The sequence below is a fragment of the Vigna umbellata genome, chromosome 6 (assembly GCF_029865625.1).
Source record: "Vigna umbellata cultivar VRB3 chromosome 6, Vumbellata_1.0, whole genome shotgun sequence".
Taxonomy (NCBI): Eukaryota; Viridiplantae; Streptophyta; class Magnoliopsida; order Fabales; family Fabaceae; genus Vigna; species Vigna umbellata.
Window position 1 is genome coordinate 4791596 of NC_142170.1, and position 72089 is coordinate 4863684.

A 72089-nucleotide genomic window follows, 5' to 3' on the forward strand; every position below is an offset into this window, starting at 1 on the left:
TCCTCACCCTCTTCTACACCCATTCCACCCTCTTGTACAATTTCATCCACTTTGGAAACCACTTCCTCCGTGTCTATGTTTCCTTTTTCAACATCACCCTCTTCCACTTCCTCAGCCACTTCACCACAACTAAGAAAGTGAACTTCCACTGCCTCACTAGGAACATGTTGAACATAAATTTCTACCTCTTCCTTATTCTCCTCTGCATAATTAGCCAAGTACAGTGCTTCACTGTCATCACTCAATAATCTGACATTATTCATCAGCCTTTGTTTGGACCCCTTCCACCAAAGTTTGAAGTCTGCATCATACTTAAATTCTTTAACTATTCCAACTGCTTCAAAATACGACCAACGATCTGGATCAAGTCCTTTGATCACGTGTATCTCTCCTCCAACATACTGTAGCCCCTTATTACTAACAAACTTCCCCATGTGATGCAAACAAATGTCGAAAACCATTTCTAGACCTACATTTACACATCAACATCAACGCTTTACGCACAGATTGGAACAACCATAACCGAAACAGAAAAACAATAGCTTAACTTACCTTTACGCTTGTCTTTACGCTTGTCTTTCACGACCACCGGAACGACCACCGCAACCAACACCGCAAGGACCACCGCAAGGACCACCAAGATACAATGCTTCCTGTGAAAGGTTTCGACTACAATGCTTCCAGTAAAACTACGTTTTTCCCCAATTCAAAAATTTACTTTGACAAATTGTGAACCCTATAACTGATTTCAATCAACAACGTAATTAACTGACTTAATCTCAGTTCAACACTCAAACATCCAACGTGGCAGAGAGAGAAGAGAGCAGATCACTGTTCACGTGGCATCGCCGTTTGCCACATCCACTAAAACTTAACACCGTCCAATTTTAAGGACTAATAGTCAGAGTTTCAAAACAACAAGGACTAAAAACCATCAAAGTTCTGAGTAGGGACTAAAAACAAAATCGCCTGATACTTAAGGGACTAAAAACATATTTAACCCTATTTTCAAAATGTTCCTTAAATATGTTGTCTTCGAATGAATAGAAGAATTAGTTTAATTGAATTGAGGCTATAGAATAGGCAATCGGTTAAAGTCGAAAGATGTATTGTCAATACTTTAGTCCAAAAGATGTTTAGCTTTACACTGAATTTAAATGTATTTTTTAGTTGAAGCATCTTAGTTTTATACTTTAATTTTTACTAAAAACATTCTTAATTATTAGTCTTCTTGAGAGTTGTCGTTTTAGATTATCAATCTAACAAATGATCTGTAAATCAATCTTCTGCAGTATTTCTCTTATTTTTGACAAATCGTTTTCTTTATAATTGTAGGTCTCACAGCTTTTCAGATTGAAATAAAGCATCAGAGAAAGTTTGTGAGGAGCTTGAAAAGGAAACGAGATTATGATTATTCTAACTATGAATAGTTAGTTCCTCATTTGAAATTTACACGGTTGAATTCATTCATAATTTCCATTTTCCTGCATTCCTTCCATCCAATGTAAAAGTTTGGTACATCAGTGGACTTATTCCATCAATAGTATTAGACTCCTAAAATGTCATGAAATATTGAATTTGTTGCAGGTACAACTTCTGTAAACTCTTGTAAGGGTTCTGGAAGACTTGGTGAAGCTGGTCTCTCTCTACACTATGCTAACATTATCAATCTGCAAAATGTTGATGCCAAAAAACAAGTATGTATAATTTGATTATTGCAGTTCTGTTCTTGTTAATTTATATTTATATTTATATATATATATATATATATAACTTTCCAGTGACGCCATATTGGTTGATTGATACATATTTTTGTCAAAGAAGGTAGCATTGTCAATGAAAGCGGAAAAGGTTCTGGAACAGAGAATGCAAGAAAATTTCAGAGGAGCTATAATATATTTTTAGGGACATTTGGATATGGATCGGAGTATCATAGGAAACAACAATGCAACTTCTTTTTGGTAGATGTGTGACATCTTAAATGGAGGCAATTGCAGTTATATAATGGAGAATATAACATCACAACAATGCAAATTTTTTTCTCTATTTTTAAGAATAAAGCATTTCAATTGTAAAAACACTAATTATGGTTCTCCTTCTGTGATATTTTTTTGTAAGCCAGGAAATCTCAATCTATAAGCCACTTCTCCAGTCTTCTCAATAATTTCATACAGACCATAAGTTCAGGTGCAGGATTGAAGAGTAAGATCTCGTCACCCTCACCGCATGCAAAATTCTTATCATTGTCGTTCTTTGTTTTCGCACACCCTCGTACAAGTTGTCGCCAACCCCGACAGAACCTAATGCAGCAACCCCAAATCGCGCTTCAAAATCTATCACATGTTAGCATTATTTTTAAATATAAAATAAATATTATAGCATTTTCAGTTCCTATTTTAAGTAACATAAAGTGGTTCATTAAGCCATTATTTTTATCTTTTTAACTACATAGAGGTTATGGAGCAGTTACTAATTTTTAAATGTAAAGCCCATTTATTTTGAACCTGTGATGGCCAGACTTTATATAAGGGAATGAGTTACTCTCAGTTTTGATCACTAAGCCTACTCCTCTATTCAGAAAACACACCATCGAGTTTGAGTGAGTTAAGGTTTAGAAAAACAAAGTTGTCTGTTTGGAATACAAAATTACAATGGCAGGAGGTACACACATTATTCTTTCGTTTTTGCTTCCACTGTTTTTGATCTGAATGTGTTACTATGATCTTAATATAAGTCTTAAATGCTTACTTCGTCCTCATGTTAAGAGGTGAATTTTTGTTTAGTACCCGGTTTTAAAAATGAAGACATTGGGTCCCTATGTTATGAAAAGTATATGAATAAGGTCCACAAAGAAAGAACAAATTCAACAAATCATCAAAGGAAAAGCTACGCAAGAGAGAGAAAAAGCTGGACAACAGAAGAGAGAAGAGAAAAAGTACGGTCACATCAGCATGGACTTAACGTAGTTGTTGTCAACTTAACAGACAGGACCTTATTCATACACTTTTCATAACATAGGGACTCGATGTCTTCATTTTTAAAACCGGATACTAAACAGAAATTTACATCTTAACATGAGGATGAAGTAAGCATTTAAGCCTTAATATAACATGTTTAGGTCAATTTTATACTCTGTTATTTTATCATTTGGTATCAGAGCCACTGTTCATTCCTCTGCCTTGCATGTTTTCGTTGATTTGGATTTTTGATTTATGGGCTTTATTATTTTGATTCATTTAATCCAAACAAAATTCCCAAATTAACGTTAAACCTGATTACAATTTTTTTGTAATCTTAAATAGAGCTTTTATATTTAAAAGCGAAAATAAAATTGAAACCGGGTCAAGAGGATCCTTCTAAAGTTTGAAGACGATGAACAGTTTTTGTCTCTTCGTTTTTTTTCTCTCTCACGTTTCAAGTTTTCTCTCTCTCACGTTTCAGGATTTTTTTTTATCCGTTGAAAAATCCTTTTGCTTTTATTCATTTGTTTAGTTATATGAAGAAGAACCCCTGTTCTTGACCTATAACTTTTCTTGACGCGTGTCTCCATGTTAATAGCTGGGCTTAGGAAAATTCTCAGCTTTTCCCTCTACAAAATTGCAGGCGTAATTAATTATTGAACAATGACTTGCACCCATTAAGCCAAGGGGTCTTACACACGTGTATTTATTTGAACCTTGTTAGATTTGACATGCACACATAATCATATTGATTAAAAGGGTTTCTGCAGTCTCTAAACCCTATTTTTTTTCTTGGTTTTTGCGTGTTGCAAAATTATAAAGAAAGTGAGGGTTAATCCTCTCTGCTACGCACTGGAGAATTCAGTCATTCTCAAATTGTTTTTTTATTATTTTATAGGTCATTTTAATGACCTGATGCAACATTATTTCTTAATGCATTGCAGCTTTATTCCTTTTTAGGTAAACTTTAATGGCTATACGAGAATCGTGTTATATGTTTAATTGATTTTTTTTATATTTATTTAACATATAAATTGAATACGTAACATATATAATATATGTTTAAATGTTTTTGGATTAATTAAATATTAATTAAACATATTAAGAATTTTATGTAAATATTTATATATTATTAATGTTTTAGTAGTAATATAATTTTAATAAATTAAAGAGTAGCCACAACATCTTTAATCGATTAAAATTGTATATGAAGTTTTGCTACATGAGAAACATTAGTTGTAAATAATTATATTTAATATATAAAATCTACCCATAGGAATTTTTTCATATTTATATGATTAATTAGGATAAAATATTAAATTATATTTCTTAACTTACCCATAGGAATTACAAAAAAGGAACATAATTTTATAGTTTTATCATTAAGATAATGAGTCTAATTGAGTAAGACTTTAGCCCAGAGGCAAGTTTTATGTTAATAAACTCATTGGTAAAGACATGTTTGCATTGGTAAAACATGACATTTATTTTAGTCTCAAATTATATAATAAGCATGTAATTTTGAATTTGCATTTTCTCAATCTGTGAATTTTTCTGATATCAAGTGTGGTATTCCCGAGTTGAAAGGAGATAATTATAAGGTTTGGAAGGAAAGAGTTCTTCTTCATTTAGGCTGGATGGACATTGACTATGCTATTAGAAAACTAGAACCATCGGGTATTACTGAGACTAACACTCTAGATGCCATTGATCTTTATGAAAAATGGGAGAGGTCAAATCGTCTCTCCGTAACGTTCATAAAAACCAACATTTCCGTTGGGATCCGGGGTTCAGTTGACCAGTATGAGAATGTCAAAGATTTACTAAGGACTATTGATGAGCAGTTTACGACATCTGATAAATCTCCATTTGCTTTTGTCTGTTATGAATCTAATTTGACTAGTTTTAATCATAACACATGGTGGATTGATTCTGGTTCTACAATCCATGTTTCTAATACCTTACAGGGTATGCAAAACCTAAGGAGGCCAGTGGGAAGTGAGCAATATATCTACTCAAGGAGTAAGATGAGTTCACATGTGGAGGCCATTGGAACGTGCAGCTTAGTTTTAAGTAGTGGTTTTGTTTTGCATTTGGAAAAGACATTTTATGTTCTTTGTTTTTCTAAGGATTTGATTTCTGTTTCAAGACTTATACCTTTGGGTTTTTCTTTTAATTTTTCAGATTCTGGTTTTACCTTAATGAATAAATCTAAAGTTGTTGGTTTTAGTGAATTGTGTGATGGTCTTTATTCCATTATTTTGCAAAACAATATCAATTATGATTCTATGCACGTTACTGTCGGGTTAAAAAGATGTGTTATGAATGAGGATTCTTCTGTTTGATGGCACCGCAGATTGGGACATATCTTCATTGAGAGAATTAAGCGATTAGTAAATGAAGGAGTACTTAGTACTTTGGATTTTATTGATTTTGAGTATTGCGTGGATTGCATAAAGGGTAAGTAAACTAACAAGTCCAAAAGAGGTGCTAAGAGGAGTTCAAGTTTACTAGAAATTATTCATACAGATATGGACGCAATTAATCCAAAATACTTCATCACCTTTATAGATGACTACTCACGTTATATGTATCTTTACTTACTTCGTTCTAAGGATGAAGCTTTGGATGCCTTTAAAATTTTTAAGGCTGAAGTTGAGCTACAATGCAGAAAGCAAATCAAGATTGTGAGATCCGATAGAGGTGGAGAGTATTATGGTAGATACACGGAGAATGGACAAGCACCTGGTCCGTTTGCGAAGTTTCTCCAAGAACATGGAATTGTTTCCCAATACGCTATGCCTAGTTCTCCAGATCAGAATGGTGTGGTAGAAAGAAGGAACAAAACTTTAATGGACATGGTGAGAAGTATGAGGAGTAATTCAAAACTTCCTCAATTCTTGTGGACTGAAGCACTAAAGACAGTTGTGAATATATTAAACTGAGTCCCAACCAAGGCCGTCCTAAAGACACCGTTTGAGTTATTCAAAGGTTGGAAACCAAGTTTGCGACATATACGCGTTTGGGGATGTCCGTCTGAAGTAAGAATTTATAATCCACAAGAGAAGAAACTAGACCCAAGGACTATTAGTGGGTATTTCATTGGATATGTTGAAAATTCTAAGGGATATAGATTCTATTGTCCATCGCATAACACTAGGATTGTGGAGTGAAGAAATGAAAAATTTCTTGAGAATGACTTGATTAGTGGGAGTGATCAGTTTCCAAACATTGGGAATGAAAGGGATCACTATGAAGCTCAACCCTCTAGCTTAAGTGATAGATTGGTTGTCATTCACACCCCTCAAACATAAATGGGTGTTAGACAAACAATAATTGAAGCTTCACAACCTGCTGAAAATGACCTTACATATCAAGTTGCTAATGAGGAACAACAAGATGATGTTGAACAACCTACTGCATAGTTGCTTGAGCAACAATTTCCTCAAGAAAATGATGAGGCAACATTAAGAAGATCTACTAGAGTTAAAAGGCCAGCAATTCCTAATGATTATGTAGTGTATTTGCAAGAAGTTGACTACAATATTGGAGCTGCAAATGATCCTGAAACGTTTTCACAAGCCATGAGTTCTAAGGAATCAGACCTATGGTATAATGCCATGAAAGACGAGATGGATTCTATGGCATCCAACAAAGTGTGGGATCTCGTTTAGTTGCCTAATGGTGTAAAATCCATTGGATGTAGATGGGTCTTTAAAACCAAGAAAGACTCAAAAGGAAACATTGAGAGACATAAGGCAAGACTTGTTGCCAAAGGGTTCACTCAGAGAGAAGGAATTGACTACACAGAGACCTTTTCTCCTGTATCTAAGAAAGATTCCTTCCGAGTAATTATGGCATTAGTAGCTCATTTTGATTTTGAGTTACATCAACTGGATGTGAAAACAACATTCCTTAATGGTCATCTGGAAGAAGAGGTTTACATGGAAGAAGAGGTTTATAAATAATGAGAAGTATTTATAAATTTCTATTTATATTAACGAACTTTTAAGATTAAAATAATCTAGTCTCATTAATTTAAAACATATATCAATTTTAATATTTTATTTTCTAGATCCTTACATCATTATCATTATTATTATTATTATTTTTATTATTATTATTATTATTATTATATGTTAATTAGTATAATTTTAAGTTGTATAATTTATTATTATTGTTGAAATGTGGATGTTGTAGGAATGCGATGTAGTAGGAATAGAAGAAGGTACCAATACAGGATTTTAAAATTTGGAAGGAAGAAATGTTTACTACGATTTCGAAATTTGAGAGAGGGTGTTGCTCCTTCCACCATCCCAAGTGCTCCTGCACCTCTCCACTATTTTCTTTTATTCCAAAAATGCTCTACACCTTCCCACTATTTTCTTTTATTCCAAAAATACCCTACATCTCCCCACTATATTATCTTTCTCTTTCTCTCTCCACATTAATGGAGCATTCACATGGCTCAGATTTAAACTTATGATATATTGCAAAATTTTATTTACACTTTCCCTTAAATAAGTTTGATTCAATCTTATTTTTACTGTTCAATATATATATATTTTTCAAATTACTTAATAAATGGTAAAATTTTGTTCTAAATTTCTAGAAAAATGTTTATATATATATATATATATATATATATATATATATATATATATATATATATATATATATATATATATATATATATATATGTGTGTGTGTGTGTTTTTTTTACATTTAATATTTATAATTTTTAACATTATATTATGTTTTAACTTACCGACATGTTTAACTCAAATAACTTGAATAAAATATTTAATTTATTAGATAAATAATATAAAAATATTATTAAATACTTAAAATATAAAAGAAAAGTTATTTGTTAAAGATTTGGAATTTATTTAGTTCTTTCGTCATTACAAAGTTAGTATATAATAATAATAATAATATATTATTTACTATTAATATTATTATGTTTATTATTTTATATTTGCAGCTAACTTTTAAGTTTATAAAATGAAAGTGGTAGAAGCACTAATATTGAAGTTTCCTCTGAATTTTATATTTTGTAATATATCACAAGTTTAAATCACAACATTAATGCAGAGAGAGAAAGAGAAAGATTGTTGAGGATAGTGGGGAGGTGTAGGGTATTTTTGGAATAAAAAAAATAGTGAATAGAGTATTTTTGGAATAAAAGAAAATAATGGAGAGGTGCAGAAGCACTTGGGCTGGTGGAGGGAACAACACCCTTTGAGATAAATGTTTTCTAGGATTTCAAAATCTTAAAGATATTTTTATTGGATTTAGAAATTTAATGATTTTTTAATTAGATTTTGAAATTCGGTAAGTTTTTAAATGAAATTCAAAACCCATAGATTGGTTAATTGAATTTTAAAATCTGGTGATTTCTAAATTAAATTTCAAAATTCAATGATTTTTAAATCGAATTTTGAGATTTAACGAATTGCAATCTAAATAAATTTTAAAATCTGATAAGTTTTTAAATTGAATTTTGAAATTGGGTGATTTTCTAAACCAAATTTGAAATTTATCTTATTAAAACACCTATACAAGGGATGGCAACGGGTCGGGTCGGGCACTGATAGTGCCTACCCGCAACCCGACCCGACAAAAAAAAATCCACCCGCTACCCGACCCGCTACCCGCACGGATATCCGCTTAAAAAATATCCGCGGGTATTTTAAAACCCGCGGATATCCACGGATACCCGCAAATATTAAAAAAATATATATTTTAATAAATTAATAAAATAAAATTTAAATAAAATTATAAAAAATATATAAAATATAATATAAATTAAATTAAATATAAATTTTAATTAAATTTAATATTGTAAAATATAAATTAATGTTAATTTTAATTAAATTTAACTTAATAAAATATAAATTAAATTTTTATTTTTATTTTTTGCGGGTAGCGGGTATCCGCGGGTACGGATAGTATAATATCCGCACCCGACCCGATTATAAGCGGGTATTAAAATATCCGCTACCCACGGGTTGCGGGTAGTAAATATCCGCGGGTATCAACTATCCGTCGCGGATTTTATCCGCGGATATCCACGGGCGTGGATTTTTTTGCCATCCCTATATACAACATGATAACTATTAGAGAAACAAAAACACAAAACATGATAACTATTAGAGAAATAAGTGCATGTCTCTAAATATAGAAGATACACTAAATGCAATTTTATCGAAAAGCAAAACTATAAACTTGGAAATTTAAAAAGAAATTTTGGAGGTGCATGGAGAAATTCCCGGTTTGGTTTCCTTAGTTGCAGAAGTTAGTTCTTATATATAAATTGATATTGGAAAATTAATAGTTGTTATGAATTCAGTTTTCACAAGTTATCAATGTAAATATTTTTATATTATTCGTATAATAAAAGGTTGATCCTCTCCCAACCACTCTCACGTTAAACTGATTTCGAATGAAAACAGAAATTTTAAAAACAAGATCAGATACAGTTAAGAAGTAATATGAACAAAGTAGGAAGCTTCTGGAATGGAAAGGCCATATGATAAACTGTATTTTAATGGCTAGATATTGTGGTTAGATAATAATATCTCAGCTTCAATAAAAGTAGGAAGAATGTTATATTTATACACATCTCTATCATAATAAAACCAAACCATTATGATTAAATAGGTAGAACTACTCTTATACTTTCCAAAGCTTTTGTCTCAACTAAATTTCATGACAAAAACCGTCGTATTAAAAAAAAAACAGTGATAGCTTGTGATGTTTGAACAAAACCATAAATATGGCTACTTAACAAAATCTAAGAAAATATTTTGTTCAAAATTTAAATACGAGTCTATATTTTATATTGAATAGAAATGAAAAAAATTGAATAAATTAAAAATTTTAAATATTTGAAAGATATTATTGATTCTGAAATTTAAGTAAAAATACGAAAGTTAAATACTTAAAATTTTAAGTATCCAAGGTATTATTTGCTCCAAAAGTTAAAACTCTTGTATAATTTTATTTTTAAAAAACATTTCAAAGAATTAAAAATATATATATTTGAATTACTTTTTAACTTAATTCCAAAACAAAAGAAATTATTGTTTATTATATTCATCCACAATGATATTAAAAAAAATACTTTATTTGAGAAGCTATTTGAAAATGGTATTTAAATTTGAAAATGGAGTTGTTGACATTAAAGGGGACAAAATAATGGAAGGAAGTGAAGTGATCCATCCAAAATGAGAAAAAGTGGGTAAAGAAAAGAAACAGAGTCACATGGGCCATCTGCATGATATATAATGCTTAATGTGACAATTATTTAGGTGGACTCACTTTTTTTTCTTCTAATGCCACACCTCAAAGCCACAAATTGTCCAATGCTACCTAACATTTTCTTTCAAATTTCAAAATCCAATTTGAATTTCAAACCTTTCACTTTTCCTATTCAATTATATTAAACATATCTTTTTATTTTAGAAAACAAATGTGAACATATACATTAGTCTCGTCTATGGTCATAAAGTGGGTCTTTCCCTTTTCTTTCTTCTAATTTTTATATTATATGGGTGAAATATTAAGAGGGGTTTATTAACATACAAATGAAAATAATTATTGTTTATTGTAATTTAAACTATTAATATTTATAAAAAAAGTTGTAATATTTTTTTAAAGTTTTAGTTTCATCTCTTAGCATGTAGTAAATAATATAGATGTAGTAAATAATATAATGCGATAAGAAGAAAAATAGTTAAAGATTATAATTGTTTAGAATAATAAATCACTCAACATAATAGTCAATGTTTTAGCACTCAAACAATTGTTTTGTGACACCCATTATTATATATGCTTTGTAGAAATAATTTTAAAAATATCAATTTTTTAAATATGTAATATATATATATATATATATATATATATATATATATATATATATATATATATATATATATATATATAAAGTTTAATCATTTAATTTCATTTATATAATATTATTATCTACTTACATTTCTTTTTTTATTTCTTTTTTTTTCTTAGATTATAAATCACAATTTAGAAAATAGCATAATTTGGGAAAATAAGAATTAATTAGAATTTCTTTTTAAATGAGTTTTTGTTTTTCTCAAATAGGAAGTTTTATTTCTTTTTTCGTGAATTACATGTAAGTTTTCTTTCTACATGAATGAGAGATTTGAGTATAATAAATTAAATTATGCTAGTCTAGAATCACACTGATCGGTTTTATATGTAAATCAAAATCTTTGGAAGCAAATAAGACTTTTTAGGTTTTTTTTAAACTTTCTTATCTTTTTCTAAGGAGTAAAAGAGTTTATGTAAAGGGTGGTAATAAACTTATTTTAATTAAGATGATTTTAAACTTTGGTATAAAGTTGAATCTTATGTTGAAACTGAATGTTTTAATGAGTTGAAGTTTCAAAGTTAAATTAAATCTTTTAAGTTCTTGAATAACCTAATTGTAATGAATTATAATCGGTATATGCATACAATTAATTGTTTCTGTCATGTTTAAGTTTTTAATGTTTTGTTTCTAATACATTTTTTTCTCAAACAAAATATTCTTGTTTAAATAAAAATGAGTTAGAGAGAAAACTAGTGTTCAAATAATATTTTTGTAATTAACTTAATTATATTTGATATAATTTAAGATTTTATTCATATGACGTATATGAAATATGTAAAAAAAAAAAAACAACATCATAACTTCACTCATATGTTAGTTATATAAATTAAACTTAAGCAAGGAGAAATTAAAAAAATATTATATCACTATAACATCTCATTTTTTATAGTAAAATATTATTAAAATGAAATATTACATATATGATAATAGAACCACTATAATAAAAAAATCCTATAAATGACAAGATCTACACATGTAGAATCATCTGACTTTTTAATTTCTTCACCCTCACCTCTTACTAGAACAACTGAAAAGATTGTATCCTTAAACTCACACCGTTAAGGTGATTATTGCAAAGAGAAAACAACACACAACATAAGCACGAGTCTAGTGTAACATGTTCATCATAACACAATAAACATTCCATTATACATTATATTATACACATAATAAACATACATCATAATCATTTCACAACATTAGAGTGAGTCATCCGGATATATTATGAATGTCGAACTATTGGTGGTCTGTGCACTTGTAATGGTAATATTGTTGGATGAAACCAAGCTATCATACAAGGTTAGTCCATTTCAATTTCTTAGGGCCATGATCAAAGCCTATAGACAAAAACCTTCCATTACTCTCACCAAATGACACACCCCTCTCTACTTGAGAATGGATGATCATTAGACTGTCAGAATAAACCATCAGTCTGAAGCTCCATACATTCATACAACAACAACACAGGCATAACCATGTAACCTCTCCACAACTCATGAAATTACTTCCATCAACCACTCACTTCATTTACAAACTTTTCATCACAATATTCATATGCATCATGTAACAACTGAGGATTTTAAAGATTTTAGAGTAGACAGGTGTGTCGGAATAATGGGACTGAATTATTTATATTAAAATAATATTACTATATAAAGGAAAGTTTCAAATGTTCGTCCCATTTTCTGATACAACCATTTCTCTCTAAATATTTTTCTCTTTTCTTTTCTCCTCCTTCTCTCTAAAAATCTCTCATCTTACTTTATCTGATTTTCAATCAGACCGAGCTTAAGTAATCTTGGAGTCAAAAACATCTTTTTCCACCGATCAAAGTCTTGTTTAGAACTGGTAAGTCTCGATTTCTTGAGCTCTTGTGAGATTCAAAAACTTTTTGACACAAGCAAGCCAAGTTTTTAGTTGCATGTGTTCATTAGCTTCTTCTTCCCATTATTGATCACATTTCTAGTCTTTAGGTTGTCTATCCTCATCAATCAGTGAACTATAGGTGTTCTTGGGATTTTCTGGAAGTATGAGCAAATTTTTGGAAGGGTAGAAGATTCCGTTCGGTTAAGAGGTAAGGGAAGCTAGTTAATTTAATTGTGATTTTCTATGTATGAAATTACTGTTTGGATGGTTGCATGTGTGTGACTTGAATGTTTGATTGAATTGTGTTGAATTTGTGAATGCTGGAACTTGTGAACTGGTTGAAGTTTCTCTGCATAAAAGTTTGGTCTGTTCTAATCTTAAGGAAGTGGGTATGCGAGAATGAGAGTTTGGGGTTGGGAGTGAAATCTGGTATGGGACTCTTTGGGATGATGTTAGAAAAATTTTAGGTACCTTTGGATAGGCTTAAAATGGTATGTGAATCATGTTTGGAGGATTAGAAGTTGGGAAGTGGTAGGAATTGGTGAAGATAGTGGTTGATCATAATTTTGTAGCTATTCTGCAGAATTCTGCAGATCGCCGAGTGTCATTCATTGAACGTTCGACTTTCTTCTTGTGTTCGGTCTTAACTCAGTTCTACTTCTGTAGAGCTTTTCAATTAATGACCGATCGGTCTTGTACTAGTATTCTGTTTTAGTCATAGCGATTGTTCTTAGTGAGGTGTGGGATCTCTTAGTAGCGATCAGTCTTAATGGGTGTGTGGTCTCATAGTAGCGACCGGTCTTAGTGGGTGTGTGGTCTCTTAGTAGCGATCGATCTTAGTGGATTGTGTGGTCTCTTAGTAGTGCTCGTTCTTGTACTAGTGCTCGATCTCGTACTTGTATTCGATCTTAACTGTGTTCAGCCTCTTACCTGTTAATGACCGTTCGGTGATATTTTAGTAGTCAGTATCAACTCTAAGTGTTCGGCCTAAGCTATAGGTGTTCGGCCTAAGCCATAAGCGTTCGGTCCTAACTTAATACTTGGTATGGTGGTAGTATTCGATCATGTTGGGGTACTCGAAATCCTTTAGTTGTAGGTCAGTAATAGTGCTTGACCTTCTCTTCAGCTGTATCTATTATTGACAGTTTGATCATGTTCTTTAGGTAGTGAGAGAACGATCGATCTCCAACATTCACAGAGTGTTCAGTCTTGTTCATATGTGTTTGGTTATTTCTGTTCGGTTTATATTTATTCCAATGTGTTAGGATAATTAATTGTTCCAATTGCTTTGATGGCTAATGTATGCATTATCATAAGGGTGTCAAATTGAAAGTATGGTATGATGTTCCAACTGGTATGAAAGAGAATTCCAAAGAGGAATGTCTCAATTATTGGTTATCAAAGTGGTGGTAAAGTATGATTATGGACAGCGAAATCCACGACATCCATCCTGACATTTTAATGATTACCAAGTCTCAAGTAGAGATGGGTAAGTCATGTCGTGAGAATAGCAGGAGGCCCTAGTCTAAGGGGGGATACCGTAGGTGAGGGATAACGGGCTAACCTCGTCCAACAGCTGATGGGTTTCCAATTACTACACCCACGAGTGCACGAACAACCAAAGCTACATATTCGTACAATCTGGATGGTCAAGTCAAGTGTTCGATTATTGCCTGGAATATATGGTCAGTCATTGTATGCTTTAAAATGTTCGGTTGACATGTGCTTATGTATTTGTTTAATTTGCATGATAAATGTAATCAATTAAACTACTCTGGCTTACCCTTGTTTTTATGTGACTTGTTTTTGTATGTTGTTTCTCTTTTGCGATGATCACCTTAATGGTGTGAGCTTAGGGATACAGTCTTTTCAGTTGGAGCAGCTGAAGGAGGGAAAGTGAAGCTTATACTATAGGCAATTATGTTTGTTCTTCAGGTGAAATTTTTATTCACCAAATCCGTAGTTTCATTTTATCAGTATATATGTAATGTTTCATTTTAGTAAGTTTTATATTACTAAAATTGGAATGTTACATTAATGGTATCAGAGCAGTTCATTCTTAGTTCGTTCTTAAAGTGACCTGTGAGGTTTGGGTTTGTCGTGTCTATCCCGTGGAAGCTGAGTCTAAATGGTATGTTTTACCATTTTCTCCAAGTCTAGATGGTAAAACTATATATCTAACTGGAAGTTTTGAGGACAAAAAACGTCTTAATAGGAGTGATAAGGGTGCACACTCATGACTTTTACTAGAGATGGTTTTCCTTTCTTAAATCTTAAGGTTTAGGGTAAGAAAGAGTTGGGGTTCCAACGTTGTTTCCTATAGAAAATTTTGTCTTGTTCTTGCCTTTGTGGTAGTGTACTGTGTTGTATAGTAGTAGAGAATAAAATGAGCTTTGGGTTAAGCATGGGGGTAATAATAAGGTTTGGAAAGTATATGAGAAGGAGAAGGAAGGTAGGAGGGAAGTGAGGCCGAATGGTGGAAAGTGGTGAAGAGCTAGAGCTGAACGGTAAGAGGCAAGGGAAGCAAGCTGAACGGTGGAAGGCATGGAGAGGTCTAGCCGAACGGTGGAAAGTGGTGAAGAGCTAGAGCCGAACGGTAAGAGGTAGGGGAAAGCAAGCCGCATGGTGGAAGGCAGGGAGCGAGCCGGTCGAATGGTGGACAAGGAGGAGCGACCGGGTCAAACGGTGGGAAGCAGCAAAGGTGATGTGTGAGTACATGTAATTGCATTCATGTCTTAGTTTAGGTCATTTGCATGCATAATTGCATTCATTGAAGGATTTAGTCATGGATTATCTCTGTTTCGGATCATACATTGGCATTTTGTGTTTTTATTGTAGATTGATGATTCTAAGTGCCAAAATCACAATTTGGGAAGAATTGATGTACAAGATACCAAGATGAATCCAGAGAGTTCAACAACCAAGCTGTGAACAGTCTCACAACCTGTGGAGTTACATGTGGATGTTGCTTCTAAATGGAGTTGCAAAACAGAAAGTTCAACAACTGTGCTGTAAAAGTTCCCACAACCTGTGGAGTAATCTGTGGATTCACGAAAGAAAACAGAATTAAAGCAGAGAAGAACACAAGCAGAGTGGGGAATTTTCCATGGGCTGTGAAAGTTTCCAGGAGCAGTTATTGAGCAGTTAGTGATCTCTTTTATGACTGATTTAAAGAGATTAAATTAAAGGAAAATTGGAGGAAGTTAGGGAAAAGGAAAACCACTCTCCTAAAAAAGAGGAATTTGTGGAAATGATGGGGGAGGATGAAAACACGTGGAAGGGTGAGACAAAAAGGGGAATTCACGCACAACAGGGGACTTCTTCTTCTTCGTCTTCTTCTGTAGCTTTTTCAGACTTTTGCTTTAGGACTTCTCTTACATTATGCAGAACTAAATTTTCTTTTGTTAGTGGATTGATGTAGTGCTTTGGATTATAATTTCTGAACCTTTTTCAATTGATGTTAAGTTCATTTTAATTATCCCAGTGTTCTATTTATGTTTTAATGTCTATTCTATGAGCAGTTTCACAGTTGGGAGATTGGGAATTGCTTGCGTTTATAAATAGAACAGATTAGATGTTGTCACAATTGGGAAATTGGGCAGGACTAGTTAGTTTGAATTGAGATATGATTGTTCTTCATGATCTTGTTGAATTTGTAATTGGCCTAAGGGATTGGGGATTCAAATTCAAGGGATACGTTTGCCTACTAAGGGATTAGGGGTAAACAAGCTCTAAATAAACTCAAGTGGATAATTATAATTTACACATCGATTGAAAAGGGGAGGAAATTATATGAAAAGGTATGAAATCAATTCTCTAACATTGTTTATACTATTTGAATTTCCAGCACTTGTTTATGTTCATCATTCTACTTGACAATCTTTGTTGCTCAAAATTAAGTAAATTAGTAAACTAGTACTCAACTCATTCAATCCTTGAGGACGATATTTTGTTACTACAATTACGATTGGTACACTTGCCAAACGTACATCAAGTTTCTGGCGCCGTTGCCGGGGATTGATTTTAGTTGATATTAGTGATCTAATTAGCTTAAGATTTGAGTTGTTATTTGTTTTTAGTAACGTATAATTTTTGTGCAGTGTTTTTGTGTCTTTAAGTTGTTTATGCGAGGTACTGTTGCTCCGGAAGATCTACTTTTTGATTCAGAAATTGAACGCACAGCACGAAGCAACAGAAGTAGTGCAAGAAGAAGAAAGCGAGAAAGAAGAAAGGAACAGAGACGAATTGAGCAAGAAGAGGAGACATCAACAATGGCAGAAGAACAAAATCCGAGAAAGACTATACGTGATTATTCTATGCCAGATCCTAATGGTTATCAAGGAAGCATTGTGAGACCTCCTATTCAAGCCAATAATTTTGAAATCAAGCCTGCCTTGTTACAAGTCATTCAACAGAATCAATTTGGAGGTGCAGTTTCAGAAGATCCTAATTCTCACCTGGAGAATTTTCTGGCAATCTGTGATACTTTGAAGTATAATGGAGTTTCAGATGATGCAATTCGTTTGAGGCTTTTTCCGTTTTCACTACGGGATAAAGCTAAAAGCTGGCTTCAATCACTACCTCAAGGAAGTATTTCTACATGGGAGGATATGGCTACAAAATTTGTAATCAAATACTTCCCTCCTTCCAAATCAGCGAAAATGAGGAATGAGATCACCTCCTTCGTGCAGCAAGACAATGAATCCTTATATGAGGCATGGGAAAGATATAAGGAACTAATGAGGAAATGTCCACATCATGCTCTACCGGAATGGTTGCAAGTGCAGATTTTCTATAATGGTCTTTCACCATCTTTTAAGGCAATTTTGGATGCAGCAAGTGGAGGATCATTTAATCTGAAAACACCAGAGGAAGCTTTGGAGACTCTTGAATTAATGGCAAACAACACAGTGAATATGCAGTTTGATCGTCAAAATAGAAAAGCTGGAGTGTTGGAGGTTAATACTTTGGATGCTATCCTAGCCCAAAACAAGTTATTAACACAACAGATCACTGATTTGACTCAGAAGTTGGGAAATATGCAAGCAAATAATGTTAATACAATATCTCCAGGGTGTGATTTCTGCGAAGGAATGCATCAAAATGGTGAATGTCAGGCCACTCACCAAGAGGTACAAGTAAATGCAGTGGGACAACAACAAAATCAATTTTCTACCAACTTTAATGCAAATTGGAGGCCCCAACAACCTAGACCTTGGAGTAATCCAATCCAATCTAACCCGCCAAGGCCTCCATATCAATATCAAGCTCAACCCAGCAATCAAGGGAACAAGATGTCTACGTTGGAAAGTGCATTAGAGAAGTTAACAATGCAAACTTCTACCTTTGTGGACCAGACTTCAAATTTCATGAATGAGACAAGGACTAATTTCAAGAACCAGGAAGCTTCAATCAGAAATTTGGAGAACCAGATTGGACAGCTTTCAAGACAACTCTCAGAGAGATCTCCTGGCACATTCCCTAGTGACACAATACCAAACCCAAGGGAACAATGCAAGGCAATTCAATTGAGGAGTGGAAGAGTGTTAGAGAATGAAAAAAGGAGTGAGATGGAGAGAGAGAAAAAGAAAAGAGTTGATGAAAGAGTAGAAGAGAGTGCTGAAAAAGAAATGGAGAGAAAATGTGAGGAGAAGGAAGAGGGAGAAAAAAATCAAGAGAGTGAGAAAAAGATGCGTGAGTATGTCCCTACAATTCCATTCCCTCAAAGGTTGAAGAAGCAAGAACAAGCCAAGCAATTTGCAAGATTTCTTGATGTTTTTAAGAAGCTCCACATTAATATTCCATTTGCTGAAGCATTAGAGCAAATGCCAAGTTATGCTAAATTCATGAAAGACTTGCTGTTAAAGAAAAGGAAGCTTCAAGAAGATGAAACAATTATGCTCACAGAGGAGTGCAGTGCAATAATTCAACAAAAATTGCCTCCAAAGTTGAAAGACCCAGGAAGCTTTGTCATTCCATGTGAGATTGGAAACATAACTGTGGGTAAAGCATTATGTGACCTTGGAGCAAGTATCAATTTGATGCCTTTGTCCATTTTTAAAAGGCTGGGTATTGGTGAAGTAAAGCCCACTATGATAACTTTACAATTGGCAGACCGATCAATGACTTATCCTTATGGAATTGTGGAAGATGTTCTAGTGAAGGTGGATAAATTCTATTTCCCAGCTGATTTTGTGGTTCTTGACATGGAAGAAGATGCTAAAGTCCCAATTATATTGGGAAGACCATTCTTAGCAACAGGAAGAGCATTGATAGATGTAGAACAAGGACAATTGATGTTAAGAGTGGCAGATGAAAAAGTCACATTTTCTATGACTGAAGCAGTGAAGCACAAACTTGACAGAGAGGACTGTTTCAAAGCTGACATACTTGAGTCTCTTGTGTTGAAGGAGATAAATTTCCATGTAAAGCAGAATCCATTAGAGAGAACTCTACTGTCAGGAATGGAAGCAAAGGAGTTGAAAAGAGAAATTAATGATGAAGAGGTGGTGAAGTGTGCTCATCAATTGGAAGTGCTGAAGCCAATATTCAATTCCACTAGAGGAATAGAAGATTTACACAAGAGTGAAGATGGAGGAGTAGAAACGTCCAAGGTGGAATTGAAACAACTCCCTTCTCACCTTACATATAGGTTCCTTGATGAGCAAAAGCGTAATCCAGTAATTGTGAGCAATGAACTTTCATGTACTGAAGAAGATAAACTTTTAAGGGTGTTGAGGGAGTATAAATCGGCCCTTGGGTGGAAAATTGATGATTTGCAAGGTATTAGTCCTACTGTGTGCATGCATAAAATTTATTTGGAAGAGGATTGTGAAGAAGGGCTGATAGCATTTAGGTTGCATAATGTGTCTTATAGACTCACTTTAGCTGAGTTCAATGCAATCTTTGGTTTCCCAACTGGAGGTGAAAGGAACTATCCTAGAAGTTTTGATGCTTGGTCTTTTTGGTATCAATTGTCTCAATCAAGCTCTTTTGTCTCATCTGATTCCAAGGAGGCTAATATCCAACACCCCTGTTTTAGATATGCCCACCGCCTCATGGCTCATACACTATTTGCTAGGGGTGATAGTCATTCTGCGGTTCGAAAGTCAGAATTATTATTCTTGTGGGGTATGGTTAACGATGTTCCATTAGACTCAGGAGCTTGGTTGGCAAAGCAGTTTCTCAAGGTAGGAAAAGCATCCTCTGGGCAAATAGCAATTGGTGGCCTGATCACCATTATTGCTTTGCATCTCAACATTTCTTTGGAGAATGACAAGGCAATCTCAGGGAATTCCCGAATTGATTTGGAAATGTTAATCCATAATGAGATGCTGGTGAAAAGGGAAGATCACTATTGCTTAGTCATGAGTGCTATCACAGGATTGCAACCTCAACGTCTTCCAAATCCAGAGTTCACCTTAGTGCAGGGTAAAGATAGCTGGACCTTCTCTGCTTCTCAATGCCAAAATCCCCTTCATCATGATCCAGAACCGTCATCTCACATACCTCCAGTTCCTCGGCCTTCTACGGCTGACACTAATGCTCATATCCAGCAGTCCCTTACTGAACTCAAAGCACAACAACTCCTACATTATCAGGAGTTCATCCAATTTAGGGACAATCAAATTCTTCATCAGCAAAAGGTGGAACAACTCTTACAAGAAGTTCTCACCAAGCTCAACTCTAGTCATCACTAATCTTGTGAGTTCTAACCCCCTGTATTTTTTTACTTTCCATACATTGGGGACTTTGTAAATATGTAGGCTTAGGGTGTTTGTATGTATGACATCTTACATTTTGTCTTTGCATGTGCATTTAACGTTTATATGGAAATGTATCATTTTAGCTTTGAGTTCTATGTTTTGAACAATGATATTTTCTAAGCACATTGTGAATAGATTTCTGATTGCTTGTTGGGGAACTTCACACACTACACAGTGCGATTTGACACTAAGATACTAATGGAAGATACTATTTGGGGAAAAGATAGAAAATATTTTCTGTTAGGTTTCTATGGTGACACTCACTACACTTGGTTACTGGAGAATTGTCTGTCAAAGTTTATATATAAAAAAAAAACAAAAAAAAAACAAAAACAAAAACAAAAACAAAACAATAAATTGAAGGAATAAATTGACACCCCTTTGAGACTATATGTTACTGGGGAAGAGACACTCCTTTGAGACTGAGTGTGGCAAGTGGAAGACCCATGCTTAGTTGACAGGTAAGTGTTTTCTAAGTGAGGAACCTAATAGAAAATCTTTTTCAGGACACTTCACTGTCAAATATTATCTGCCTTAATGTCTTGTGTCATACCTCAATTCAGTAATTGCACTTAGGGTCCCAATAAGTTAGTCATTATGCTTGAAATTTTGTGAAGTATGGGCTTGAGGAATATCATTGTTTGAACTAAACTTGAAATGAGATGGTATGTTTCCATTTAGGTTTTATATCATTCTGTGTGCATAATCATTCTGTGTTAGTTGAATTCTCTTTGCTTGAGGACAAGCAAACGTCTAAGCATGGGGTATTTTGATGTGTGAGTACATGTAATTGCATTCATGTCTTAGTTTAGGTCATTTGCATGCATAATTGCATTCATTGAAGGATTTAGTCATGGATTATCTCTGTTTCGGATCATACATTGGCATTTTGTGTTTTTATTGTAGATTGATGATTCTAAGTGCCAAAATCACAATTTGGGAAGAATTGATGTACAAGATACCAAGATGAATCCAGAGAGTTCAACAACCAAGCTGTGAACAGTCTCACAACCTGTGGAGTTACATGTGGATGTTGCTTCTAAATGGAGTTGCAAAACAGAAAGTTCAACAACTGTGCTGTAAAAGTTCCCACAACCTGTGGAGTAATCTGTGGATTCACGAAAGAAAACAGAATTAAAGCAGAGAAGAACACAAGCAGAGTGGGGAATTTTCCATGGGCTGTGAAAGTTTCCAGGAGCAGTTATTGAGCAGTTAGTGATCTCTTTTATGACTGATTTAAAGAGATTAAATTAAAGGAAAATTGGAGGAAGTTAGGGAAAAGGAAAACCACTCTCCTAAAAAAGAGGAATTTGTGGAAATGATGGGGGAGGATGAAAACACGTGGAAGGGTGAGACAAAAAGGGGAATTCACGCACAACAGGGGACTTCTTCTTCTTCGTCTTCTTCTGTAGCTTTTTCAGACTTTTGCTTTAGGACTTCTCTTACATTATGCAGAACTAAATTTTCTTTTGTTAGTGGATTGATGTAGTGCTTTGGATTATAATTTCTGAACCTTTTTCAATTGATGTTAAGTTCATTTTAATTATCCCAGTGTTCTATTTATGTTTTAATGTCTATTCTATGAGCAGTTTCACAGTTGGGAGATTGGGAATTGCTTGCGTTTATAAATAGAACAGATTAGATGTTGTCACAATTGGGAAATTGGGCAGGACTAGTTAGTTTGAATTGAGATATGATTGTTCTTCATGATCTTGTTGAATTTGTAATTGGCCTAAGGGATTGGGGATTCAAATTCAAGGGATACGTTTGCCTACTAAGGGATTAGGGGTAAACAAGCTCTAAATAAACTCAAGTGGATAATTATAATTTACACATCGATTGAAAAGGGGAGGAAATTATATGAAAAGGTATGAAATCAATTCTCTAACATTGTTTATACTATTTGAATTTCCAGCACTTGTTTATGTTCATCATTCTACTTGACAATCTTTGTTGCTCAAAATTAAGTAAATTAGTAAACTAGTACTCAACTCATTCAATCCTTGAGGACGATATTTTGTTACTACAATTACGATTGGTACACTTGCCAAACGTACATCAGAAGGACCTAAACCGAACGGTTGAAGAGCTACATCCTAACTCTCACAACTGTTAGTATAGGGGAAAACTTAATTACAGTAAAGGGAGCTATAATTAAGGAGAATTTAGTAGATGGCAGAATTTCCAAGATTAAAGAAGGTAAGGTCTTTGAAGAAGAATGAAGTATTGTAAGAGTCTTAAGTTATGTGAATAGTTGGAGGAACATGGTCAAGTTTTCTCAGCAAGTGGATGTTGAGAATGATATTTCAAGATTAAGTAGTTTGAATAGAAGAAAGGTTTGACCATTGGCTGGGATGAAAGATTTCAAGTGTTGCAGGAAGGAGTTTATCAGGATGTCAGTTTGGTAGAAAGTGTAAGGTTAGAGAATTAAGAGCTCGGTGAATGAGGAATGGATAAGAAAGGTCTTAGAACAGATGACAAACGGTGATTACAGTGTAAGTTGCTAAAGAGGATATGAAGAATGATCAGAGAATCCAAGTTGATTAAAATGTTCAGAGTTATGAAGCGGCATGTTGGGGTACAACCAGTTTTCTTCGGGCGTGATTTTATGGTGATGTTAGGTGATCGACTGAGTTTGATCAAGAGAGAAGTGGATGTTGGATGTTGAGTTACAGAAGGCAGTAAGTTGGTAAGTTTAGATAAAGTCAGAGGGTTGATGTTGCAGGTTAAGGGTATTATAGGTTCAATGGATTAAAGGCAGGGTTTGTATTTTTGATGATTCTGAGTTGAGGAAGGTGATTCTGGAAGAAATTTATAAGATACATTGGCATTGATGAGTGCATGAAGAATTCTAAGTGATGTGGAATTTGTGGAGTTCATATAAGAGCTCAAGTTTGAAGTTTATAGGAAGTGATTTCTTGGCAAGGAAGGAAAGCGAGGGTGATGTATGAAGTATAGTTAAGCAAAAGATGGTAGCAAGTGTTATGAGAATCCAGGATGTTTGATGAAATCAGGTGAAGAAGTTACGATGTTGTTCTTTCCTAGGTTTGAGATGTGATCACAAGAGAGGTTTAATTGTTCAACTAGTTTTGGGTGGTTATGGCCTTCAAAAGAAGTGTTGTGTGTTGAGAAGGAAAAACCAATGGTTATGCATTAGAAGTGGATCAAGTTATAAATGTGAAGACGAAGGGTGTTAGATTTTAGAAGAATTTAACAAGGATAAGTGGAGAAGAAAAAATAGTTCGTTATGGTGTAAAGATTTCGGGTGGTGTTCCACAACAAGTATGGGATTTTTATACCTTGGAGAAGTGGTGTTCATTCAAGAATGGTGTCTAAGCAGAACCGATATCATTAATATCTTTATGGATGGTTCTTGTTGAAGTTGTGTAGTACAAGAAGAAGGTGGAAGCTTGGTTAGAGCAGTAGAGTTTGGACTCAGTGTAATCATAGGGAGAACTAAAAGGTTGAAGAATCTCAAAAGAGAAATAGAGGACAGGTTGGAACAGTCTGGTATATGTCTTAACCATCATGAGTGATTTCGAGCATGTTTGTTTTGAGGAGTAGAAACAGTGTTGAGGAAATGGAATGACAAGGTTATCAGGGAAGAGAGGAGTTATCAGGGTTCTGCAAGGTAATGGAAGTTTCAAAGTGGGTCCTTCGAGGATGAATCTTTGTGGGTTACAATTGGTATGAAGGACGTGTTCTTTCAGTAGATTGATGAATAAGGAAGCATGGGAATCAGAGTAGTGTAGCGGATGATAGTGGGCACGTTCTTATCAGTAAGTGGTGTGGGCGAAGTGTTCTATTATCATGGATTGGTGGTTTGTGAGGGATGAGTTTCTTTAAGACAATATTGGTGTTGTTATATGAGAATGAGTCGGGAGTGGTTGGAAATTCTCAAGAGTTAGAAGTGATTTGGGTATGAAAGAAATAGGTATCAGGCAGAGAAGATAAGTGAGTCTACAGTTTCAAGCTGCAGGGGTTAACTTTAAAGTGAGGAAGTATTAATGGATTTGGAATAGGAAGAGTGGGTCAGCAGACGAAAGAGATGATATGAGCCATGGTTTTGAGTTATAAGGGCGATCTAGAGGTAAAGGAATGTTAACAAATAGTTTGAACAAAGAGAAGATTTAGGTTCTTGGTTTTATAAGAATTGAGTAAGAATTGGTTGAAGAATATGAAGATTGGAGTCTATAGTGAAGCGGTGAAGTAATTTTATTAGTATACTTGAAATGCTATAACTAGTGGGCTTCTCAAAATGGTTGAGAAAGCACAATTTGGACAATCCTAGTTTGAGATGTATCATAAGTGGGCTTGATACTGATTAAGCTAGTGATCTCAAGTCGAGGAAGTTGCAGGTTTAAGTATGATAGAAAGCCAGTGAGTCAAGAAATGTGTATGGTTTAGTTTGACAAGTGGAAGAAGCAAAGATGGAGTATTCACTTTGTTTTGGAAGTTGCAACAGAGAAAATTTTGCTCTGGTAATGAGATAGTATAGTTGGAAACTATGCTACTCAAGAGTGAAGATCAGGAAAGCAATATGAAGACAGCAAAATAATGGGACTTAAGGGTGATCCAGAGTGTTAACAGTTGGTAGAAAACTCAGAAGTTGTAATGATCAAGTTAGTACTATAGTGGTTCTTAGAAGAAGCAAGAAGAAGTCAAAGAGTATCAGGCAAGGGTTGAATTGAAGTCAGTACTATAGTAGAGGTTTTATAAGAGAATTACAAGAAGTAACGGAGGTTTGATGAGGGCTGGCTATGTGGCAGACACAACAAGATTAATTATGTGAAAGAAAGATTCGTATTAACTGAGGTTTAGAGGTTCAGATTTGTTTCGAGAATGATGGCTAGACCAAATCTACACTATTGATCACTAGGGCATTTTAACACGGAGGCAAGATTTTCATGTTAGTAAGGTTGTGGGGAGTAGTATCTTTGTCAAAATAGATTATTCCTTCTATCTGGTAAGTCTAATTTTCGATGACGAAAATTCTTGTTGTTGGGGAGAATGTGAGAACCGAGGATTTTGAAGATTTTAGAGTTGACATGTGTGTGGGAATAATGGGACCGAATGATTTATATTAAAATAATATTACTATATAAAGGAAAATTTCAAATGTTTGTCCCATTTTCTGATACAACCATTTCTCTCTAAATCTTTTTCTCTTTTCTTTTCTCCTCCTTCTCTCTAAAAATCTTTCGTCTTACTTCATCTGATTTTCAATCAGACCGAGCTTAAGTAATCTTGGAGTCAAAAATATCCTTTTCCACCGATCAAAGTCTTGTTTAGAGTTGGTAAGTCTCGATTTCATGAGCTCTTGTGAGATTTCAAAACTTTTTGACACATGCAAGCCAAGTTTCTAGTTGCATGTGTTCATCAACTTCTTCTTCCCATTTTTTTATCACATTTCTGGTCTTTTGGTGGTCTATATCCTCATCAATCAGTGAGCTATAGGTGTTCTTGGGATTTTCTGGAAGTGTGAGCAAATTTCTGAAAGGGTAGAAGATTTCGTTCGGTTAAGAGGTAAGGGAAGCTAGTTAATTTAATTGTGATTTTCTATGTATGAAATTATTGTTTGGATGGTTGCATGTGTGTGACTTGAATGTTTGATTGAATTGTGTTGAATTTGTGAATGTTGGAACTTGTGAACTGGTTGGAATTTCTCTGCATAAAAGTTTGGTCTGTTCTGATCTTAAGGAAGTGGGTATGCGAGAATGAGAGTTTGGGGTTAGGAGTGAAATCTGGTATGGGACTCTTTGAGATGATGTTAGAACAATTTTAGGTACCTTTGGAGAGGCTTAAAATGGTATATGAATCATGTTTGGAGGATTAGAAGTTGGGAAGTGGTAGGAATTGGTGAGGATTAGTAGCTATTCTGGAGAATTATGCAGATCGCCGAGTGTCATTCATTGAATGTTCGACTTTCTTATTGTGTTCGGTCTTAACTCAATTCTAGTTCTGTAGACCTTTTCAATTAATGATCGATCGGTCTTGTACTAGTATTCTATTTTAGTCATAACGATCGTTCTTAGTGAGGTGTGGGATCTATTAGTAGCGATCGGTCTTAATGTGTGTGTGGTCTCTTAGTAGCGATCGTTATTAGTGGGGTGTGTGATCTCTTAGTAGCGATCGATCTTGGTGGGTGTGTGGTCTCTTAGTACCGCTCGTTCTTGTACTAGTGCTTGGTCTCGTACTTGTAATCGGTCTTAACTGCGTTCAACCTCTTATGGGCCTTACTTGTTAATGACCGTTCGGTGATATTTTAGTAATCAATATCAACTCTACGTGTTCGGCCTAAGCCATAGGTGTTCAGCCTAAGCTATAGGTGTTCGACCTAAGCCATAAGCGTTCGGTCCAAACTTAATACTTGGTATGGTACTAGTATTCGGTCATGTTGTGGTACTCAGAATCGTCTAGTTGTAGGTTAGTAATAGTGCTCAGCCTTCTCTTCAACTGTATCTATTATTGACCATTCAGTCCTATTCTTTAGGTAGTGAGAGAACGATCGGTCTCTGACATTCATAGAGTGTTTGGTCTTGTTGATATGTGTTTGGTTATTTCTGTTCGGCTTATATTTATTCCAATGTGTTAGGATAATTAATTGTTCCAATTGCTTTGATGGCTGATGTATGCATTATCATAAGGGTGTCAAATTTAAAGTATGGTATGATGTTCCAACTGGTATGAAAGAGAATTCCAAGGAGGAATGTCTCAGTTATTGGTTATCAAGGTGGTGGTAAAGTATGAATATGGACAGCGAAATCCACGACGTTTATCCTGACATTCTAATGATTACCAAGTCTCAAGTTGAGATGGGTAAGTCATGTCGTGAGAATAGCAGGAGGCCCTAGTCTAAGGGGGGACACCTTAGGTGAGGGATAACGGGCTAACCTCGTGCGGCAGCTGATGGGTTTCCAGTTATTACACCCATGAGTGCACGAACAGCCAAAGCTACATATTCATACAATCCGGATGGTCAAGTCAAGTGTTCGGTCATTGCGTGTAATGTATGGTCAATCGTTGTATGCTTTAAAATGTTCGGTTGACATGTGCTTATGTATTTGTTTAATTTGCATGATAACTGTAATCAATTAAATTACTCTAGCTTACCCTTGCTTTTTTGTGGCTTGTTTTTGTATGTTGTTTCTCTTTTGCGATGATCACCTTAATGGTGTGAGCTTAGGGATACAGTCTTTTTAGTTGGAGCATCCGAAGGGGGGAAAGTGAAGCTTATAATATAGGCATTTATGTTTGTTCTTCGGGTGGAATTTTTATTCACCAAATCTTTAGTTTTGTTTTATCATTATACATGTAATGTTTCATTTTAGTAAGTTTTATATTACTAAAATTGGGATGTTACACATCATTTCATTCACATGTAAATCATGTACAAATCCATTAATTTTACATTGACTAACATTATATAAGATCACTAATTATAATTCAAAGATCCATAGTTAACCAAAAAAGCATCAGAAGTCACATAATAACACAATTTTCTTTAAGGTATCTTAATATCCCACATTTAGGTAAGGAAAACAGATTGGAAACCCTTACTAATAGCTTCAGAAGGGTCATAAACCCCAAAAACGACCTAAAGAATGTCCAAAACTAATATCTAGAACCCTAAACCCCCTTCCCCCTCCCCCAAACAAAAAAAAAATGGTGTAATGGCGCCTAGTAGCGCTCGAGCGTCCAAAGGCTAGCGCTTAGTGTTGTCACCTCTGGAAGCGGGCGCTCAGGCATTATCAGTAAGATCAAGACTCAATTTTCTCACTTTGAACACTTTACCCCCAACTTCTAAAGGTCTCTAGGACCCTCCAAACCTTAAGAAAGCTTTGAAAACCCTGTTGTAACTCAATTTGACACTCAAAAACCCAAATTCACTTCTACAAGCTACCCAATTTCAATTCTACACTTTTTAACCCACATATCAGTTTACCCACTACATAGACAAGTCAAAATACACTTGTTAGCACACTCCAACACCTCAGTTTCATCCCAGCCTTCAATTTCCAACACCTAAACCTCTAAAATGAACTAAAAACTCAACCTATGAAGCAATTAACACTTCCATGACAAATTTTTCTGATATAAACCTCTAGAAAATTCATAATTGATCTCATAATATACTTCAAACTCTCTAAAACCACTAGTGCAAAATTGATTTTTAACGTCACCCCATAGACGACCGTCCACCAAAACCCCAACGTAAATAATTGACCGGTGGCATAAATGTAAATAATTGAGTGTGGAGACGTCCGTCCTAGAAGGGGCCGAACGTCTATAATATAGTAGACGTCCGACCCCTCTAACGGAGGTTCAAAAGCCTGACGGGAGAGTTGAAGATTCAGCCTTTTGAACGTCCGTCCTGGAGGGGGTCGGACGTCTATATAGTAAACGTCCTGCGCCCTCAAGGACGGATGTTCAAAAGACTGACGGGTTAAACTACCCTGTCAGCATCTTGAACGTCCGTCCTAGAGGGGGACGGACGTTCAAGAGGCTGACAGGGTAGTTGAACCAATCAGTCTCTTGAACGTCCGTCCTGGAGGGGGACGGACGTCTATATATAGTAAACGTCTGTCCCCCTCCAGGACGGACGTTCAGGAGACTGACAGTAGTTCAACCCATCAGTCTCGTGAACGTCCGTCCTGGAGGGGGACGGACGTTTAATATATATAGACGTTTGTCCCCCTCCAGGACGGACGTTCAAAGGGCTGACTGGTTCAACTACCCTGTCAGCCTCTTGAACGTCTGTCCTGGAGGGGGACGGACGTCTATATATATTAAACGTCTGTCCCCCTCCAGGACGGACGTTCAAGGTGCTGACAGGTTCAACTACTCTCTCAGTCTCTTGAACGTCCGTCTTGGAGGGGGACGGACGTTTAATATATATAGACGTCCGTCCCCCTCCAGGACGGACGTTCAAGAGACTGAGAGAGTAGTTGAACCTGTCAGCCCCTTGAACGTCCGTCCTGGAGGGGGACGGACATTTAATATATATAGACGTTCGTCCCCCTCCAGGACGGACGTTTAAGAGACTGATGGGTTGAACTACTGTCAGTCTCTTGAACGTTCGTTCTGGAGGGGGACGAACGTCTACTATATTATAGACGTCCGCCCCCGCCACAACGGACGTTCAAAAGACGTTTAAAATAAGGACTTACTAACCAAAACGCGAACCTGCGAGGAGTTATGCGAACCCGTGAGAGTTCCCTCTACGCCTTGCATTTCCAGGTAGGTTTTTATCTGTTTTGGACCATTTAATCTTACTTTTATTCCGATTAAATTGTTCAGTGATGAAATATCTTTCATTTGGACCGATTAAAAATCGTTTTCTGTGCATTTTTGTGTAGTTTGTAGCGTGTTCTTGGGCGGAGTTTTTGGCCTACGTTTTAGGTCGTTTACTCCTCCATCTCCCTCCATTTTCATTTCGAATCTGCTCTTCAGACGTGTTGCAGTGCACAAACAAACGTCCAAACCCTATAATCCCAAATAACCATAAATAACCCGTAAATAACCCTAAATAACCCGTCTAATAAAGCCCTTTCTGCAGTAGTGTATAGACGTCCGAGAGGTTCACAGCGGACGTCTATATAGACGTCCGCCTGACACAGCGGACGTCTATATAGACGTCCGGCCTGACACAATGGACGTCTATATAGACGTCCGGCCTGACACAACGGACGTCTACATAGACGTCACCCGCAAAGACGTCGGTCGAACGTCAGACGTAAAAAAGCCTAAAGAACGGACGTCTATAGCCCTTTCTGTACTAGTGAACAGTTTACACAACTTATTTCAAAATCTCATCACTCAAAACCCTTTTGTAAGCTTGAAACCCAAGTAACTTGATCAATATTTCACACAACCACTTCTATTCAATTTCAAACACTAAAACATCATTATCACACTCCATCATAATAGTATTAATCATCACAAACACACCATACCATTTATATTCAACATCATACTATCAAAATCATCAATTAAACATACATATTATAACCCAATCATACAAATTTCTCAAAATCATCTATAACTCATAGAGATATCCAATTTATAATACAAACACAACTAAGATAAGGTCTAGCTTCCATTATCTCACAAGACCATTGCTCAACTCAAGGAATGTTTCACCGATTGCTTGAAACGCAAGGAAACTCTAAACGAACCTACAAATCACCAAATGATGGTTGGACATAGTCCTTAAGACCTTAATTTAACCAAGAATAGAAGGAAAAATAGAAAAGTCACATGCAAAGGAAGATTCTTAGAATCTAACATTGAAATCTAATAGAAATAGAGGTAGAAACTTAACTGTTCTATGACAAAAATTGATTGGTTAAAAATGTAGACCTCGTCTCCATGATCGATAAGACACCTCCTGATTGTCAAATAGATGACTCAGGAGTTAGAACTCTTACAAAGAAGGTAGAGAACTCTAAAAAAGTAATTTCTAGAGATATGATATGTTTTAAAATAATGAAATTGTTTATAACAAAACTATTTATAACTAAACCATTTAATATTAAAATAACCGAGTCTCATTATTTTTAAATTATCATCATTTCTAAAATAAAGTTTTACTATTGAATAATTTAAATATATATATATATATATATATATATATATATATATATATTATATAAATTATATAAATTATTGCATGCATATTGTAATATAATAATATTTTATAGAAATTGATTAAAATTACGTTATTTTAGAAGTTTTTTGTAAAAAAAAAATTACATTTAATTTTGTTATTGCAAAGGATTGAAATGTCCCTTTAAGTAATTTTGTCAGACCTATTTTAAGTGATTTTTAGATATTTTAATTTCACTTTAATTATTGATTAATCAACTCTGATTCAGTTCATTATATCAATATTCTTCAAAGTGAATCGAAATGACGTCTTTTCACAACATTATCCAAAATGAAAGACAGTAAATATTAAGAAACTTAAAAACGAAATATTCTAACTAAAATAATTTTTAAATTAAATATAAAAATTCTATTTTATACTCCTTTAACAAAATCATTATGTGAATTCATAGTTTGGTATCTTACATGGAATGCACCATGATCCTTTTACTTTATTGCACACCAGAAAGTATGCACTAACAAAAACAGTGTAAACCACTTTTTTAATGTATTCACTTCATCTTTTTTCAATGAAATATGTTTCTCTCTTTATTACACGACTCTCTTCAATTTTGTTATGTGTTCATTTTTCTGACCACAATGATATGAATTAATAAACTGTAAATGGTATGAATTTAAAAAATAAAGTCATTTTCTCTTTCCATTAAAGCTTGTAAATTACTTAAAACCAGTATGGGTTGGTAGTACTATTCTAACCCTACTTGAGAAACACACAGTTGCTGACGTGTCACTGTAAAAAGCTGCCACGCGTAATGAACCTGGACGACAAAACATAGATGGCTTCTAAGCAGCAGGTACCACCAAAACAACACCTGTTTTTTTCCCCACTTTTCGTTTTCATGCTTTCACAACAAAAATGAAAAGAAGCGAAGCACTGCCATGAAATTCCTCAATTTCTTTCTCTCTCTCTCCAATGTTTCCCACACACTCACAAAACCAAACATTCATTCAACACACTGAAAGCCTAAGCTACCTAGGCTCAGCAGCTAGGAAATAAATAGCAGTGAAAATAATCCCTATATGCAAAACCCTAACTAACCTTTTTCTCCTTTTCACCAAACCAATCAATCACTACCCTCAATTCCCCTCTTCACTTATTCCCTCCCAAGCACGCTCCTTTTTCTATATTTCTCAAAAAGTTACTCCCTTTCGCTTTTTTTCTCTTATGGGCACGCCTTCTTCACCACTTGCTTTCTTTTCCTATTAGGTTCAATCCACCTTCTTCCGTTCTGATCTCAAACACCCACCTTTTTCTTTCTCAGTTTGTTTTCACCGTTTATGTGCTACGTCCGTTAGATCAGTGTTTGCTGATTTAAATTTGATCTAATTGGTGTTTGGTTGGTTGCAGAAGTTCGTTTATTTCTTCATAATTGCAGTTTTTGTGTGTGTGGGTGTTTTCTTTTTTTCTGTGTTGTGACTTTGCATGTCAAGAAGGTCCATTTTGATCTTCGATTTTGCACGGTGATTTTTGTGGGGGTGACTAGTTCTCTTCTGATGTTTTATTTCCAACCGTTGTTTCAATCATCACCTTCTAATTATCCATCCTCTAGACCTCTTTTCTCTTTCTCAATTTCCCATGTTTTTCTCCGCTCTGACGTGTTCTTCATATGCTGCTTCAATTGCCTGAGATTTCGTCTCAAAATTTGATGTGTGATCCAGAGGGGAGTTGCTGGTTGTTGTCACTGCGAATCTTTCTGCCGGTTCTTTGAATCACATCTAGTTATCTTCGGTGAGGAGTAAGAAAGAGAAAGAGAGAATTTTGAGAATGGGAGACCGTTGTAGACATTTTTCCATTGAGGAATTACCATCACATTTGGTTTTAGAAATTCTGTGCTCGGGTAGGCTCACCGCAATGGACCTTGTTTGCTTAGAATTGACTTCCAAAACTTTTGGTGGTAGCCATGGCCTGTACCCTTTTTTCAAGTTTAAGTCCTTGATTGACTTTGCTGCATTTCAAATGTGTGCTTCCCATGTTACCTATGCTAGGATGGGTTTGATTTCTCAGAGGGAGTTGTATGATAGATGTGGAGGAAATTGGAAGCGAGTTTTGAGGTTCTTGCAGTCTGTGGAACAATCCTCTCAGATGGTCGAGACATCATCAGGCAATGTACTATTTCATTATATCAAATGCTTACTTTTGTCTGCTTTTGGTAAAAAAGAAAAAAAGTATTTCCTGCATGAATTATGAGGTGACTTATATATTCCTTTTTTCTTTTGATAAAATTACAATTGTGTTTCTCAAGGTGGAGATATTTTCTTTTTGCTTTTGGAGTGTAACACTGCATGGTTTGCCCCCCAACCCTCTTTTTTTTTCAATGTCACTCTTATAATAAAATGTAATAAAGCATTTGTAAACAATTAAAAAAAAAAAGAAAAAAAGTTTTAAATGTTATGAAAATACATCTCAGCATCGATAGACATTGTAATGCTTTTGAACTGTCCTTTTGAAGGAAAACTAGTGGAGTTGTAAATAATGATGGAAAACATTTTATTGGCAGATGCAAATAACAACGGGAAAGTATCACACCTTGTTGATCAGCAATTCTTCTGTCTATTCCTGTGGTTCTGGTTTATGCGGAGTACTCGGTCAAGGTCCTGAAACAACACAGTGTGTAGCCTTTACCCGGATTGATTTCCCACCTTTGGCACGTGTGGCTCACGTTTCAGCGTCTTTTAATCATGCAGCTTTTGTCTTGCAATCTGGAGAGGTTAGTGGTTGCTTAAACTTTATTAAGTTAGCTATATGACTCATGAGCAAGTCATTGGTCTGTAACAAATTATATCCTTCCATTGCTCTCCTGTTGACTAATGCAGCACAGCCTTGAGAATTTCATATATTATATACGTTTATTAGGCTTGCACTAACATTTTAAGCTTATGTCATAAATGTTCATATAACCTCTGAACGAATTGAGTGTCTAGGATCTTGATACCCACCATCCACTTACTCACCACCTAAGGTTTAGATAGACTTCTCTATCCATGCATCAAGCTCAAAAGTCTTTTGCGCAGTAATGGGAGCATATTAGTGATATAATTAAAACCATCGTGGGGATTGCACTTGAAAGTGTAAGTTTTAGAACATTACTGGTGAAAGAAACAACTTGTCTAAGAAATGTGTTTTTCACCTCCAATTGAAGAGTTTGGCTGGAAGATGGGAATGGGGATATCATAAGTTTTCTTTTCTTTGACTCTTTGTCATTCCAATGCTTGTATTCATGACATTGTTCATATTATTTTGAACTAGCAGGCTATAGTACAAGATACTCTGGATTAAATGTCCTGGTTTGACTTTTGGATCACAGTTTGATGAGGAGAGCTTTTATGTAATTTTTTTTAAAGGAAGATGCTAATTTTACCGTCTTGTTTTTAGGTACACACCAGCTAGCATAAGTCCAACTTTAGAACCGAGAATTATTTCTCTTCTCATGTCTGTTAGCTAAAGTGAAAATGAGTGCAGGAGAGTCAGAGTAAAGAAGCATCGTAGGAAAAATGAATGAGGATTTGTTTCTTGGGATAGGATAGAGTTAGTTAGTAGAATTATTAAAGTCAAGAATGGGCGTACCGTTTAGATGGATTAAAAACTATATTCTTTATTCCATCTGTCTTCCATTAATATATTGTTTGTTCTCCAAAGATTAAAGAATGTGTAAGTGAAGTAAGAGTAAGACTGGATAGAATAAAAATATGGAGATTCGTTGAAGTTCCAGGTCTTTGTGTGTACTCGCATCTACTTTACAAATGGAATGAGATGGATCATCTTAGATTCTTATACTTTCTTAGAGAATGCCATGAAGATTTTTGTGGTCAGTATATGAATTGGGTTTAACAGATGTAGTGATTGAAAATTTTGATTAATTACTTACCAAGCTTTCTTCCGAGCTTCCCTTTTGCAGTAATCATTAAATGCCTCGATGCAAATCGGAAAGGAAATTCACACAATAGTAATGGATGAATAATATGTATTATTGATGATACTAAATAAAAATGCAGTTGAGAAACCTTCACTTCCCGAAGAGCTCAACATTTCACTCAAAAAGATATTTTTGTCCTCCAACAGATTTTCAATTCATCCTCACATACACTTTTCACATTTTGGACCTATTAAGCTTTGCCTCTCAAACAAAGTGGAATTTGTGGAGGCATAGAATATAGTATTGTACCAATACTTAGCCCGTGGAATACAACAGGCCCACGACTTGGCTGATCAACAATGAAACATCTCAAAAATGTTTCCAACAACGAAGAGGTGTGCCAATCAGTCCAATGATTAATTAATATTGAGTGAACTACCTCATAAAAGTGAAAATTCTTCAACTTTTGTCTTTCTTTCATGTCAGTATATAGACTTTCTCACTGTTTCAATCATTTAATCCAACATTTAATGGGAGCAGTAAAAGTAAGTATGTAATCAACCTTGACCCACCCGATTTCATCCAGCAAAGTTTCTTCCCCAAATTTTGCCTTCTCAACAACATCTTTATAGGACCATTCATCATTAACAACCATCCTCTGGAATCCTATTTCAAGCTTCTAAACCTCTTCTTGAGTATTATTATGGTTGAAGAAAATTTTATAGGAGCGACAGATAGCAACTTCAAGGAGTAGAAGTTGTTGGGCATTGGTAATCAATCTCCTAGAGTGTCCTAATGATGAAGTTTCTAATATAAGTCATATGTTCAATTTGCGTGATCCAAGGACATTGTTGGTATGAAACACTAATTTCTCAATACAACACAAGGAGTTCAATAGATGGAAGGAAACAATGCCTCTATTAGCACATTTATTGCGTCTCAAACAACTGCATTGTTTGTTAGTAACAAATTGCGGCACATTTTGTTGGTCCAACCTCCATAATTACATTTCTCGTGTGTGCCAATGAATTCTTTGTCTTTGAGCGATTTAATGCCCTTAAAACTTGGTCCACTACAACCGTGAAGTTGATCAGAAGCCTTCTTTGAAAATCACTCTGCTCATAGCTACCAATGATCACGCCCCTTTGACGCCATTGTTTTTTTATTGGCTGCAGAAGATTCTCCACAAGGTTTCTTTCCTTTGAAAGAAAGGTAGTTCTCAACTTTTATTATAACCTGGAGATACATATCCACTAAGATTAGATTTATGGAAGCATCAGAAAATGCTATTCTAAACAAGGATTCCTTGCTTGATGAAATAGTAGTTTTGAAGAGTAAATCATCCTTGCAATTTCACAATCAAGAGTATTTGTGCTTTGCACATTGAAAGTAGCTTCCAAAGGATGTTACATTTTTGGATTATAGCCTTTGTCTATGACTCTGTCTTCATTAGAGATGGGAGGCAAAGAGACATATTTTTACTTTGACTTCTCAATTTTCAATGATACTTCATTGTCCAACTTCTTAAACTAAGTCTAGTAGTTAAGACTTTAAGATCTATTGAATGCAATTTCACATAAATTGCACTTAATTCCAAAATTTCCACTGCTAGGAACCTTTATTACTTTTAAAAAAAATCCATAGAGGACTAATTTTATCCTCTTGTTTTGTTGCTGGATTAGTAGCAGTATTCATCTCTAGAACAAAACAAATAAATTGATATATTATATAATCACGTTTCTGTTGTTGGTTAGTGTTTGTGTCTGTGTGTGTATAGGTAATAACAGGTAGTTTAACTATTTCTAATATCTCTTAATCAGAGCTACATCATAGTAAAATTTTGTATATATCCGTTAATTATGATGTTTTCTTCACCAGGTCTTCAGTTTCCGGGTAGATAATCCAAATATTAGGAAACGATGTATGCGATACTTGCACTCATTAGTGTTTTTGTATAGATGCTCCTTAAATAGTATAACTTAGCAACAAATTTCTTATAATTCTTAACAGCTCTAAATATAATGCTAGGTCTACAGAATTTGTCTGCATGCTCCCTATTGATAATTCAGATCCATGGTTGCTTTCTTTTCCTGGATTAAAACTGATGGTATGATATTGTAAAATGATTAACAATTGCTTCCATCGTAAACAAGCAATTTCAACTGACTGATGCAGGTATTCACATGCGGAGATAATTCATCTTCTTGCTGTGGGCACAGAGATACTAGCCGACCAATCTTCAGGCCACGACTTGTTGAATCCCTTAAGGGGATTCCTTGCAAACAGGTATGCAAATCATCATCGTATTATTTGGAGAAGATAATTTTTGGCTGAGTTGAAAATAATGGTCGGTATGCTATTTTTTATTACCAATCTCATGGATTAACTAGTTGTTGGCTGAGTTGAAAGTTATTTCAAGACGTGCAATCCAGTTTTTCTGTGAAATCTACAGTAAAGTATTTTGTAATTTTAGTTGCAATCCAAGTTAGTTTATTCTGGTTCTTATTTCTTTCGTAAGAGTGTTTTGTCATATATTTGAGACATTCAAGTTGCACATCTGTAAATCCTATATCGACACCCGATAACTGTCCATGCTGGTAGGCACAGATGTTCCACCAGTTTTCTCTGATGTGCTGTTTTCTAGCCATTCATTGGATGTCCATTTACTACCAACTCTTTAAGTCTCAATTTTATTATTGTTCCATGATGTTTATTTTTGTAAGACCCCCCTTAAAAGATATTGAAAGTGCCTGAATGTCTCAGGTTGCGGCGGGGCTTAACTTCACAGTCTTCCTCACCAGACAAGGTCATGTTTATACATGTGGAACCAACACACATGGCCAACTTGGTCATGGTGACACTCAGGACAGGCCAACCCCCAAAATGATTGAAGTCCTTGGATCTGTTGTTCAGATTGCTGCAGGACCAAGCTATATCTTATCCGTAACAGAAAATGGAACATTATACTCCTTTGGGTCAGGTGCAAATTTCTGTCTTGGCCATGGTGAGCAACACAATGAGTTTCAGCCACGTGCTGTACAGAAATTCAGACGGAAAGGTATTCATATTGTCCGTGTATCTGCTGGGGATGAGCATGCAGTGGCCCTTGACTCAAATGGATTTGTGAGTTCTTATGGCCAAGATATATTTCCAGTTTTATTTGTTATTCTTGGTTTCATTATTTAAGAACTTGTGAGAATTACTAAGATTTTGTTAATTGTCCAGGTATATACATGGGGCAAGGGATACTGTGGTGCTTTAGGCCATGGTGATGAGATTGAGAAGACAACTCCAGAGATGTTGACTAGTCTTAAGAATCAACTGGCTGTTCAGGTATTATTATATTTCCATATTTTAGGTCAATCTTTGTTGCAATCAATGGTTTACAACATTTGCAATTTGTCTTTCTGGATCAAGTCTTAGTTGTGATGAGACTTGACACTGCATGCATTAGTCCTATGATATCCATAGTGTAAAAGGGCTTATGTTTATTTGTTACTTGTAGGTCTGTGCAAGGAAGAGGAAAACATTTGTGCTAGTTGATTCTGGTTCAGTATATGGCTTTGGCTCCATGGGATTTGGCAGCCTCGGATTCCTGGATAGAAGGGTATTAGATAAAGTATTGAAACCTCGAATCTTAGATACCTTGAAATCTCACCATGTTTCTCAAATTAGCACTGGCTTGTACCACACTGTTGTGATCACTAGCAGGGGAAAGATATTTGGCTTTGGAGATAATGAAAGAGCACAACTTGGTCACGACACATTAAGAAGCTGCCTTGAGCCAACTCAAATTTTCAATAGAGACACATCTGAAGATGTAGAAAGCATGTGAGGTTCCTAATGCAATCACCTCTTTTTATGTGTGGTTCTGATACATCAGATACCTGACTTTTCTAGTGTCATATTCATCACTACTGTTATTTATTGTTCTATGTTGTATTATGTTATAGTTTTTTAAAATAATAATAATAAATGACAACATTGTAATCATTTTTCATAACCCTAAAGGGTGTGATTTTGTTTTGCTAGACAATTCTGGATCTCTTTCTATTTTGCTGGCTTTCATATTATTAATGAAATAATTATGTGTTAGTAGCTCTTCAAATGGACAAACTTTTAGATTCATTGTTGCATTTATACTAGTTGAGTATTTGTACTAAGACAAAAATATTACTTGGTGAGGTTTGGCCATGTTATGGCCCAAGTTATAATATAATTCATTTGGTTTATCATTTTTACAATTTACGCTTTTTTTTAGCCCTTTGTGTTTATTTTAATTTGCATTCGAAACCATTATTTTATTAAAAGAAAAAAGTAGATAAATTTTACACGGTGCATATGTATTTTTTGTAATATATGGATCGATAGTTATAGAAATTTAAATTTAAAATTTTTGAACATACAGAAATTGTTATGAAAGAAGATTGTAGATGCTCATACTTGGGTTAGTTTATGTATAATATAAAATGCTTTTAAAATTTTTCAAGTTGTTAAAAATTCAGATTTATTAGAGAATAAGTCAATATAGTCAGGCTAAACCTGAGTGATTGAAAATTATAATTGAAATTTTGTTCAGATTTTCTTAATTACTCTCACTAAATTTTATTGTATTTAATTAGAATATGTTTGAACTTAATCATTTAAAAATATATTATCATGTACTTCAACAAATTAGTTAAAAATATACTCATGCCTGGGTTTAGAAAAGTACGGTAAAGTCCAAAAGAACTTGAATGCTAAAAATAACCGCATCATTTGTCTAGAAAAAAGGACTAGTGACATGCTGTATTATAACCCCAGTGTCAGGGCTGATAAAAACAAAAAAGATAAGATCCCATACAAGATATATACATACATATGCAAGGGGTGTGTCGGACACGTGTCCGACATAGGAACACTCTTGCTTCATGTAATGTAATAAACTGTATAATATCTTCAAAAGTATTAGTAAAAACAAATATCTCTGCCCATCATACATTTTCTGAAACTAAAGTGAACAACCACATGATTTCAAATCTCCCCTAGCCATACACTTTAATCAAGTACTTCACTGATATTCCGATGATGTCCAACTGTCCATATCTAAAATGGTCAACAAGTGAATAGAGAGAGCACAGCAAGTGAATTTGAGCAGAGACTTTCATAATCTGTCATAGGGCCACCTCTACTATAAACTTGGTTCTTCAATGGTTTCAGTCAATTCCAAAATGTATTCAAGTTTAGAATTATTTGACTTGAAGGTGATTTCCTCACTTTGTAGAGTGTGCTTTCCTTAAAAGAAATTGTGGGTGTCATTTATCTCTAGTGACAGTAGGAACCTTAAAATGTACACATAAATATGCATTTTCAGAAAACATTCATCGTTAAGAGAAGTTGTAGTGACCTAATAATAAACTGAAGAAAGCAAAGAAGGGCTTTTAAATTTATAAAACAACATCTAAAGTAAACTGATACACAAATCTTCATTGCAAAAGAAAATGTTTCGTTGGAGAAGGGAACATTTGAAGTACCCTCAGGCAAACTAAGGCAGGAAAAACTGGTCCTCTACAAAGAATTGCTTTGAAGGGAGTTTTATTAGAAGGGGAAGCACACTGAAAAAAAGTACAACAAAAACCAAACCTCCCGGGCCACATTGCAATACTCATAACAACAGAAGGGCCATGCTCATTGACCTTGGTTCATGCTTCTAACCAGCATCCAAAGCCAAATCCTCAGCACAGTATTCCTAACAGTTTACATGGTCTCTAAATGTTCTCTGAACACCTTCAACATGTTAGAAAAAGTAACAATGCCAACTAAGCTACAATCATCCTCAATAACCCACAAGTAGTTCACTCTATGAGCAATGGCCTGGATCATCACAGCAATAAGTGAGCTCTTGGGATGACAAACTATAGCCTCTGCTTTCCTCACCATCCTGGCTGAATAGCTAGATGACCTTGAGTACCTGCCAGACCTAGTCATTGTTCTTGTTGGTGATTCCTCATCAGAGGAAGAGGAAAATGCAGCGTGTAAACTCTCACAAGATGACAAAATTGTGAACTCCTGCAGCATTTTCTCCAAACTCTTCTCCTTCAACCTAGCCTTCACCACTCTCACAAGATCCTCAGGAGGGCCTCCACAATCAATGTAGGCCATCAAGTCCCCTGCAGACAAGGTGGCAATGGCTGCCACAACCGTCTCATCACAAGAACCAAGGGTGAAGGGTGATATCTCCCCAATGAAAGTTCCATCACTGTCAAGAATGGCAACAGAAGTTTGCTGGGTGAGGGACTTTGAGATTGCTCCCACTGCTGAAGATGCAGGGGAGAAGTAGTCAATGGCAAGCACATCAGAGCTGATGATCCCAAGAGAGTCAAGAGACAGTGCAGGAAGTGGAGTGAAGACCCCAATGGAACCAAGAAGGAACCGAATCACATCCTCTTGAGTCAACCAGCAGAACTCACAACCGTTGTGGCTGTTGATAGTTGATGATGCCTTCAGATGCTGTTTCCTTCTTGAAACTCCACTCCTCTTTGTTGTCAATATTGGCACCACAAGATTCTGTGCCCCTTGGAGTATAAGATCAATAGCTTCCAACAAGCTGAAATATCAAAACAACAAAGATCAAGAAGGGTTATTTCACCAAGCTCTTCATCTGCACTACATACTAAAACACCAAAAATTAACTCCACCCCACCAAAAAGATGCAGATTCAACAGATTCTAGACAGGCTATAATTAAATAAATTAACTGCAGTTAAAAATAAAAATAAAAAGAATCACGCAACCCTGCTTTATTGATTCGTTTTGGTCTTCGCAAGTTTTGGTCTTCGCAAGTTTTCTTCTCAGCTCTACTAATCTCTCGAGATTCGTTCAGATTCCAATTCTAGATTTTTTTCAAACATCAGGTATCCGAATCAGATTAAGATTACACGTTCAAATCATCCAGACACCTTTTACTCCGACCTTGACTTACTTAATACTTAATACAACATGTCTAAGGAATCATCCTCACATTTTATTCAAATATTATTTTTCCTTATTCAACAAAACTTACATCCATTTTTATTAAGTAATTTATGTGTTTCTATGACAAAAAGTATCCACTTTTGCGAAGTTCATTACACGGAGGAATCATCACATAATCAAATATCACAATCACACCATTTATTCTTTCAAATCCCTATTTTATAACAAAAAAAAAATATATGATTTCAAAACTCAGCTTAATATTGCAAATTTTCCCATAACATATTGGAGTGTTCGTTCAGAATCATAATTGTGACAACATCAGTCAATTTTTAAGTACATTTCCCACAATATCAAAGTAAAAAGGTGAAATTACAAAAAATTTAAAACCTAAAAAATATGTAGTAAGTCCCACAGGTAATCTTGAAGTTTCGTAGATTGCTCAAAACCCCTTTTTTTTCAACCCTAACACCAAATCCTTCCATTGTTCGAAATATACTATATAAACATTCCCTAACAGATTATATCAACCCCAAATCGTGTAACAAACATTAGCTGGAAGAGAGATCCTTGTAAACATTAAGAAAGACAAGAAAAGAAAATTTAGCAAAATCTCATAAAATCTCATGAAGGAATAATAGTAACAAAGTATGCCCATGTTTATGTTGAATGTTTGTTGAAAATGCAAAGAGAAAAAAGGGGAACACCTAGAAGAAGGTTGGAGATGAACAACGAGAGAGCAATCCTTAGGGAGAATCACAGAAATGGGTTGGTTAAGGGCAGAAGAAGGAGACAAGAGATTATCCTCTTTGCAAAGGTAGCAGATAACATCAACCATGCACACTTTTCCTACACATCTGCACTGTTCCTTCTCCTTCTCGTGCTCACAGCAGAGCCACACGCTGATAAAACTCTCGTCGGAGTTTTTCAGCACAGCCAAGGCGTCAGCGACGGTGGCGGCGGTGGACAGCGACCTCAGCGGCGGCTTCCCAAGGCAGAGGTCCGATACATCGCGCGCCAGAAAGCTCACTGCCATGCAAAGGATAGATCTCCGGGGAAATGAATGCGGTGGCGCGTGAAGAATCTGTGGGTGGTGGTGGTGGTGGAGGGTGGGTATTGGAAAAAGCGAGGAAGAAGGGGTGTATTTATAAGTGCTTGGAATATATTTGAGATGCAAAATCTGATTTTTATAACATCTTAGTTAAAATAAATATCATAAATTTTCATACAATAACTCTTAAGATCTTTTAAAAAAACTTAATACTTTCATACTTTAAAACTTAAACTATAAATATTTTTTGAAAGCTAAAATCTAAAAATAAATATTTAATACATTTTACTTTTCAATATTTTTAATTTACTTAATATAACCATTCTTCTCAAATCAGCGTCAAGTTATTAAAATAATATATTATAACATGTGCGGCAAACCAAAATCAATTTCTTGATGAATAAATTATGTGATTAAAATAATAACTATCACATGTCATTTTAATAATGTTGTCATAATTTAAAATTTACATTAATTAACTAAAAAGGAAAAATAAAAAATGTATAGTAATAAATATATAAAAAATAAGAGAAAAAAACATTTTCTTAGCAGAAGTTACTAAAAAAATAGTACCAATATTTTTTCTTAAAAAATTATACTCTAAAAAGAAGTATGTAGTACTGTGTTTCTCGGTTACGGTTACGAAGTGTGCAATGTGTTACAGTGTACGGTACTAAGGTACAACAATGTGTGGGACCACTTGGTTTTCTTTCAGCAAAAAATAAATAATACATGAAAATAATTAATGTACTTTCACACCTTGGTCAGGAGGCGTGTTTGATTTTATTTATTCCAATACAGAGTTCCTAAGAAGAAAACCTCTTTGATTATAGAATATCAAATTTCTAAAATTGAAAATTGAGTTTTAAATAAGATTTTAGGTTTCAAAAATAAAATATAATGTTTATTATTTTAAGTTATAAAAGTTCAAGCAAAATTGAAAAAAATGAAAATGTCAATTTTATAAAATCTTGAGAAAAGTATAGTGGTTGTGATGAGAAGTAATGCAGTTTAAAACCTTACGTCACATAATCTTGAGATGACTACATAACCTCATTTAGATTTTTCTTATATTTAAGCATAGATAGGACAACACCTAATCTTTCCCTAAATTAAAACTGTGATTTTCTAACTCTTTTCATTTAGCAATTATTATGTGAAGATAAATAATTAAAATTACTATTATATGTAATAAATATAGAGTAAATAGTCCACTCATTGTAGTACGTGTATTTTATTTATAATACAATAAATTTTAATTTAATTAATTATTAAATAGTTAAGGATGTGTCAGTTTTGAATAATTGTTACGCATATTTATTGAAAAAAATTAATGTTAATATATAATTGAAATCTTTTAATAAATACATGTGATAATAATTACTAAAAAATAATTGTGTTCAACTAATTTAAATATGCTCAAAGTTGAAATAAAAATAATCAAACTAAAATTTTTATCTTAAAACTGTAATTTACTTTTTATTATATTAAAAATAAAATATATTAATATTGATTGTACTGAACTTATAGCCTATTCCTAAAATTCTAATTATTTCAATCTCTAATTCTTTTTTTTACAATGCGGTATTATATTTAAAATAAAAAAAAATTGTGAATTAACTAATAATAAATCATATTTCTAACCCTTTCAAAAGAAATTCAGTTATTAAATTTAAAAATTTATGGTTTTCCTTTAAATATTTTTAGTTAATTATTTTTTAATTTTAAAAAGTGATATATAAATCACCTTAAAGAATAAAAATGGGTAAATTTCTTCTAAATTAGAAGGACTAAAATTAATTTTTTAAGAAAATTAAAACCAAATAATTTTAGAGAGAATAAAAATATATGCACCCATATGCACTCCTCTGTTCCAATTACTTTTCTTTCACTAACCACACCTAAATAATTTGATGCATTAAAAAATATATAATTATTGTTCCTGTGGGGATGAAGAGTGTTCTTCACAAAAAATATATAATTAGGTGTGTAAAACAATAATAAATATGGTAAAAATGTCAGCAATATCATTTATATTATTTATAATGTTTCCATGAAGTTTTACTTTATTATTTAATTTCTTATCTTTAGATTTTTGTTAATTTTTTATTTAGTTCTATAATTATTTTATGAGTTATACTATAATTTATTAATTTAATCGAGTTATACAGTAGTGTCGTAACAGAAATGTTTATGTAAACAAGATGTTATTATAGATTGATTATATCATTTAAGTCTATATAATACAATTATTAAATTTTATTCACCTTAAGTTTTATTTTAAATTTTATCTACCTCACTTGTATTCCTCTCTCTAATTTCTTTTTTTACATAATTTCTTTGAAAAACTTACTATGTATTTTTTATAAACAAAATATATTTTATGCAGACGTTGAAAAATAGATTATTGATGGATAAATAAATTGTATATTTTAGTTTCATATTGAAGAAAAAAATTTAAATTTTTCCACTTTTTGTAATTATAGTCAAAATAAAAGGATTTGAAAACTGAAATAATTAATTTTATAGTCAAAATAACATCACCATGACAGGCTAGAAAGGGATTTCATGCCTCTGGAAAATAATTAGTTATTGTGTATGGTTTTTAATGATTTCACTTTTTCAAACTGCAAACACATTATTCTTTCTTTCCTTCTTAAGATTAAAACTAAATAAAAGGTTGAGATCCAGAAATATATATTCCATTTGCACTTCCCTTGTTGTAAATTATCGAAATAAAAGTTATATTAAATAAAGGAAAAAAATGCAACTTGATTTCCTTTTATTCTAGATCCATCAAAACTTTAGATTATTTAATCCGAAAAATTTAGCAGAGGATGAACATAGTTGGAAATCCAATTGTCTTGTATAAGCATTCCAATAATAGCATATATATACATTATTAGGGTTTTTCTGCAGCAAAGTAATAATGTACATTTTTTGTATTTTATTTATTTAAAAGTGGAAGCTTGATGAAAGTAGGAAGGAGTATGAAGAATGGAGTTTGGTACTACTGGTTCTATACTCAAGCTACAAGCCAAAAATGTTCACATGTGTATGTTACATATAAAATAACACACTTACAAAAGAATATTCAGAATTTTTCTTTTTCTTCTGACCAATTATGGATTAAATTAATGTATTTTTTTAATGGATAATTAATGCACCCACAAAATTTTATTATTATTATTATTATTGCTTTTTGTATTGCTAGTGTACATGTTTAGAAAAAAACATCTTTTAATATATATATAGAGTAATATGTTTTCAAAACTATATTAATTTCTCCTATTATGAGATGTGGTCATTATTTCTATTATCATTTATAAGAATTTTAATTAATAAAAATTTTGCACATTAATTTTTTTCAATTATTTTTCTTTATTTAAAGTTTTATATAGCTTTTTCATATTCAAATAAAAAATGAAAGAGAGAAATATTTTTTTTTGCATAGTGCCAAATATATGCATAGAGCTCAGATGTAAATTAATAAGTACTTATATGTGGATCTCAGTTTTAACATCATTGTTACACAAAAATATCATTTAATATATGAACAAATTATATAGTGATCATTCATTACGTTTTTTTAGACAATACATTATGATATCCTCAAGTTATCAATCCATGAAGATTTAGACTTGTCTTCAATAATTCTTCATTTTAATTTGAACAACAATGAGAAATCAAAAAGTCTTTTTCATATTCCTTCATATGGTATCTCTAAATAAAAAATAATTAAGTCAAAATAACTCTTTAATTCACAACAGAATAAAAATAGGATTTGACATTATCATTTTAAGGAAAAACAAATGGTAGTATTTTTTAAAATATTTATATAACTAAAAGAAATATTTTTAGGAATATAAGTATAAGTTTTAGTTCTTTAAAAAAATTGAGATATATAGTTGTATTAATTTTTTCGAAAATGTTATTGTATTTTTAAAAGACTTTATCATGTAATTAGGTATAGACTTTGATTTAATCAAGAATAAACCTAAACTTATATGAATAGGATAAATTTGTAAAGTTTTACAACCCATGAAAGGTCTTGTTTTATAGCATCGATGTATTCTTATCATTTGTCGTTGCAATTTTGCATTTTTTTCATTATAGTCTTCGTTGAGGTTCCTTTTTGTCTCTTCCTTCCCATTTCGCGTTTATCTTTTCCTTCTGTTCTTGTTTTTCTCTTCCTTGTCCTAAAATTGTCTTTCTTCTAGTTTTGGTGTTGCGGTTACATTTTAATGGTCATTGTCAACATTTCGTGTTGGGGGGTCGCATTATTGCAGGTTGCAACATTATTGTTGTCTTGGTTGTTGGTTCACGTTTAAGCTATTGGTCTTGATATCTCTCACTCTTGCTCTTGCTTTTATTTAACTAAAGGCTATTGATTTTTTTTTAATGTTTTATGCTTTGGTTGTCTTACCAACAGAAGCATATTCTTGAAATATAGGCTTCGGTTAGAAACTAAAGCACAAAATCTCCCATTTTTTACTTCGCCTAAATATGTTTCAATTGTAGAATTGAAGTATAATAGTGAAAAAAAATCAATGTCAAAATCCTTCATTACATTAAAGTTAGATCTTGTTAAAAACTTGGTAAATACATATGCACTTCACCTTCATAATTGATAACGGTAATTCTTACCATTATCTGAGGTTCATTTTAGAAACAAAATAAGTCCTCCCTTAGCTTATCAGTTGCTTAAATCCTCTCTTTTATCTTGTTTTAGTGTTATATATATTTTGGCTACATTACGTAAATAATACTTTAATCTCCTCTTTTTGATCTATTTTGATGCTAGGAAGATCTCTCATTACATTGAAGAGTCTCGGTGACCTAGAGAAGCAAGAAGATCAACACAAAGGTGAAGTTTTCGAAGCCTAGTTGACGCTAAGTGCCACCTTTCAATGCTGAGCGCCACACTTATAGAGAGCTCCCAATTGTTCCGCCATTGAGCGCTACATTTCCACCATTGAGTGCCACACTTACAGAGAGTTGTCAAGAAAACTGGCGTTGAGCGCCAAGTTTCTACTACTGAGCGGTGGCGGTGCTAATGTGTCAAAATTTCCTATTTATTCAAGCTTTCTCGAAGCATTTGGGGTCTTTGGTGGTTTGGAGGGCAATTTCACTTAGAGGAGCTTGAAGGGCTGCTAGGGTTTGTGGGAAGACTTACTTCTTCCTCTTTAGGGTCTTCTTCTTCTTCCATGGCCATTTTGTAAGCTCTAAGGCTCTCCACGGAAATGGAGAGCCAAACCCATCTGTTGAGGATAGATGTAACCTTTCAATTCTTGTGTATTTGTTGAATGATTTGAATAAATATATGTCTTTTCTATCAATTCCTAGTATTCTTGTTTCCATTCTTAAAGCTTGCATGTAATAGGGATGTTCATGGCTTGATCTTTGATTCATGGGTATGGGAACATATCTTGTGCAATTTAGAACTGAAACAAGAGTCCTAGTGGTTCATTGATTCTAGGGATGGAAGATGATTCACTTGTTGTCTTAGATCCTAGTTCTTAATGCGAGTTTTGCTTGTAAATTAATTAAGGGATTGTTAGTTAATAGGTAAAAGCTAGGCTCTTTCACCTAAGGGGTTAGGGCTAGAGTAATTTTGTGAATTGACTTTAGTAATTTGATGGGGAGGAGATGAAATTGTGTATGCACAAGAGTGAATTGGTGAAACTTAACCTTAGCAATGTCACTTCATATAATTTCTAGTCTATTTCATTCTAAAGTGTCTTCATATAATTTATCTTTTTTGCACTTGTTTGTCGATTGATGTGTTATTCTTGAGTCTAAATGAGTTATTAATAGTGCAATTAACTAATATTACATGAGTCTCTTGGGAAACGATACTTAATCTTACCATTTTATATTACTTGAACGATTTGGTACACTTGCTAAGGAGTTAACAATAATCATAATTTCTTGGGGCTTAACCACATTTCTAATCAAGTGAAGTTTTATACCAATGCATTTTATTCTTTTATTACAAAAATTTGATCATTAAGAGAATGTATTACAACATGTTTAGATTGATGCATTCTAAAATCATCCATTCCATTTTATGACCTTTTAAAAAATTCAATCTAAAATAATGAACATGATACTTCACCTCAAATTATGACTTCTGGTGGTACCTTCCAAAATTTGGTACATATCTTCATCTTTGTTTCATCAAATGTAATATCCTTGTTCATTGAATCATCTTGATTTTTTAGGTTTCATCTCCATAATTTATACTCATTCCACTCATTAGTTTATCCAATGAAGATACAATTATCAATTCTTGCTTTCAACTTATTTTTCTTACATGAGAAAATGTTAAAGAACCATAGAGTAATAATATGTTGATCTTTCAGTTACACTTATAGTAAAATCTTAAAATCCAAGAAAAACAATGAACATATATTTATCATTTATATAACAATATATGTAGGTTCGTCCTAGAATATTTTATGTAAGACAATTTCCAAACATTTTCTCTTCATCATCAAGTTTCACTTCAATGTCATCAAGAATATTATTAAAATATGTAAGTTTATTCACTATCATTCAAGATTATATTAAGTCAGTCCAAATCGAAGACCGAGACGAGTTGGCCCAAGTTGAGTCAGCTTCACCTAAAAGGTCCAACTTTCTGGTTGGGATGACATGGCTCTACCCTTCAGCATGGGTGAACTTGAGTCGACCTTCAGCCATTCCTGACTTAGTTCGACCTTTGACTTTACTTGACTTAGGTCGACGTTCGGTCTTGATATTATTGATGCTTCATTTCTTACATCAGGTCAAAGCATGACTTTAAATAATTATCTTTTGATCTTTTGAGTGTGACTTAATATATTAGATGATGTAACGGGTGTGGGTTATATAATAGGTAATATTGTTGGTGAATTTTGTTTAAACATCAATTTTTTGGATCTTGGTGGAATGATAATTTTAATTTGTGCTAGTTTAAGACTACAAAGGATTTTCACCTTTTATTTTTGTTAAAATACTAATTTAATCTATATTTTCGTTTGGTTTTGTCAATTCAATCTGAATTTTTTTTTCTCAATAAGGTTTTATTTTTGTCAATTTTGTTTAATTTAGTCTTTTTTTTTCTAACGTTGTTTAAATAATTAATGGCCAATGAACAATGCATGTCACATGTCATGTCGTGGCTTTTTTTTTTTTAATATATATTTTTTAAATTTTCTTAATTTTGAAAACATGTCTATGTGTGAAGTTAGCATCGTGCCACATGGCAGTAGCAGTGTCATGTGTCCAGGTCACTAACACATGTCAATGTTAGTGCCGCTTGTCAATGTCTTATATTCAATGTAGTTTCGATATTCGTTATTTTTGTTCAATTGAGTTCCTTTTTTATTTTAAATAGAGCAATTTTGTCTATTTTTAAATTAAGACCAAATTTAATTTTTATATAAATGTTATACTGAATTTTTTAGTAAAATTAACATTTTCATTAAATATTTCTAATTTAGGGTTAGAGTTGATTTAAAATTTAAATTAAAATTTTAGAAGTGGGAACTAAGACCATTGATTTAAAATTTAAAAAGGTTAAAAAACAATTAAACTATATGATTTTTAGGTTAAAAACCAGTTAAATAGTTTAAAATAAAAGTGAGTATAATATTTGTATAAAAAACTCAATTTGATCTTAATTTAGAAAAAGACAAAATTTTTCTATTTAAAAAATTAAGACTAAATTTAACAAAAATAATAAATATAGATAATAAATTGAATATAAGACACTAACAAATGACAATAACATTAGCATGTGTAAATGTCATTAACATATGATATTGTTATTACTACGTGATATGATGTTGGCTTATCATGTAAATATTTTTTTAAAATTGAGAAAAATTAAAGGAAAATTTAAAAAATAACAAACTAATGTGACATACAATTTTACTGTCAATGTTAGAAAAAAATAATTAAATTGAATAAAATTGTCAAAATTAAATATTATATATTAGTATTTTAACTTGTTTTTTTAGTGGATGAAAAGGATTACATGTTGTGAAGATCAAAAGGTCCGAAAGTGGACGAGACAAAGTTGTGGTGATTTTGAAATATGATTGTTATTATGTTTTTGGAGTATTATGATTATATGTTTATTGTTTTGGCTGTGAGAAATGGAGGTGATATCTAAACATAGTTAATATCATGTCATAATGTAAGCACTAACATCATAAAAACATTGAATCCTTCTCTTTTATAATGTCAAATAAGTAAATAATTATATTCTTAACACATTTGACTCATTGCACAACAATCTGGGAAGAAGAAACAAAATAAGAATAATTGGACGCACGCTAGCAATATTATATCATATAAATATAGGGAGAAGAAGAGAAAAAAAAGGAACAATTTGAAACCCTAAAAACATGAGTTTGCATAGAAAAAAAAAACCAAGATTTAAACACCAACACTAACTGTTTAAGGAAAAAAATGCAGAATCTTTATTTTTATTTATTTTTCAATATGCACTACTTGTTAGTAAAAAATTCTCTCATATAATCTTGATATGAAACATTAGATTGACTTCAAAGAAAACACAATATATTTTTTTTTTCTTAAAATATCAATAACAAAATTTGTCGATTTAAAAACTTAGAAAATAAAACGTACAAAAACGTAAAATTCTAGTAGTAAAGTCCATTATCAAGTCTAGATAAGAAAAATATATTCCTATGTTTTTTTTAAACAAATTTCAATTCCAACTTGAATTATTTATCCATACACATAATACACATCTGCACGTCACGTCATTACCACGTTAAATATTTAATAGATTCAATATAAAAAGTAATACATATTTAATTTTAAAACAAATAATAAAATTTGGTAAATTAAAACGGTAGAACATATTTAATTTTAAAAGTTAAATAATACAATTCGCTAAATTAAAATTCTACTTTTTTTATCAGTAAAGTATATATATATATAAAGAAGTATTTCTTATTACTTCATTTTTATTTTTATGTTAATCTTTATAACATAATTGATATGTGATATTTTTAGAAGTAACTTCTTTTAAATTATTTAATATAAACATGATTCAAGTTGTTTGTTTTTCATTCTTTTTTTTCTTTTGGTATAAATTGTGTAGGTGGGTACATGTGAAATACACTATAACTCTCACGTCTGTAATATAATCGCCCTTATATCATATTAAAAACTTAAGACTGCCAAAGTCTTGATAGAACGATCACTTTAGTACATGAAATAAGATATTTTGAAGTTATTTGTATATAATGTACTGACGTAGCAAATAGCTAATCAAACACTGATACGATACACTTTTTTATTACTTTTATTATTCTTCAATTAGATATGTACTAATCTGAATAAAAAAAAACATACAATCTTCCTTAATTAAGATTTATACATTTATTAACAAAATTTATTATTTAATATTCATCTATAACTGGTCTTAACACATTCAATAAATCAAATAAAACAAAAATACCAAGCAAAATAATTCACTAAATTAAAACTCCAATATGAAAAATTGTAAACTCTTATTTGGAAAATCAGTAATTGAAAGAAAAAGGTTGAAAGCTTAGACTGAATCTTAAAATATAAGAATAAAGAAAAAACTGGTTTATTTAATATGAAGCAAATATTATGATTGTACTATAACTGTTTCTAATCAGTTTATGCCTCAAGACATACTAATGTTGGGTGAGAAATTTTGTTCAATTTATACGCATTATTGAAATGAGAATTACTTTAAGATTGATCCAAGATATTGATATTTATGAAAATTTTAATATATGCTCTTTCAAACAAAATATTCTCACTTCCTTGTCATCTTTTAATATATGAAATACACACGTTCTTATCATTAATACACTCAGCTTTTATTTCAATATTTATAATCCAAATTTCAGTTTGCATTGCTTATATTATTTTAAAAACAAACTCCAAGTCTGTTATCATAAATTCATCACATGTTGCTATATTATATTGTATTGCAAATTCATTTAAACATAAATGTACGAATGCAAAAATATTAAAAAAAAAGAAAATAATATAAAATATTCTCACTTCGTTGTCATCTTTGACAAAACATCACCATTTCAAAATGAAATACACACCGTTCTTATTATCAATATACTCAGCTTTTATTTCAATATCTTATAATCCAAATTCCAGTTTGCATTGTTTATATTATTTTAAAAACAAACTGTCCAAGTCTGTTATCATAAATTCATTACATGTTGTTATATTATATTGTATTGAAAATTCATTTGAACTAAATGTATGAATGTAAAAATATTAAAAAAGGAAAATAATATAAAATATTCTCACTTCGTTGTCACCTTTGACAAAACATCACCATTTCAAAATGAAATACACATGTTCTTGTTATTAATATAAAATATTACCATTTATTTATACATTTTATCTATATTTATGCTTATTTTTTTAATTATTTATTTATTTATATTAACTTTTAGTTATATACTAATCTTTTTTATTTATTTACATTTTTTATTATAATATCTATTATTTTATTTTCTTTATGGTAAATAAATATGATAAAAATAATTTAAATTGTTAAAAATTTGGTGATATTGTAATTAGAGAAGTTTAATTTTGGAGATTTAAATGACATTCAACCTAAAGTATTTATGTAAAAATTCATTTATTTGAATTAGTTACTACAAAATTAATTCAAATATTTTTAACTTCAAATAAAAAAGGGTATGTATGCAAATATTTTTTTATATGATATGATTTTATATAATATTTTTTCTTGTTTATCTTTTAGTACTTATACATGCAAGTTAAATTAAAAACCGTCACTATAAATATAAACTGATGAAGGAGTCAAAATTTCCAAATTCTTTGGCTAAAAAGAATCCATATATTTTATTTATAATCAAAATATGTTGATAAGCACAAAAATTCGTCAATAAAACAAAATTACTAAAATTACTAATGATATAAAATTTATCAATAAAATATTCATAAATTTTTTTATTGGTAAACTAAAAAATTTGTTACTAATTATCAACGATAAAATTATTTGTCAGATAAATATTTATCGATAATTATCATATATTTCTTTCTATTAATAAATATTACGATTTCATCTTTTTCTTTCTCTTTCTCGTTATATTTTTTTCTTCATTTATTTTCTTCTTTTTTTTTATCTTTTTTCTCTTTTATTTCCTCCTTCTTCTTTTCTATGTAGTTTTTATCTTTGTCGTGGTTGTCCCACATTTTCTTCCTCCTTTTTTTGTCATTTCTTATTCCTTATTTTTCTTCGTTTTCTTTTCACTCATCTCTATTTTATTTAAAAAATATTATATGACATGGTTATCATTTTATAAATGGGTTTATTGATAAAATTTAAAAAAATTAATTATTGATGAATTTACAAATAAATTATTAAAGCAAAAGTATGGACTTTGACACAAATTTTATTAAAAAAAACTACCAACCAAAATATTTGTGTATTAACAACATATTTTATTGATGAATCATTATTAATAAAAGGGTGTTGCTCCCTCCACCACCACCCTATACTTCCTCCACCTCCCCACATTATTTTAAATACAATTATATCCTTAAGTTAAAAAGATTTTTACTTTTACCCTATTTTAAATAATTTGAAACCCTAATTTTACTTTCCCAGCACCCGCCCACGAACTCTCTTCCCCTTTCTCCATTTTCGTTTCACCTCCCCACCTCCCGCACTTCCATTCCTTTTTCTTCCCAGTTTTTTTTTTTGGTTTGAAAGCTTCCATTGCCACCGTGGTGTGAAGCAGCGTCACCGCCGTGGTGTGGAGGAACATCGAGGAGCGTCCAGAGCATCAACCAGCGTGAGAAGTATACATCAACAGAGGTGACATCCTTGAACGGATGTCCCCTAATAAAACAAACTCTAAAATAAAAAACGTAACCTTTAAGGAGGTGACATCTTCAACGGATGTCAACATCCGTTTAAGGTAAAACGGATGTCGACATTCGTTTTTCCTTAAACAAATGTCGACATCTGTTGAAGGATGTCGACATCTGTTGAAGGATGTTGACATCCGTTGAAGGATGTTGACATCCGTTGAAGGATGTTGACATCCGTTGAAGGATGTTGACATCCGTTTAAAGGTTACGTTTTTTATTTAAGGGTTTTATTTCAAGGTTTATTCGAATACGAGGAAGCACGACACGCACTGCACCACTCCACGCACTGCACCACGAGAGCGACACTACACCACGAGAGGGAGACTTCTTGATAATTCTTTCCACCACCACCAACCTTTGCAACTTGTAGTATCTCACAACGACGAAAGAAAAAGAGGAAGAAATATAATGTTAAAATAAAAGAAAAGTATTTCACTCATGTATGGGACTAGAATAGGTTATCTGTAAAATAGGTTGTGAATGGGTAAAATTAAAAAATAATAACCCTAAAAATAAAATTTTACTGAGAAACAAAATAGTAAAGGGGAGGTGGAGGGAGAGAGGGAGAAAGGTGTGGTGGTAGAGGGAGAAACACCTTTAATAAAAATATCACTTGGTATTTAAAATTTAATATTCTTTATTGAAATTCATCTATACATTTTATTTTATTTTACCGACAATTTGTCAATAAATATTATTTTATTGATGGAAAAAGATAAATATTGTTTTTCCAACCATTTTTTTTGTCAATAAAATTTCTAGTAATATAGTATTTTTGTTGTTGTGTTTTTTAGTGGTGACGATTACGATTTTTTCATAACAAATTAAAACATAAACATGGTTGACAATGCCATGACATTATGAGGAATGACTTTTTCAACCTTTACATTTGTGACAGTAAAAAAGACCAATTGTAATTAAATTTTATATGTCTCCTACTATATTGTTAATCATCTAATTAACATATTTCCACAAGCTATATGAATATTAGTAAACAAAGAAATGATGGATAAATAAAATTCCTTTTCTTTTTAAGGAATAAGATCTAGTAGTAAATGATATGTAGAATTTGTAATATATATATATATATATATATATATATATATATATATATATATATATATATATATATATATATAAATTTATATATATCATTTATTAAGATTAAGTAAAAATTAATTATTTTTTAATCATAATTAAATTACAAATTAAATTATATCATATTTGAAGAAAGCTCTACGACTAAAAAAAAGACTTTGATGTTAGTGTTTTTCGGCCTTTTACGTCTAAAAATAGGCTGATGTCAAATGGAGCTTAGAGTAGTCTCCTTCACGCTTAGCGGTGATCTACGGGGTGGTTTCTGTAATATGGAAAGGAGAGATCTAACGTCTGAATATATGTTGCCCAACATCAAAGCTAATTATTACCTTAGTCCATTCATCTCTAATTTTTGCTTGGATGATGGTCTTCATCCATGACATTATGTAGTACCCACATGTCCAAGAATCTGATTGTTTCTTACACTAAACATGATAAAGAAAATAGTGAAATATGATGGTCTAAATTTCACATACGAAAATTAATAAGTTAAAGATCAATGAAGGTCAACCTTTGGTTAAATTTTTTCAATTTGTTGTGCTCTAGACCTACCTACAACTCTAAACCAATTTGAATCATTTGAAACATAAGTTAATATATTACTATCAGAATGAATTGACATGAAAGAATGTAATACTTACGTTTGTAACAATGATTTCAAGTTAGATTTCATCTTCCTATGTAGGGAACAAAACCATACAAGTTAGGCTTGACTTGGTATGATCACCATCACTTGCCAATGGCCCCTATCATGAATCACAAAAAGTGAGTCGATTAATTAAATGTTGATAAAAGTGTAAAATATTGAGTAACACATACTCATCAATGTATGACGCGATATACAACTCTCTTTTAGACTCAGTCATCCATGTTTGCATATATGCTTGCTTGTTTTCTACTGTTTTTTCAGATGATTGAATGACCTGAGGTTCAAGAAAGCCATACATGGTTGGCCGACCTTGATCTGCAACAGAGCATGAGCCTTTGGTGCTCACATGATGTGCGATTGGATCTTCAGTGGGGATGTCCTCCCTCTGTTGGGACATCATCTGAAGTCTTTCTTCAAGTGCTTTTTGAATTTGTTCTTGTTGTTGGAGGCGTTCAATGAAGTTGTTCATGCGCTCATTGAAATTTTCCTCCATCTGGAGCTAGAGCTTCCTCAACGTCGTGTGACTTGGGGCCTTTGTACTTTTTGGTTTAGGGCCAAAGTAATCTTTCAATCCAATAGATTCTCCAATGTCATGTACACAAACTAGGTTGTTTGGCTTTCCAATGGCTTTGAGGATCTCTTCCTTACCTTGGCTGACATATGTACCCTAAGTCTGTTGCTCAACCAACTTATAATGCATATCATAACGAACTTTGATACATAAAAAAGATTGTTATATAAAATTGATATGAACTTTGATAATCAGTTAAGAGTTTCTACTTACAATTCTTTGTTATATAATTTAAGTCGTTTGTAATGTCATCTAACCATCGGATTTAGTCCGTGCAGCCTTCCACATTTCATACCTAGCTAGTGAAGGAGCTAAGTCAGGTGACTTAAGACCGAATCTTTAGTAAATGAAATAACACAATTAAGGGTACGAGTTAGACGACTTATGGACAATAGGTTGAAGGGAGACCCAGGAACATAAAGTACATGATCAAAGGATATGGACGGAAAAATATGAATAGTACCAACACCATGAGATGAGACTCTAGACCCATCGGCCATTGTTACCAAGGGTAAATTATCCGGACATAACAAGGAAGAAACCAAGGACTTGTTACCAATGATATGATTGGTGGCGCCTAAGTCAAGGACCCAAGGTCCGAGGGAGTGAAAGTGAGTCAGACCAACAAAAGGTGTACCTGTACGTGCAATAGATGCAGATGTAGTGGAACTAGAGTGTTGACGATCCTCATACCATTTGAGAAATTCGTTAAAGATTGCAGGTTTTTCTACGGTATTAGATGAAATAGGATGGTCTGCAGACGGTGATCGGGGAGATGGATCATAATTATCCATTACTACAGGTCGAGGAGGACGCCCATGAAGCGCATAACATCGACCATTTTTGTGGCCTAACTTGCCACAATGGTCACATTTTGGATGTCCTTTACTTGGCTTGCGAGACCGACTTCGATCATCACGTTGGACAACCATAACTAAGGAATCATTAGTATGAGGAGATGTCTCAGTGACTGGTTTGCTTGGTGTATGCAAAAGCACAGAACAAGTAGAAGTAAAGTTGGGTGTGACAGGAGAACCCAAAATCTGATCATGGACATGAGAGACATCATCAGAGAGTCCGTATAATGACAACAACATGAAGAACTTTGATCGTTGTTCCAGTTCTTCAGCAGGAGTGGAAGCAGGAGGTAATATATCATTAAAATCATGGAGAAGGGCATGAATTTTACCCAAATATTCTGCCATGGGACCATGATTGCGCGGACCAATAACAATTAATAGGTCCTGACAAACACCATAAAGACACTGAGTGTCATTTGTGTATAACAACTTCGCTTGTGCCCATACTTCTAAACATGTTTCATATGATCGAAACATTTGTTTTAGTGAGGAGTGAATGGTGGACTTTATAACAATGTATAATTGAGCATCAATTTTCATTCAGCGGGAAGTGTCATCTGAGGTAGCAGTAGTCACATTTTCAGTAAGGTGATCTAAGTACCCCTGACTCTTCAACCAAAGTTTGATGTCGGACGCCCATGTTCCATAATTTGTGCCATCTAACTTGTTAATGGACAAGTGTACATTCACATAATTGGTGTATATTGAGGGATCAGAAGATGAGCCACCAACAGAGGTGTTTGTAGATGAGGAAAATGCCATGGAGAGGGAGAAACCCTAAAAATCCAAAGTGCTCCGATTGACGCAATGACCACAGATCCAGAAAGAGGACGAGGAGGCAATCACGGCGGTTCTGATCAGCAGAGAAATTCTCTGGCGACGCGCCGGCACGCGCTGCGGGAAGCGGCAAAGCCGACGACATATGCGGCGGCGCGTGGAGGCGCTTGGGTGGTCCGTTTGCCGCAATCTTTGTACCACGGTGGTCGCCCGGCCGAGACGATTCCGATGGTGTGGTTGTCGATCAATTCTGGAACTCCAGCAACGGTGGTGCCGGCGACGATGACGACAGCGATGGCGGCAATGATGTGTGCCGGAGACCGTAGAGTTGGCTGGCACTAATCCTATGCTCTAGATACCATGTCAGAAATAGAGAAGATTGGAAGAAAATATCCCTTGTGTCTTTTGCATACACATAGGGTAGTTCATTTATAATGTAAGATATGAGTCAATGCCCTTAATACAGAATGGGCTGAGTCCAATTAACAGAAACACACATCTTAACATCTAACAACTATAACCACTTAAATTTCCATAAGCCGAAAAATCATTTATGGTACAAACCAACATTACACGCAAACAAAAGTTTTCTTTAAAATATGACTATAATTCTCTATTCCCTCAACATTTTCAAATCTTCAATTAATAGTTTCATATATGCATCAATGTCATTTCCAAGTTGTCTAGGACTCGATAGCATTATAAACAACATCATATATTTTCTTCTCATGCACAACATAGGAGATAGATTGTAAATCATCAACAGAACAAACCATGAACTATGTTTGCTACTTAAGTTGTCATAAGGATTCATACCATCAGTAGTAAGTGCAAGTCTTAAGTTTCTTAGCACTGCACCAAATTTTGGAAATGTTTCAACAATCTTCTTCCATTATGGGGAATCAATTGGGTGTCGAAGAAGATTATGAAACTTTATTCCATCAACGTGCCACTTAAGATTCTTCGCATCTTATTTAATTGAAAATAGTCATTTCAACCTACGTACTATAGGCAAGTACCACATGACCTTAACATGTGGACAATCATTGTCTTCATCATTATTATTTCCATCAACTTTTTTTCTTAAACCATGATAAATCACACATCAGACACAGCTTCAATGAAACATATTCATCCTTATACAAAACACAATCATTGGGACATGCATGTATCTTTTGGTATTCCAAACCCATTGGACATAAAAAAACTTTACACTCGTATCTATGACTAGGTAATGTGTTATTTTCTAAAAGCATCTCCTTCAGCAACTCCAATAATTCTATGAAACATATATCAGTCCATCCATTCTTTGCTTTTAAATAAAAACAATTTCAAAGTTACCGACAACCATGTAAAGGTTGTGCATCCTGGATATAACTCTTGCTTTGAATCGTTCTTGAGACTTTCGTATAAATGAATTCTTCTAAAATTTTATGCTCCAACGTCGCGTACCATTTCCTCTAGATGATCACTTATCCCATTCGTCCATATAATTTAAACATCTTGACGTTGTTGGGTAGTATAACATTTCTCCACGCCAAGTCCAAACTGTATAACTTCTCATTATTCCATAGATGAATACATGATCATAGATATCGTCCATGTCTTCCAATATTTGATTAAGACAATGAACACAAGGACAAAAATATGTCTTGTCCACTAGGTTTGCATGTTCTTTAACATATCGTAACAGCTAAAAAACTCTTTTTTCATACTCTTCACTAATACGATGTTCATTCATCCAGCTTCAATCTATATTACTCTTAAAAATTTTTATACACAATAGCATGACAACAAATCACATCAAAAGATAAATCTAACTTATGAATCAAAAAATGAATACAAAAACACAAACAAAACCATAACCAGGACTTCAAAAACAAATACATTTAAGGTACTGACCTTAGATGTTCCTTGACTTTGTGAACGAAGCAGATGGTGCTCACTTAAACGGATGGAGGTTGAACTCGCGTAACTAATAATGCTAATTCTTACCCTTATCTAAGCATAATTTTAGCAGTAAAATCAACTCCTTTCTAGCTTGTAACTTGCTTAATCATCTTTTTTTGTGTTGTTTTCTAAATAAATGTGTTTTAGGCTACATTGATGTAACTTCATCACTAATCCCATTATTTTGTAGCTAAAACTATGCTTGGAAGAATCTCCAACAATGTAGAGAACTGAACCAGCCACAAAAGCAAGCAAATTTGCAGAAAAACAAGAAAAAGAAGCAGTGCTACTGAACCTAGCTGGGGGGCCCTGGCTCAAAGGGGCTGGAGCGCCACTGCATCATGATTGTCGCGCGCTGGGGCGCCCCCCACACAGGGGGGCTAGAGAGCCATTTTTTGCTGACATGGCAAATTTGTCTATTTAACTCAGAAACGCGAAGGGCTTTGGGTCTTTGGAGGCGCGATTTCACTGCTGGAGCTCATGGAGGCTGCGAGGAGCTTGTGGGAACATCTCCTCCTCTTCCTTTGGGTCTTCTTCTTCTTCCATCTTCCATTTTGTAAGCTTTAGGGTTCTCCATGGAAGTGGAGAACCAGATTCATCTTGTTAGGGATTGACGTAGCCTATGAATTCTTGTGTAATGAATGATTGATTCGTATTTATATATGCCTTTTCTATCAATTGCTAATATTCTTGTTTCCAATCATAAAGCTTGCATGTAATAGGAATGTTCATGACTTGATTTTGGGGTTTCATGGATTATGGGGACGTAAGATGGAACCTAGAACTTTGTGGTCATTGATTCTAGGGATGGAAGATGATTCACATTTTGTCTTAAGATCCTAGCTCATTAATGCGGGTTTGCTTGTTAGATTTTCCAAGGGATTGGAGTTTAATAGGGAAAACCTAGGCTCTTTCACCTAAGGGATTAGGGCTAGAGTTTTTTTGTGGATTGACTTTAGTAAATTGATGGAGAGGAGATGAAATTGGGTAAGCACAAGAGTGAAATAGGTGAAAACTAACCTTAACAATGTCATTTCATACCATTTCTAGTCTTGTCCATATCTAAGTGCCTTTAATGACCAAAGTCCAACCATTGTATATTTGTGAATTTATCTTGTTGCACATATTTATAAATGAATGTTGTTCTATTAAGTCTAGATGAGTTGTTAATTGCACAATTCTCTAGTATTACGAGTCTCTTAGGAAAACGATACCTGGTCTTACCATGATTTATCACTTGAAACGATTCGGTGAACTTGCCGAAATCAACTAACAGTAACCACGTAAAAACTTCAACAAAAACGAAAACCAATCGGTCAAAACACATAAGAAACAGAATAAAAGTACATTGAACCACTTTCACAAGAGTTAACGGGGTAAAAATAAATATTTGTTGTTGTTCATAGTAGTCTTCGAAAAAAATTTCAAGTGGAATGAAAACGTAAAGGAATAGTGAGAGTGAGTTAAGTGTTTAGAAATTTTTACAGGATATAAGACGTTAGAAACCAATTAAATCTCACGTCTTATATATAAGACGTCGAAATCTAGGACATTTGATGTCATATAGTAGTAAATACTTAAACTTGCTTGCGAAATTTTTAATGTTTTTGAGGCGATACGACATCGACATGACCACTGGTTTGACGTCTAATATCTTAGTAAGAAGCCAAAAGATCATCCTTACAACATCAGAAGGCATATAATGTTTGGGAAAGAAAACACAAACGTCATATATCCCTCAAACTGTGCAGTGAACGTTATGAATATTTTTTCATTGTTGACTCCAACGAAGGGTTTGACGTTGGGCTGGGCACTGGTCCGACGTCTAATTGGTCAAGTGAAGAGGGCAATTGTGAACAATAATTTCATTGCTCTTCCCAACTAAGGGTGTGACGTCGACCTGAGCACTAGTCCAACGTCTAATTGGTCATGAGGAGAGGGTTGTTAGGAACATTAATTTAATGGCTGAGTCCAACAAAGGGTTTGACATCGGCTTGGGCACTGGTCCGACGTCTAATTTGTCATGAGAAGAGGGCAGTTGTGAACATTAATTGCATTGCTATTTCCAATAAAAAGTTTAACATCGTCTTGGGCATTAGTCTAATGCCTAATTTGTTGGAAGAAGAGAGCAGTTGTGAACATTAATGCCACTGTTGTTTTTAACGAAGGGTTTGACGTCAACCTAGGCATTGGTCTGACGTCTAATTTGTTAGGAGAATAGGGCAGTTGTGAACATTAATTTCATTGTTGTTTCCAACGAATGGTTTGAAGTCGGCCTGGGCACCAGTTCGACATCTAATTGGTCAAGAGAAGAGAGCAGATGCTTCTAATGAGGGAATTGATGTGTTCAAGTGCATATATTAACGTCTAATATTCGCATACAAATACCACTTCCATTCCATTCTTTGGTTGAGAAAATTTTCCCTATTAAACATATTAGGATCCATTTTTGAGTTTTCCTAAAGATGTTTCTGTCCTTCAGATTTTAGAGCAATTGTCTTCTCCAAATAGTAACTTGTTGTCTCGGATTTCAGAATGCACATTCATCTTCAGGAAACATGTGAATTAATGAAGATTCATTTTGAAATTTGAAGATTTGGAGGATATAAAAGTAATGAAGTTTTACTAAAAGAGGCATCTTCAGAAAACTTAAACCATGGCTCATAATATGTTCAATGGGTAAACTTTTTAAACATATTGACGTTAGAATTTAGGATTATCCGACGTTAATTTGCTTTCGAGGATTTCAAAAGCACATCCATTATTACAAAACCTATGCAGAAATGTGAAAACATTACAAGAAAAACAAACATAGATTATGTAAACATGAAGAGGCATCTTTAGAAAACTTAAACCGTGAGTCAAAATATGTCAAGTGTGGAACTTTTAAACAAATTGATGTCGGTATTTTGGGGTTGTCCGACATCAATTCGCTTCAAGGATTTCGGTAACATCTCCACTTTTAAAAAAACATATGCATAAATGTGAAACTCATACATACAAGACAATCATATATTATGTAAAATGAATAAGTTGTTTGAAATCCAGATCTGTTAAACTTTTGGCCTCTGGATTTTAATCACACCTTCGATGTTCACAAAAATTATTCGTAAAGATGATGAATCAACTACCAAGACAAGCCTTGCTTTTGTAAACATGAAGGAGTTAATGAAAATCCAGAGACAAAAATTAACAAGCTCGAAGTTGTCATATTTCCAAAAGCTCTTTAGGGAAATGAAAGTATAGTGAATGGATGTAAAGGTTACAAAGAATCCAAAAACGCTTTTGGAAAGGAAAACTATAGTGAATGAGGTGTGTTTCAGATATATTTGTTTTTGTAGTGCACGTCTGACATTGCCTACACAAACATTATATTTCTACCGAGGCTACAATATAAAGTCGAAACTAGATTAAACTAACTTTAAGGGACATTGGTTTTGCAGATTTTAGACGTCATTAAATAAATGACGTTTGTATTTGATGTCTAGATTATTACATTTATTTATAACAATTTTCACTACTCATTTTTAATATTAGCTTTCTTGTTTTCTAACATTGAAAGTGAGACGAGAAAGCTTTATTTTACACTGCTCACATAAGATTATTTAAATATTACAAGTGGTAAGAGTTTTAATCTGATATCAATGTCATACCAATCTTTCACATATATTTATTTGTTTATCTAGATAAAGACTTATCACACCAACCAAGTTATAACAATAAAATACTAGTTTCTATTTAGCGTGACTAAACACTTGCACATCATTAAAATATGATGTTCATATGTTTTATCCTTTAATTTGTTGTTATATTATAATCACATATAAACTATTATATACGAGATTTAAGTTACCATAGCATGAAAAAGGAAGTAAAGAAAGAAAAATGAATGAAAAAAATTGTTTAAATTGAAGAAAAGTTTGGAAAAATAAATAAATAAATTCAAAAGCAAGATGATTGATATGAAAAAAAAAAGTTAATTATATAAAATTGTAAATTGAAAAAATACCATTAGTTGTATTATAATAAGAATGAGTATAAATGAAATTCTATAGTAGTTAATATATATATATATATATATATATATATATATATATATATATATATATATACTATTTAAATACTATAAAACATTATTAAAAAAACATCACAAAATCAATAAACTATAACAATTATTTTAAAAGTTATATAAAATATTCATACAATTATCCAAAATACCTATAATTTTACTTTATATATTTGCTTAATTGCAAAAACCATCATTACAATGTCATCCCAAACAAAACTTAAACTAAACAAAGATAGCCTATACATATGCACATTCGTTGTCTAGGACATACTCCACTTATATCTCCTCTCTCTTATTATCTTTTAACCTTTTAAAAATTCATTATCCCTCTTTAATTAATTGTTGAGGGAAAAAAAAGTGAAAAATCCTTCTAAAATTTGTAAACCTAAAGATTAAATTCTGATTAAGTTTTTGAAATATGTTATGACATGTTGATTTGCTAGTTTTCTTTAAATGAGTGTATTGTTGAAAAAATATATAATTTATATATATTACAAATGTGAAAGTAAGATGTTTTGACAAAACTCTTCTTTATCAATGGATCGTAATGAACTAATAATTGCAAATTACACTAAATAAAGCCAATTGGTGTGACACGACACACAATGGAGGATTAGGCAAGGAACATCAATGTCATGATCAATGCCTTATTTTCTTTATTTATCTCTGTACAACGAGATAGTGAGGTTTAATCTTAAAATTTGATATAAATTATTCAAAATTTTCACCACCACTAATCAACCTAATGAATTAAGAGTGTGATTATTTGCTAATAAATGGGATTCCATCCATATTGGAAGTACTAGTTGTTTAGGATAAAGCAACTTTTCACCAAACTCATGTTCAAAACAATTAATATTAAGCACTTCTTCAAGCACCTTATGGCAAGATGCTCGTATAATAAATTCTCATAGGAAGACACTAATTAATTATTGCATGTGAAAGTCTAAAATTCATATTTGTATATAATACAAGATCCTAAATTGTAGGAATAAAAAATAATGCTTTAATATCAATAATATATCTACATAAGATTACTATTAGGTTAACATTTAATTATAACTTTTTATCTTGTAAAAAGTTGAGATGCAGATAAAAAATTATAAAAAATAGATCTTAAAGTGCTTCACAATTAATATAAAATTCAAAAATTAATTGAAAACAACATGACAGTAAATTTGAGACCTTGTAAGTTTTAGATGAAATTATTTTAAAAATAATAAAGATTAAAGTTCTAGGTTAGATTGATTATATTATAATCTTAATTTTTTATTTATTTATTTTTTATTTATTATCTTTTAAACTTTTCTCCTCTAAATCTTTTTGTCTTTTTTATATTTTTCTAAAATTGATTTTCATCATTAGATAGCATATGAGAGACGGTGGTGGTGGAGAATGTGAGTCTCACAACGAAAACATTGACATGTACACAGCCTGGATGTTACATGCTTATTTCAGTCAATTGATACAAAAGTGATAAATATTAAGATAAAGTTTGTCCCACAATTTAATATCAAAATAGAAGTTATAAAAGGATTTTAACACAAAAGGTCATAACATAAGTCTATGGTATATGATCGAATAATTTTCGGTCATGTTAATATATATTTTATAACCATTCAAATATAAGTAGACTATCTATAAGTATACTAAATGTACACGGTTTAACTCACCACTGTAATGAATTGGTTGGATACATATCGACATGCTCGAATATAGGTCAATTAACTAGTATACAATTGTTATTAGTTTAAAATTGTAATTAAGGTATAATTAAATAGATTGATTAACTAAAGACTAATCTAGATAATTAGTCACACAAACAAGACTCATCCAGGTGTAAAAAGCTCATAAACAATAATATAATTAATAACATAATTTAATTAATTATCACATTTATTATATACTGACGCACTTGACTGAGTTCAGTGTTAAAGTATCTTTTGCAAACACAATTCTTATTGATTAGGAAAAGACAAATATCTTTGAAGTAGGATGCTAGGAGCGTTTTGAGTGTTTGCCGGAGTCTTTAAAAGATATATCTAGTCTTGTAAAAATAATAACAAATATTTTTTTGACTCATATATAGAAACAATATCATATATGCAAACTATTTTAATCAACAAACATAAAAGTGTTATAAACAAACATAGCTAATTTGTGCATTCCTTATTACCTTCTAAGTTCTTGGTAAAGATCATCTACCAAACGACTTTAAAAGAGATAGATTGTTGTGAAATTTATTCTCTTAGTGTAAGATATTTCATTTCAAATATGTCTTTTTGAGATGAACCTTGTATCAAATAACCTTTTGTTTTATATACTCTAGAGAAAACTCATACCAAATGTTCTTTCTTAGAAAAAGATTAATAGATAGTCATAAGTAACTTTGTCTATCCATTATAACCTAGAAGTGATAGTTGTATGCTTGTAACAATTTATTGATTAGTGGAATTTATTGCACTTAAAGGAAAATTGATTGTAGCTTAAATTAAAGGAGGGTCAAAATAAACATAAATTCATTGTAGTTTTGTATTATTCAAGTTTCTAACACTAGTAAAAAAAATTATTTTTTAACGCGCCATATACGCTTGATTTTATAAAAACTGAACCATATAAAAACGTGGTGGCATTTTTGTAATAATAGCAAAGTTATATGTCTCGGTTCCTCGACAACCGAAGCAGAAAGGGTCTATTGCCTCGGTACCAAGGCATAATACCCTGCAAAATCCACCTACTTTTCTACAAGTTAAACTTTTCAACTGACATCTTTTCTAGAAAGACCTACTGCCTCGGTTGAGAGGGGAACCGAGGCATAAAAGCCTACCAAAAAAGGACATATTGCTTCAATTCGTTTTTCGAAGACCTGACAGTTCTGTTATTTGAACGTTCTAATTTGTTTCGCCGACCTCTATTGCCTCGGTTCCTTTCGGCCCGATGTCAAAAGCCCATTATGCTTCGGTTATACAGCCAACCGAGGTGTATAAGTTGAAAATAATTTCAAAACTGCCATTTCTTTATTTATTTTTATTTTTCTCTAGGCACCTTAGGCATCGGTTAGACTAATTACCAAGACAATAAGGGGTCTATTGCTTCGGTTATTGGAAGAACGGAGATAGTATGACTCTTACGTTCTTCTTCTTACGTTCTTCTTCTTTCTCTAGCGTTCTTTTTCTTCTTTCTTGCATTCTTCTTCTTCTTCCTCGCACAAGAATCGTTCTTCATCTTCCTCGCAGGTCATTGCCGCTACATCTTCCTCGCGGGCCATTGCCACCACCTCGCTAGCCATTGTCGCCACCTCGCGGGCCATTGTCGCCACCTGCATTTCGCCCCATTGTCCACCTACGCTGTTCATTTTTGCCACCACCGTTCGTCACGCTCCCAGGTTCCTCTTCACGATCATCAATGAAGAATATGAATATTTATTCTTCTGCTTTATTTAGTTCTTTAATGGTAGATTTTAATGGTATAGTATATATGTAAAATGCTTACCTATAAATTGAATTTGGTTTACAACAAGGAATGAGCTATATTTTATCCCTTATATAGTTGGGTAAGTGAAGTTTTTTAATTTTAAAGTTTCATTTGTGATTTTAGTATATAACAATTAAGTTATTACCAATTTCAAGCGTCATTGACAGTTATTTGTGGTTTCTCTAAAAGAGAACACTGCTACATGGTTTTGTTCATTGCACAAGTCTCCTCCCAACCCTCTCAGACAAGTAGTAGATTGGTAAGAACCTCAAAGTTTGGACTTTCTTCCTTATATGAATGTATTCTAATGCCATTTTTTTAATAGTTCCCTTGCAGCACTTTTTGCCTCGCTTGTATATGCCTCGGTTCGGGAACCACTGCTTATAAGCAAAAATAATTGTTGTCATTTCACTTTACTCCACTGGTGTAACTACACTTGGTCATCTTCAAGAATTTATGATAACTTTATGTGAACCATTTGATAAACCGCTAGATGACTCATAAAAACATCTAATGAATCTTTTACGACAAGTTTTCAAAGTAGCTTCAAATGTTTTTGAAGTAGACTAGATATTTGTTTCACTAGGTCCCTGAAAGTTTATTTTAGTTGAGAAGATAATGTTTCTTCATTATCACCCTTTAAATTTTTTATTTTTTGGTGTTTTTGGATATTTTCTAGCTCATTAAAATTCTTAGGAGTTGCTCAAATCCCTTATTTCTACTATATCTCCTCATTTTGGAAGATAAGTGATTATAATATAACTTATTTTCATTTGAGCCTTAAGTTGATGTGAAATTAACCTTTAGTTAAATTTTGATGGAGTTAAGTTGGATTCATGCATTACAAGGATGGTCTAACTTTGGAGTAGTTACTTTTAACTAAGATTAGTCTTTAAACACACATATGATTAGTTGTATTTGTTGTTTTTAACATTGTTTTAACAAGTGGAAATTGGATTATTGATGTTGTATATGGATTAGGCTAGAGATTGATGGATTGATTTTATTATATAATTTATTCTTGAAATGTAGATAAGACTAACGATGATTGAAGATTTTATAGGATTTTTGTTTTTTGCAATTTTCTCTCAAGTGAAGGATTTTATGCTCAAACTTTAAGAAAGGTAGAGAGATATCTATCTCCTTTAATAATTTTTGCTCAACCAACCACTGTTATGGTCATTCAAGCGGTGATTATTCTTTTCACAAGTTATGACTTATTTGGTTAAGTAAAAATCATGTCAAGATAACACTCTTTCTTTGGGTTATTTTTTCTTGAATGAAAGTCCTTACTTAAATGACTTCTATATGATGAAATTGATGTGTTTTAAGCTTGATCAGTATGATGTAAAAATAAATATTATTAAATGAAAATTCGTAAAGATTTTATGCAATGAATTATGGAAAATATGATGTATGTATGTGATATATAATATTATGAATTAATAAGTGTGATGACTGACTTAATATTTTGCGCACAATGAAATAAGTTATTACTAGAGTGGTATTATTGTGATGATTTATATATGTCAATTGTTATAAAAAAGATATTATTGAGATGCTAAGACGTGTGGAGTAAGTATTAATTTAGGAGGTTTGATAATTTATATATATATATATATATATATATATATATATATATATATATATATTCACACTCTAATAATATTTCAAGTCACATAAATGAAAATATCATATGGTAAAGAGTCAATGAAGATTTATTGTATTAAGTTGAAAGTAAGAGGTATTTAACTAGAAGTGCAGAAATAATCTCACTACCAAAGTCTAAGGTCAAAAGAACCTTTATTAACTCTTACCGCCTAATATCTCCCACTACGTGAGTTCAATATTAATAGAGTCAAGATAACCTCATTCTTGGAATCCATGTTCAATATACAATGTACAACCTCTCAATATAGTATTTCCTTCTTCTAAATAACTATTTTCACATCACACAAATATTAAATCAATAACTCATAGTAGATAATGGATAAAATTCGGAATCTACTCAACCACACACACATAAGTAGTATATTTTTATTAAACATCTAGCTTTACTTGGTCATAGACACATACATAAGCATTCATTCATTTTAAAAATCAAACATCTAAACTTTCTCATCCAAATAAGGAGTACATTTATTATTTTCATTCACCATAACTAAAACAATTTATATGCATTTTCAATAATCTCAAAAATATTAAGTTGTTTACTCTAATTGTCCCTTTTGCTCAACGAGCTCACTAGCTCACCTAACGAGATCACTTTAGGGTTTTTTAAAATTCTGGTATATTATTATTAACCATCTAGCTCTACTTGGTCATAAACACATACATTATCATTCATTCATTTTAAAAATCAAACATCTAAACTTTCTCATCCAAATAATGAGTACATTTATTATTTTCATTCACCATAATTAAAACAACTTATATGCATTTTGAATAATCTCAAGAATATTAAGTTGTTTACACTAATTGTCTTTTTTTGCTCCACGAGCTCACTAGCTCACCTAACCAGATCACTTTAGGGATTTTTAAAATTGTGGTACGTCAAAGGAGTGTCTTCATTTCCTTATAAGACTTGCTTAATGATCATTTCCCTTTAAGCGCCCTAGATTCTATTTAAAATAAATTTTCTGAGTAAGAGGATTAACTTGTCGAGTGACCAAATACTAGAAGATATTAATAAATTAATTCACTCTTTGAGACCATACTCACCCAAAACCACCTTAAGTTCTCAGGATTTTTTTCGATAAGCGATTTACTCACCCAACCACCCAAACCTTGAGAGCCTTATTCAAAAGGCTTGTCCAACGAGTTCCGACTTGCCTAACTAGTAAACTGATATGAGTTTTTTGGGTTTTTAAAACATGATTTTCACTTAATTGGTGGATGACTCATATAGCGGGTTTGCATAATTTTAGATACCTCAATAAATATATCATATCAATCACTTGGTCAAATCGAACAATCTCTATTATATTCGCATTCCATAAAGATAAGTTTTGTTCCATGATTTTAAGCCAGACCAAACTTGCATATCTTAATAACTCAAAACTCACAAAATTAATGAAACATAATATGCATAAGGTCATCTCCTTGTTAAAAATTTAGTAAAAATCAATATTTCTAGAACTCATCAATATACTACATTTATCATATTAAATATAATGACCAAAATCTCCTCTATGAAGAGATCATTTAAGCTTATAAGATTTTCAAGAGCTTCCACTCTCTTTAATATATATGTATATAAAAAACTCAGATCAATTATTTGAACATATCCTAATAATCATAGATGAACAAATATTCATCTTGAATTCTATCGAGTCACATGCAACAATTATATATCGCATCCATAGATAGTACTAAACAATGACTTAAGAAAAGAATAAAAGATTAATGTACTCTAATTAAAATTTTGATCACCTAATATTGTTACACTCTACTTTAAAAAGGTGAACTCTAATCTTGAAAAAAATGTATAGGTGGACCTTAAACTCAAAGAGAAGTCAAATGAAAAAAAAGGTTTAAAAATCACCTCCATCCAATGCTTGCTCCAGAGAGACCTCTTCTTCCGCTGCTCACATCCAAAGGATGGTCATTGCAGAAGAAGAACAACAGAACATACAAAATACAAGCACACAGCAGGGTAAGCTAGTTTAAACAAAGATTAATCATAGATC

The 72089-nt window shown here is 32.9% G+C and overlaps 3 protein-coding genes and 1 non-coding gene across 4 annotated transcripts; 2 read left to right on the forward strand and 2 right to left on the reverse strand.

Moving 5' to 3' along the window:
• Positions 1–16859: 16859 nt before the first annotated feature.
• On the forward strand, positions 16860–20435 carry LOC148196625 (uncharacterized). Its single transcript, XM_088093480.1, has one exon. The coding sequence runs from the start codon at positions 16860–16862 to the stop codon at positions 20433–20435; it is 3576 nt and encodes a 1191-aa protein (XP_087949606.1).
• On the reverse strand, positions 17394–17500 carry LOC148196626 (small nucleolar RNA R71). Its single transcript, XR_015780528.1, has one exon. It is a non-coding gene; the product is annotated as a small nucleolar RNA R71 (small nucleolar RNA).
• Positions 20436–32019: 11584 nt separating the features above from the next.
• On the forward strand, positions 32020–39125 carry LOC124836255 (Regulator of chromosome condensation (RCC1) family protein). Its single transcript, XM_088092979.1, has 6 exons — positions 32020–33276; positions 33668–33877; positions 37199–37309; positions 37787–38146; positions 38249–38356; positions 38529–39125. The coding sequence occupies exons 1-6, from the start codon at positions 32935–32937 to the stop codon at positions 38856–38858; spliced, it is 1461 nt and encodes a 486-aa protein (XP_087949105.1). The 5' UTR covers positions 32020–32934; the 3' UTR covers positions 38859–39125.
• A 1301-nt stretch (positions 39126–40426) lies between these two features.
• Positions 40427–43125, reverse strand: LOC124836256 (CBS domain-containing protein CBSX5-like). The gene is made up of 2 exons (XM_047311381.2): positions 42684–43125; positions 40427–41609 (listed from the first exon to the last, which is right to left on the reverse strand). The coding sequence occupies exons 1-2, from the start codon at positions 43010–43012 to the stop codon at positions 40760–40762; spliced, it is 1179 nt and encodes a 392-aa protein (XP_047167337.1). The 5' UTR covers positions 43013–43125; the 3' UTR covers positions 40427–40759.
• Positions 43126–72089: the final 28964 nt, after the last annotated feature.

Excerpts from the sequence above, each read along its gene's own strand:
- LOC148196625 (XM_088093480.1), top strand. The coding sequence starts at position 16,860 with ATGCGAGGTACTGTTGCTCCGGAAGATCTACTTTTTGATTCAGAAATT.
- LOC124836255 (XM_088092979.1), top strand. The coding sequence starts at position 32,935 with ATGGGAGACCGTTGTAGACATTTTTCCATTGAGGAATTACCATCACAT. Across the intron at positions 33,277-33,667 it reads TCGAGACATCATCAGGCAAT|ATGCAAATAACAACGGGAAA; the intron begins GTACTATTTCAT and ends TTTTATTGGCAG. Across the intron at positions 38,147-38,248 it reads CCCTTGACTCAAATGGATTT|GTATATACATGGGGCAAGGG; the intron begins GTGAGTTCTTAT and ends TTAATTGTCCAG.
- LOC124836256 (XM_047311381.2), bottom strand. The coding sequence starts at position 43,012 with ATGGCAGTGAGCTTTCTGGCGCGCGATGTATCGGACCTCTGCCTTGGG. Across the intron at positions 41,610-42,683 it reads CATCTCCAACCTTCTTCTAG|CTTGTTGGAAGCTATTGATC; the intron begins GTGTTCCCCTTT and ends TTGATATTTCAG.